The following is a 65,809-nucleotide window of genomic DNA, read 5'->3' as shown; positions in this document are numbered from 1 at the left end:
CAAACAGATCATTATAGAATCAAGATCAAAGGTCAAATTTAAAAAGAGTGGAGATAAGTGGATTAAACTTAAAAGAATAATGTTTAAGTTCATCTTAAGCTTTAGTTACTTTATATAGTCTATTTCTTCTCCTTTGTTAATATTTTTTTTAAAAAATATTTTTTTTTATTTTTACCTTGTGTTTTTGGAACAAATAGTTTAAAAAATTGTTTTCTAATATTTCTCTTTTTAGGATTGTATTGACAATTTTAGGGGAAGTGTAACCAATATTTAGAAAATGTGATTATTAGACTTATTTAAGTCAATAGAGTGTGGAGAGTATTTCTCTCTAAGGTGGGACGTCCACTTTCTGGTCCCCCACACTCTCTCACTAGTTCACACATATCACCACCAAGTCACATGTTTTACACACTAATCACATTTTTGCATGGTTGCTTTTACACCATTTTTTTGCTACTACACCCTTCATCACACCTTTTACACCATGTCATGTGACAAGTTCTCATTTGTTCTTCTATATCTAGGATTGGGAGATCTATTACAAAGGGAAAATCTAAATTTGAATTTCAAATTTGAATTAGAGCTAGTCGGTTTGAGTATAAGTTAAACTAACATTGGTTATTGTTAAGTCAAAAGACGATCCCCTAATCTTGAAGTTTTAATGCTAATCTTTGAAAAGTATTTTTGAAAGGTTTATAAGATGAAGTGTAAGACGTAAATTGTTTGTAAAATGATTATTGATCAGACAAAGTATACAGTCTGTCTCATATATATAAAATATTTATTATTTATTGAAATTAATGATAAAGTTTGCTTTGAATGTTTCATTCCTTAACATATCAAATCAAAAGATTGTCTCAAAACTCACAAATTTATTAAAGAGAAGAACCATGTTTTCTACCTTAACCAAATCCCAAAAATCACAAAGAAAAGCAAATAAAGTCATTATTATAGTTACTTTATGTTGACATTGCTTCTACAAGCTCTATTTGATATGAAAAGTTGATAAGTAACCTATTTGATCAAATAAGAGGTACTATTTGGTAAAATGCATTTAATGTTCGCATTAACTATGCTAAACGATTACCTACCAACACAACACAAAGATGATGACGACAAACGAAGCAAACTTGTGAACTAGACTCAAAGTATTGCAACAATCATCTTCTTCAAAGCTACTATATAAGAAGTTTTGAAGATCAAGACAACATAGAGCTTATCATTGAAATACAAGAACATTCACAAACACATTTTTTTGCGTAGCTTTTGTCTTGTGGAAAAATCTATGTACCAAAATGTTGTTGTATTCACGTCTTACAAAGACAATTGTAACAACCTTATAATACCTTGATAATAATTGTTATATGGCAGAGCTTGGAGAGACTTGATCGTAAAAGAATATTTAGGCAGTGGCTTGAAAAGGTCAGTCAAAAAACACTTGTTGTTGAGCCTAGAGAGACTTGTTATTAAAAGAATACTTGGGTAGTGGTTTGAAGAGGTCAATCAAAGAACATTTATTGTAGAGCTAGAAATGGTTTGTGAAAGAATACTTGTAATTTTGAGAAAGTTAGTGGAAATCAATTTAGTTAGATTGAGAATTGGATGTAGTTTTTACATTTGAGATGAACCAATATAAAAATACTCAGTGTTCCATTTGTTCTTTCGATTACTTTTCCAACACTTCATCTATTACGAATACTATTTCACTCATTTACAAAAGTGCAAGTTTTTGAAATTCACCATTTAAACCCCCCATTATAGTGACTATTTTTTCTCCACAATTGGTATTAGAGCTCAACCTTTGATAAGGTTTAGCATCTAACCATGCTAAAGGAAAAAAGATCTAGATGGAAAGCAGTGAAGGTCAGTATCTACTAGAAGGAGCTTCTCTTACAAGGCCTCTAACTTTTAATGGATAAGACTATCCATATTAAAAGGATTGAATGGAGTTGTTCATCAAATCCACCTAACGCCCCTATGGAAAGTAATAACACAAGGTGACGTTGTTGTTACAAAGCTTGAGACATAATATACTCAAGATGACTATTACATATTATAACTCAATACTAAAACAAGATACATTCTTGCTTGCTTTCTATTCAAAACAAGGTACAACAAGTTCTACAGCTGGTTAATGAATAAAGAAATGTGGAATGCCATTAGGGTAACTCATGAAAGCACTAAAGATGTGAGGCTCAATAGAGCAATTACTCTTTAGAGTCACTATGAGTTATTTTCCATGAAGGAGAAGGAGACCATTGACAAGATGTTTGAACGTTTCCAAACAATTATTAATGAGTTAAAATTCTTGAGAACTAACTTTTCAAAAGCTTAGAATAATCTAAAGATCTTGGACAACTTACCCAAGGTCTGAGAGCCTAAAGCAATAACTATCTCAAAAGTGCGTAATCTTAAAGTTCCTATTTTTGATGAACTTCTTGGAGCTCTACAAGTTCATGAGGTTCACCTAAACAATAGAGATCACTTTAAAGTAAATGACACTATTTCTTTAAAGAGTGGTGAGATCAACAAGAGAAAAGAAAAAGGAAAAGTTATGAAGGTAGAATTTAAGCCTAGTAGCTAAGATATAATTCTAGGACTCCATAGATTATGAGATATCTCTCATGTTTAAGAAGTTTAAGGACATGTTAAAGAAGAAAAGAAGATTGATAAATCTCCATAGAAAGAAAGAGATATTCAACAAGTTTGGATCTTCAAATAATAGAGACATCATCTTCTACCATCCATGGAAGCCATTGAAAAAGTTTGAAGGAGTCCAAGAAGTGAAGACATGTTCATAGAAGCTTGAAGGAGAAGCTACATCAATTTTGTTTCTCCTAGATTTTCCATCATTTGGTAAGGAGTTAATGGACAAGCTCCAAAGACTCCAACGGAAAAGCCTTAGTGTAGAAGAGTATAGATAAATCATGGAGCTCTATATGATGAAGGTAGGAATTAAAAAGGAAGAAAGAACCACTATTGTTAAGTTCCAAAGTGGACTTAATCTTGAGATCAAAGATAGGGTTAAACTTTTGCTTTATAGAGATTTAAATAAACTAGTCCAACTTTACATTAGGGTAGAACAACAAATTAATAGGAAAGCTTCTCATAAGAAGGAGATGATGGAAACTCTAGGAGAAACAAAATTGATGTAGCTTATCCTTCAAACTTCTATGAATAAATCTTCACTTCTTGGACTCCTTCAAGCTTCTTCAATGGCTTCCATAGATGCTAGAAGCCATTTTCACCACACAAGATGATGAAGAGAGTCTTCTTGATGATGCCACACTCATTGAATAATGATAGGCCTTTTCAATTTCTCATGATACTCGAGAGAGGATAAAAGAAAAAGAAAAATTTAAAAGAGAGAAACAAGTTTTGAGAGAGAAAAATTGGAGATAGATTTCATCTAATTCACTATATAATACCTAAAGTCGGTACAAATATGCAATATGTAGAGTTTAGTTGGCTTATAATGCAAGTTAGATTAACAATGGTTAATTATCTTGTACTTAAGTTAACTAACTCTAGCTAAATGTCTAGAAGTCTAGTTAATTATCTATAAGCTTATGGAGAAAGCTAAGCTAATCCTAGATTAAGAATAATTTAGGTTAACTTAAATTAACTCCAACTACCTAGCCTAGTCATTACAACTATTAAACTAATGATTACTTTTAACAAGTTATTGAGATGTCACTTTTAAAGTCATGTGACTTAATTTGTAACTTAGATGACAAGCTTGGCTTGGTTTGGATGTCCAAACCACTTGCATAAGCAAGTGGACGTTCAAACATATGGGTCATAAAAAGATTTGGGCATCCAAGCCCAATAAGTCTATCATGACTTTAGCTAGTTACACCTTCCGTAAACTACTAATTACACCCTTAAGTAAAAATAATACAAGGACAAAGTAACTCACATTACTTGACCCAAAATACAAGGTCAAATTATCCTAATACAATCACTATTAAAATAAATTACAAATAGGAAAAATGTATAACAATAAGAGTCCTTTAAGGTAGGTAAACCTTTAAAGGTAGGGTACCTTACATAATAAGAATAAAGTGCCCTACAATTCTTTAAACTAACTTTATCAACCCCCACTCTTCTTGGATGTATCACTTCCAAAGAGATTCTTGGTAAGTAAGTTTCTATCAATTTATGATTGCATGCCTTTGGCAGGGGCAATTGGCCTGTAAAAACTATCCCTAGTTATTTTTCCATGTGTTTAGCCTTTGTTTGCTTTTATTATTCATGCCACATGCACCAAATAATAATTATCTTTCACTAACCACTTTTCTTATACTTTTTTGGAAAGTGTTGAACTTTTTAAATTTTTTTAATAAAGTTCTTGAGAAAAAAAAACTTATAACTAGGTGTTTCATCCTTTTATATTTTTATAATTTAGTCTTAAGAGTTATAGATTCATTTACAATATGTGAAATTTAAGAGAATATTCTTTATATCCTCGTACACAAATAACCACATTACATTACTATTTTATATTTTCATTTATGTGTATCATGTTTTAATCCTCACTCATTAAAATTTTCTACCATTTCAAATTTCCTATGATTAGAAAGATTATGAGAATTTTTAAAAATAAGGATTAACGCCTATATGTACAAGGATGATGAGAAAAAATAATAATTTAATGTGACAATCAATGTGATGATATAAATAATATTATGTCAATTTCTACATATAGTAAACAAACCTTTAATTTCATGTAAATTACATAAATATAAAAAAGATAAAAAAAAATCAATTATAAATTTTTTAAGTTTAGAAACTAAATTAAAAATTCTAAAAAATTTCATGAATCAATTCATGTATTAAACCAAAATAAAATTATATAATTACAAATTCAAAGAAAAGTAAAGAAAAGTCAACAATTGTAGTCTCTCATTTATATTATTTTAAACTTTGTAAAGAAAAACATATAAAATGTTAAGAAAAATAAATTTATTATTTAAATATGTATAAAAATTATTTAAAATGTAAATATAAAATTATAAACTCTCAAAATCTTATTCATAATTATAATATTATATTAATTATTTTAATAAGATAAAAGTTACTTAATTATTTTGAATTATTTTTTTCGAAATAAACCGTACAATCATAAATTTCCAAACAAGATAAGCTCTGAACTGGCAGGACCTTACCGAGTGAGCACATCATTTCACAAGTCTCCCATTGACATTGTGCAACTAAAAATAAATTCTTTTATTTGTTGAGACAAATTTCTTGCAATAATATAAAAGATTAAATATATTTTTAGTTATTTAAATATAGACTAAATTTAGTTTTGATTTTTGAAATTTAAAATTGTTATTTTTAAAAATTTTATTTTAATTTTTCAGGTTATTAACAATACATTTAAAAATGATAGATTAAGACTGTTATATAATATTAACTAAATTTAATATTATATTTTTACTAATAAATTTACATGTAAATAAATATCATGTGATATTATTTAATGAATTTTCTAACAAATTTTGATTATAAAGACTATAATATTTATTTTTTGAAATTACAAAAATTAAAAAGATCAATTTTAAATTTAAAAAATTAAAAATAAATTTACTTTAATTTTGAGAAATTAAAAACATACTTAAACCTAATATTATTAAACAAATAATTTTAAATTTCCTCGATAATAAATATTCTCACATTAAATTTTAAAATTATGAAATATCATATAAATCCTTATAATATCAAATAACATTTTAAATTTATGTATTTATTATCATTTGGTAATATATATATATATATATATATATATATATTAATATTGCCATCTTAATTACACTTTTTTCTAATTTTAAATTAATATGATTGTTAATTGAATTTTACGTATAAAAAATATTGTTGAGAGGAAAAATCTTACCAAAGATAATAATTAGATTTTTTAACGATTAGTTACAAATAAAATTGATAAATACTTCATACCAATAATATAATTATTAAAAAAAACTAATATAATTATTAATTTGTCTTTTTAAAAACTTGTTTGAGATTTTGTTAGTCATAAAACTAATATAATTGTATCTTTTTAAATTTTTGATTATTTTTAGCTAAACAGTATCAATTACTTCCATTATTCTATAATATCTCAATTTAAGATTTTTATATATAAAATAAAAACAACAATAAATATATCATTTTTTTAATTAATTAAAGTAGTTCATCTTTTAATAAATATGTTATTTTCAATTGTCGAAGTTGAGTAATGTATTAAAGAGCAATTTTTTTTTAAAAAAATATAGTTAATATTATGTTACGGTAATATCATTTAATTTGAAATATGTTTTTAATATTGAAACTGTCGTGACTGTGGGTATAAAATTAAGTTGAAAATTTCTCATTTATACGTGATATTCTAAGATATCTCTAATAGCTATAAGATGAAGTAAAAAAAATTTATTGGAATACCCAACTGCATTTGGGGCACGTCACATGGAACATGATCAAAGTCATCCAATATTAATGAACCATCCAGGGAAGTTGGTAACAGCCACGAACCTTTAATGCCATGCCTGTAAGCTTCAACCATACAGCTTCATTACATTACACTTGCACCCTTTTCTCTCTCTTATTTATCTCTTTCTGTCTATGGCAAGACCAATGTGAACTAGCTTCTTCTAGTTTCAGTTCTATTTGCACTTTTTTACTTTGTATGTTCAACTTCAGTAGCATTTCAATGCAATATTTCTCACACAATTTTAATTTTTCTTTTTGTTTCTGGTGAGCCTTTTTCCCTTCAACAAGGTCGGCTCTTGCATTTAAAAACAAAATATTATGGTGACTAAGGAAATCAACCCTTTGGTTGAATAGACACAACTTCGGAGTTCCCACACAAAAAGTTAAGGGTGTGATGTATTTATTTTGTTTTTTTACTGGTTCTTGCTGGGTAGATGAGCAACCATAGACGGAGAAAACAAAGCTACATTTGTTTTTGAATTTTATATTTTGTTTCTTTACTTCTGGTCTTTAGGCATAGGCATGTGCACTGCTTAGAATGCCAAAAAAAGGACAATTATTGTTAGTAATGGTATGACATATTTCATGCATTCCTCTATTTCAACTAGAGTTTGGAGTTGGAGAAGCTTTAGGTCAGAAAATCTGGAAAGGAAACCCCAAATATTAGTTAGTTCAGTTTTTGGTCCAGCAAGATCCACCAAAAAGATTTGATTCTCCAGTTCATTTTACATCTTATTGGTAACACAAGCCTCTGATCAAAAGGGTCAAGTTCAGTAGTTGAGTTAGAGGAATGTGAAAGGCCTAAGATTTAGGGGGGGTCATATAGGAGTGTGTGTGATGTGTCATAAAAGAACTCACCCATTGAAAAGTTCATAGAACCAGAGAAGCCAATAAAGCATTGGAGATTTCATTTCAAGGCTTGTGTTTATGCATGGTGGGAAGCATCATGGGAGGGGTTAGTAATGAATACTCAAATGGATCTGTTCAGGGCTGCATTGGCTTAGAGGAGAAGCTTGATGATCTTCGTGGCCTTGTTGGAAAAGCTGATGGTGACCCTTTGAGAATTGTGAGTGTTGGAGCTGGTGCATGGGGCAGTGTTTTTGCTGCGTTGCTGCAAGATACTTATGGCCAATTTCGTGACAAGGTGCAGATCAGGATATGGAGGAGGCCAGGGAAGACAGTTGATAGAGCTACTGCAGAGCACCTCTTTGAAGTTATCAACTCAAGGGAGGATGTGTTGAGGAGACTGATAAGGCGTTGCGCTTATCTGAAATATGTTGAGGCTAGGCTTGGTGATAGGGCCCTTCTTGCTGATGAGATTCTGAAAGATGGATTTTGCTTGAACATGATTGATACACCACTTTGTCCTTTGAAGGTGGTCACAAACTTGCAGGAAGCTGTTTGGGATGCTGATATTGTGGTTAATGGTTTGCCTTCAACCGAAACAAGGGAGATTTTTGAAGAGATTAGTAAATATTGGAAGGAGAGGATCACTGTGCCTGTGATAATCTCTTTGGCAAAGGGTATAGAGGCTGCATTGGAGCCTGTTCCCCATATTATAACCCCTACAAAAATGATTAACCAAGCAAGTAAGATTTTTCTTCTTATTATTTTGTGAAAACTTTTGTCCATTCTTGTGGCTTCTCTCTTATACTTTAAAGGCAAGATTTTTCGCATACACTTGATGCAATAGAAGTAAAAGACCATCAAGGTTTTAAATTGGCATCTGATGCATTTGTTTGCAATTTTGTTAATCACAATAAAACGGCAATTGCTATTTAAAACTGTGACCCTTTAATTCATGTGGCAGAATTTTTGGAGTTAGTATGGTTGGGAGTGGTAGGAGGTGGAATTAGAAGACATATAGATGTAAACATGTTTAAGACTGTAAAGCATTGAGGACATTTTATGTGTCAAGGTTCGGGATTCATTGATATCTCACTTGTTAACATTTCTCATACAATCATACTTTTTGGTGTATGGCATACTTCATGAATAACTTTTCATCTTTTCACCAGTACAGCTAGAGACGAAGTGTAGCCAAAGAAACTTCCGCAGAGTTATTGTGAGTTTTGTTGGTGGAGATAATCTGCCTTGTTTACTTGAATGAATGTGAAACACAACCTTCCTATTCACTCCTAGCAAGTTCATTTCACTGAAATCTTTAGTTGTGATTTCATACTTAGGTATAATATAGATCAAGGATTTAGCTCCTCTTAAATCCATTCTACATACGGCTGAAAATATGATAAAATACATGTACCCACAAAATATATTATGAAGTTGTTTAAATTTCAATAGTTGATTACTCTGCACTTATTCTCTAAAGTTTATGTCACACTTTATAGGAGTGAACATCCAAATAAAATGTGATAATCCACAGGCTAGGTACTGCTGTTTGTTATCTAGAATTTATTTGACACCAAGTACTAATCAATTTAAGCTGGTAATTTAGTAGTATATCTATTTCATCTTTCCTCATTCTCAACTCATTTACAATGTATACTTTCACAGCTGGAGTGTGTATGGAGAACATACTTTATCTTGGTGGTCCAAATATTGCCTCGGAAATCTACAACAAGGAGTATGCCAATGCTCGAATTTGCGGAGCCGAGAAATGGAGGAAACCTCTGGCAAAGTTTCTACGGCAACCACATTTTATTGTCTGGGATAACAGTGACCTTGTCACCCATGAGGTCATGGGTGGCTTGAAAAATGTCTATGCAATTGGCGCAGGTATGGTTCAGATTAGTTGTTGTTATTATTAACTTTACAGCTATTGTAAGACTTGTAGTAATCTGATCTGTATTGCCATATCTTTTATGTGAGGAATGCTAGCAACAAGGGTCCATTAACTTTAATTTGACATTATTCTTTTCTTTCAAGATATTTTCCCCTTGCGTATGTTAGTTGGCTAGTTGGAAGTATACCAGTTGTCCCTTCTCCAGAAATTGTATCGAACTCTAATTTTTCATATTCAAAATATCTGAATCCATCTTTGCTATTGTTTGGTCCAATTTGCATTGAAGTGTGTTTTTCCTATGAGTACTGTACTGGCTCGGTCTCAATACTGACTACAAACAACTGTGCTAAGAATCTAAGAATGTTGTGATCTGCAAATCAAAGTTTAGCCTTATTAAAATTATAGTCTAGAGTTTATATTTATCTGGTCTAGGGTAGTGAATGAAGGTTATTCCACTACCTAACCATAAAAAATATTTATGAGTTGTGTATAAGTAAATTACTAACAATCAATCAAAGATTGGTTAAATGCAAGTTCACAGCTAGACATAGAAGAATACATGCAAGTTCAAATAAAACTCAATTAAGAACAACTGCATCAAATAATTATAATCATGTCTAGAGATCCAAAATCATATCTTACCACAAGGAAGGATTTATTCTCTCATCAATATAATCACATTAAACAATCAAGAAATAGAAAGATACTACAAAAGATGGAGAATCTTGAAACTCCTTTAATCTTTGTCTTTCTAAATCTTGCTTTGAAAAGTTTCCTCTCCTATGTGGAAGAGTTTATCTTCTATTATAGACTATCCTCCAAAAGATCTGTTTTTCTATGTAAGGGATATGAAATTTTCATTTTTCTGATTGAAAACATGGCCTAGCCGTGTTACATGGTTGAAACTACCCGGCCATGCACTTTTGGCCTCAACATTATTAGTGTCGGTGGTCTGCATAAAATCTGTAGGAATGGATTCATCTAATTTGCATATATTTCCGGTGAATATGTAACTAATTTGGTCCAAAAAATCTGGTTTCTTTTTTATTTGACAACAAAATACAAATCTTGTTTCTTCTTCCACCAAATCTCCAATCAATTGCTTCGAATATGTTAAGAAGACCTAAAATAGTATATGAAACCATTAATTCACTGTTTTTTCCTCTAATTATATAATAAGCATTTCTTATGTTTTCAAACTGTGATTCATTCTATCAGTGTCAAGAGGCTAGATCGGTTAATTCATCACTAGCATTTACTATGTTTGACAAATGACAATACACTTTTGTTTTTGTATACCCGGAAAACATAATCCCTCCTACTAGATCGACCCTTTTAGGCGTAAAGTGGTATTTCTAGTCGTAACTCTATGTTTAATTTGAAGATTGAATCCTAGTCCTTGATTTAGAAAAACAACAAGTGTCAAATCACTTGAACTAGCCTTTTGTTTACTATCGCAAGTGGCAAATTGGAAAGTTTGACTGTGATAGTAAGAGGCCCCCTTATTCATTTCCATATCTTACATTTACTTTCTGATTAACGATATCTATATACTGTCTTTCTTATTGTCAGGAATGGTAGCAGCCCTTACCAATGAGAGTGCAACCAGCAAATCTGTATACTTTGCACACTGCACATCAGAGATGATATTTATCACTCATTTGTTGGCTGAAGAACCCGAGAAACTTGCAGGGCCATTATTGGCTGACACTTATGTGACTTTATTAAAAGGTCGTAATGCATGGTATGGCCAGATGTTAGCTAAGGGTGAATTAAGCCCAGACATGGGTGACAGCATCAGTGGCAAAGGAATGATTCAGGTATGTTCTGTAACTTTCCAATCATTAGTTTCTAAATTTCTTAGGTGTGTAAGTCGCACTTCTGCAGGTACATATAGTATAAGCGCATCTCCAATAGAAGCAACTCAAATGAGTTGCTTCATGTATTGAAAAATGAAAAAAGTGATCTCGAGTGTGCCATGTCAGTATTAAGTAATTCAAACACAAATTTACTCCAATGATAAGAAACTTTAAGAAATTCAACTTTTAAAATTTTTTTTTAATCATTTATGAACTAATTTTAAATTTTTATTAAAAAGGGTAATTGTACTACAATGAAAGAAAATAAATTACGAGAAAAAATACACAATAAGTAGATATTAAAAATAAAATAAAATAATAATAAATACATAGACATTATACGAAATTAATTTTCATCATTATTATTTTCGAAACGTTCCCAAATATGTTCAATAGGATTTGCTTGAAATCTGGTAAGTAACGGTTGCTTGAGGAAGCAACTCTCTCTCTTCTTCAAGCAACTCATGTTACCACGTCAGAGTCCTCCAATGATAAGAAACCAGAACTTGAGTTACTTCATGGGACAAGCAACTCCCATTGGAGTTGCTCTAAAATGCATGAAAATGTGAATATTATGAGTTAGTGCCTCCTGGAGAAAGTGCCTTTTAGTAATTTTACTTGTAATTTAGTAGAATTTTAGTCTGTTATCAATTCCTACATATTAAATACAAATTGTAGAGTATTTTAGGGACTTTTCCTTCAACGAGAGAATTTGTAAAGATTTTTTTAACTTTTTATCTAATTCTATTTTCATTTATTATAAATATTTATGAATTAAATATTAATATTTTAAAATAATATATCAATACATAAAATAAATTTTTTGCTACAATATAAATTATTTATCATAAATTTAAAATATATTTTTTATATTTTTGTATAGAAATATAATTTATATGTTTAAAAATATATAAATATACAAAATTTAAAATATAATTTATATATTCAAACATAGTATTTATATATATAATTTATTATAAATTTTAATCAACCTTGATATATAAAACAGGAAGCACTAACTTGCACAAGAGTGTTTTAATTTTTTTTTTTTTTTTTTACGAATGTAAGGACCAGCCATAGTCCCTACACTTAATGACAAACAACTAACAATGGAAAAACTAATATCTAAGAGTTGTATGCCTACAATTATGAGAATATGTACTATATAGCTTGCATATAAAGATAAAAACAACTATTCAACAATATTTACAATATAGATATAGTAATGTAAATGCAAATTATACAATTTATGTTGTTGGTCAAGCAACTACTATTATATATACAAGAACCACCTAAAGGTAGTAATCAATAGGAACATCTAGCTTCAGCACCATTGAGTGGCATCCACTACACAACTTCATACCTATTCCTACCTTATTCTCATATTACGTATGATCATCGCAATCCAAACCACATGAAAACATGCAAGTGTAAGCTAAAGGTTTAAAAAAACAATATATATACAACATAAAACGTCAACAACATTAATACATCATCACATCCCCATCTCATCTCCAACATTATCAACATACAACATGACCCACCATACAACCAACATATATCAGCTTGAACAACATCATTCTACTACAGCACAGTGTCAACTTGAACATCATAACATTAACAATTCAAATTGTTTATGACAACAACACAACATTTACAACCCTACAACTACATGTCTCGTCACACATTTTAACTATGAGATTTTCTATAATACAGGGTGAACAATTTAAGTAGTTTGACCCTACCAAACCAACAACATAGGGTGATCTTTTTAGCTTGCTAGATCAACAATAAATTGAATATAAATCAACAATACAACAACTTGGTTTTTCGAATGTTGACACTTAAACAAGGAAATTTAGTACCATTGTCGGGGTAGAACAGTTGGGTATAGGCCTACCACAACATTAGCTAGCTTAATTAAGCCTCCTATGATATTAGTCTGTCGACTACCTTTCAAATACTACGCTCTTCTAATACTCGATTATTAGGAACTTAGTTCTCGACTTTATATTTTACTCACTTGGTCACTTGTAATTAGTATAATTCGACCTGACCCCTATACTATAGTCGCTTTATACACATATACCTTGACCTTACCCATACATGATACTAACTAAGTCCTAGAGGAGTTTTAACACAGTTATCCACTTCAAGTATCAACTTTTCAAAAAGGGTTTTAAACAAATTTGGGCTCTCGGAGCATCACAATACAATATCTACAGAATGAGATATGCAACTTTTAGAAACCTTTCCTCTAGTCCTGGTCATCACAGCTCAACCACACTATGTCTAAATGCCCAAAGCATTCCTAGCATTCATCATCTTAAATAATACAACAACTTCTTGCATATTCAATATAGCCACACAACCAATACACAACTCCACAACTCACAACACACATCTCGACTCACATTCAACTTCTCAATCATCATTCATCTCAGAACATCATTGTATATAGAATAAACAACACTAAACAACTCTAAAGTATGCAAATATACTTTTATTCATCTTATATCCAACAATTCATCAAATAATTTAACATGTTTTCCTTCAGCAACCAACACCTGACGTCAAACGTTTGACGGATGGCGCCATCCAGACAAGGAACTCTGTCTCACCTACACCTGATGCTACACAACCCACACTCGGTGTGGATAAGGCAGAGGCTTGTAAGACTTCGCGCCTAGCATGGCAAGGTACCATGTCTGACCCCATCTCAGGCAAGGAGTTTCTGCTTGGCTCACGCCTAACGTCACCATACAAGCGTCCAACGTCATTTAGACTGAGAGTCCTATCTTGGCCACACTAGGCACCACTCAACCTTGGGCCTAGCGTCACCAAGTTAGAGACCTTCCAAGGTTTTCATGCTTGATGCCATTCAAACCCCGCCTAGTGCCATCCCAACTTGAGATGAGTCTCTCTCTCCTCATGCTTGACACCATCGATCGTACGCACGATGTGATAGAGATAGAGAGCCTTATGTTGGAACGATGCCCAACGCCACAAAGGTGCACCCAGTGCGATATTAGAATTCAACATGTGCAAAATACGATTTCGACCCAAAATCTAAAATCTAGCATAGATCCCACACATGCAACACAAGAATATACACATATATGCTATCTACAACTCATACAACACCATTTTCAACATGCAACTCATAATTCACTACAAACCCTAACTCTCCTTTGCAACTCACTTTGATTGACCAACTCAGCCATGAATTTCAATGGAAGTCATACAACATACAACTCAAGTGCTATTACATAGTTGAACTACTCAATCAAAATCATTAAGTCCAACTTCCCTTCAAATCTAAGGAAAAAGAAGAGAACTCAAAACTTCGCACTACCACACCCCAAATGAATTGAGCGGATGGATTCAAGTCCCTAAGCACTTGAATTCATTAACAAGACAACACAAAGGACGAGAAGATTTAAAGAAAAGAGAAACTCACATACCAGAATCCTTCTCTCTAGATTCCTCTCTCTAAGCTTTTGAGGAATAAAGTTTATAAGATTATTCAAAACAGAAACATTGTATACTCTTTCTCTTGGGGTCAAATTGTCCCTTTGCCCAGAGAAACTCCCAACACTACTGAAACTCCTAAGAGATCCTTAAACTCTAGAGTCTCTTAACACTGAACAATAATCCAACTTAACAACATGAAAATGAACTAAATTAATTACAACACTATGACTTATATTGTTACAACGAGAGGGTATTTAGGAATTCTTTTAAACTTAATATCTAATTTGGTTTTATTTATAATTATTTATGAATTAAATTTTAATATTTTAAAATAAATTATCAATAAATAAAAATAATATTGTATTACAATGTAAATTATTTATCATAAATGTAAAATAAATTTCATATATTAAAAGATATCTACATATTCAAATTTTAAATATAATTTTTATATTTAAACATTGTATTTATTTATATACATAATTTATTTTAAATTTTAATTATATATAAATATTTAACATGTACATTGTTCATGCTATAATACTAGTTATATATAATAAACATACATGTGCATTACATAGGCTAAAATACTAGTTATTCTTGTAAAATGGAAATATGTTAAGGATGGTTTATAACATGGTATTTATTTAAAGGAAATTTTTTTCTTTAAAATTATGAAGTGTGGTTTTGGCAATTTTCAAATGTTGTTCAGAATGACAGGTGTGGTTTTGAGTTTCTTTTTATCAAAGTTTTCTACATTCGTTATAGATTTAGAATGGGACTTCCTTCTCTTGTCATTGGCATTTGACGCTTACCAAGGGAAATCTTGATCTGGTTGGACAAATATGGTTTTTCTATTTCATCATTTCATGCTTTTAATATGAGAACAATTTAAAAAACGCAAGTGATTCCTCAGAACTACAAGATTAACAGCATGCTGGATTCACGTGAAGTCGTTCAAGAAGCAACTTTAGGTAGCTTTTGTGTTGATCAACAATTTGGTATTAGTTTCACTATTAACTAGCTTTTAGAATAAAAACAAGAGAACGTAAATCACATTACATCATATCAAAATTAATTTTAACCAAAATTAACTTTTGCAAAATCAATTTCATTTGTAAATGTTCACTCAAACACACTAATACTTCATACAGCTAATGTGTCCTGCTAGATTTTTTTCTTGGAAAATCTGAAAGTGGGATACAAATAGGATGATATTGAACAAAACTTAAGTACAGTTTCTTATGTGCGATTATCCAATCATAGTTAAAGTTTTTTTTCAATAGTATGTATTTTTATTTAATGCAGGTCTCAAGTCTCGTTAACATACACTTATGCATGTTACCAAAGTAAATCTCCAATTTTAATTAGATAATAATACTAAAGGCACTTAAGTTTTGTCTTTTGATATTCTGCAAGCTGCAACAGCTACAGTGAATAGTTAGCCCTCTAAATGCCTTTGATGCATAAGTTGTGGAGTTAATATCCTTTACAAGAGAAAGGAGGGTTTTTCCTTAATTTGTGAATTTCTCCTCACATTTAACATTTTATCCTCATTCAAAATAATGACTGCTATATATATTTGCAGGGAGTCTCTGCAGTGGGGGCATTCTTTGAACTTTTGAGCCATTCAAGCTTGAATGTGTTGCACCCTGGAGAAAACAAGCCGGTTGCTCCTGTTGAACTCTGCCCCATTCTGAAGACACTGTATAAAATATTGATATCCAGGTTAATAATAATTTCTTGCAACCATTATATGCCTCATCTTTGACATCACCTCTCCAGTTTATAACTTTGAAAACCAATTTAAATTGGGCTTAATTACACTTTTTATGTCTATATTGTAGTAGTATGTGTGATTCTAATTGCTTGCATCTGATCCTTATAGTTTCTCGATTATTAACATTGAATTTCTCACCTAAAATTCCATTAAATAATTAATAGGAATTAGGAATGAAAAGGAGTTATGATGCAACATTTATTTTTATAAACTAATAAAGGAAAAATTAAAAAAAATTAATAAAATGTTTAAATAAAATTGGAAATAATAAAACAATGCCCAATATCAGTACATTGAAGTCAACTTTATTTTATTTTGATTTAAATGATTTATATATTTTTTTTTCTTTATGCATTTTTACAAATCAATGTTATGCATCAGTTTCATTTCATTTTCGATAGTTATTAAATGAAATTTGGGATGAGGAACAATATTTAATAATTAAAAAATTATTTGGACTAAATGTGAATAAACTAATGAAACTAAAATTGTAGATAGACTTAGGTTAAATTCATCTACTAGAATTGGCCTAATAGTTGAGAGGTTGAAATACATGAAGACTAAGGTTTGAAGACTAAGGTTTGATATTTGAGTTAATCATTCATATACGGTCAGTGTAAGTTTTTTACACTAACAACCAATCATCTTTTAAATTATTTTATTTTATTTTTATTTCATTAATAAGCAACTGACATGACACTATTAAAAGATATGATTGGTTGTCAGTGTAAAAATTTTTTACACTGACAGTATATAGGTGATTAACTCTTGATATTTATTGTTGTTTTGTATCTTGACTATGCTGTGAGTTTCTTTTTCTTGCTTCTTATGCATATTGCATTTCTCAGGGAACAGTCATCACAAGCTATTCTCCAAGCTCTTAGGGATGAAAATCTGAATGATCCACGTGAACGCATCGAGATTGCACAAAGCCATGCTTTCTACATGCCTTCACTTCTTGGACAACCGTGATTATTTTATCTTGGCAACATATATATGGACACCATTATATTTCATGAATTTTTTATGGCTTAGAACATATGATATTATGATGCATTTTGCAATTCAAACAGTGTTTAATCCAGGACCATTTCGAGGGTGGAAAAACACACACCCTCATTTTGGAAAAATCAAAAGCATAGTAAATTTTGATATTTTGCATCCCCTTATTTTTATTTTTAACTCACTAAATTCAAAGTCAACATTTAATCCACTAGCTCTAAGTACTGCAAGAGGCGATCTAATGATAAGAGTTAAGGTAATATGCACTAAGTTCTAAGTTGTCTCATTGTAAATGTTATAGATAAAAAAATAAAAATAAAAATAAAAACCACCAATAGTATTATAATTTTGAACTCAATAATAATAAATATTTTTTTTTATTATTTTAACATCCATATATTTATCTTAATACTAATAATAATTATTATAAGTTTTATTTTTGCTGAATTGACCCACCACGTAAGGTTTCTATCTCCCATTGGATATTTAAGCCACCAATCCATGGCCCAACAAAAAGGACTTATGACTGGCTGGAGCGAGCTAGTCCATTAGCCCAACAATTTTTTTTTTTGAAAAAAATTATATGAAAAATTAGTGTAAGATATCATATTTTTGTTTCATTTTGACGTAAAAGTAATTTATTGTGGATAATTTTTTTAAGTATTAGAGACAACAAATACAAAAGTTAGAGGGAAAGACGGTTAAAAATCATCAAGTGAAAATGTGAAAGAAATATTAAGTAATAGGAGTTTTAAATTGATTCTTTAATATTTTTGATTTTCATTTTTTATTTATCTTTTATACTTTTTTTAACAAACTAAAATAATATCTGTACCTGTCAAAAGGATACACCGGTAATCTTATAGTCTGAGGGTCGAACGAGTACTCCGATCGAATTTTTCGGTAAGCCGTGGGTGGAGATACCTGCAGAAGGCACTCCGACGCTCAAGTCAGAATAAGCACAAATATCGATGACAATTAACGAACAGTGACATTACCTTTTGACGTGAGCTATTTATACTGACATCCATGGGCCCTGGTGTCCTTGGGCCCCGTGACGACTATCGTATTAGGTAATACGTCCTTAATCAGCATATGGATATGATTATCTCTTAACTCTTGATTAGGGATAATCTTACACTCCTGATTGAGGATCTGGGTTATTATAGTGGTCGATGCTGATCGGCCACCTGGCTCGGCCATCTGGGTGCCGATTAGGTATCGGCAACCTGATTCGGCCATTCAAGTGCTGATTGGGTGTCGGCTAACTGGTGACCGAGTGGCCCTACTAGTACACTTGCCCCCTAGCCTTGGGGAAGGTATAGCTTCTTCAAGGGTAAAGAGATGGAGTTATGTCGAATGGGGAGTTGAAGGGTTAAGCAATCTCTACCGTTGAGTCTTGAAGATCAGACGGTTATACTTTTTCAAATATTTGAAGTTTCCCGCCTATTTCCCTTGCTATATATAGGGATGAGTGGTAGGGCCTCTCCTACACATTGCTCTCAGCCGAATCACATTCTCTGAACGAGTTCGAAGAGCTAACCGTGCGCTCCGAGTGACCGTTTCAAGCTTTGATTTTTGGTAAGTTTTGTTCTTATGGCTACTTCTTCTGAGAGCTCTTCGGCCGGTGAGACTCGGTCGTCATCATCCGAGGGGTCTTCGTCCAGGGGTTCGGGGCATGCATGCGTGGAGATACCACCGAATGAAGATAGGCGGTCCAGCGATAGTGGGAGTACATCCGAAGAGACTTCGACCAGTGGGAGCCAAGAGACGCCGATTAAAGCGAAACGTGTCTCGAATCGGCAAAGATACGGGCCATCCGAAGTGCTGGAGTACGAATTGGTGAATGGCGAGGTAACCTCATACTATTCTCGCTACCAAGAAACTTCAATGATTACAAATTTGTTGGAGTACACCAAGTGTTTGAACTTCGATGTTAAAGAAGAGCCATATCCGATTGGGATTCGGGCTTGTCAAAACAACGCCTTTCCCAATCCCGACATGGTATGCTTGGACAAACAGGCCGACAGGATGGCGTCCTTCTATATGTACGATTGCCTGTTACGAGATTTGAAGGTTAAGCTGCCATTCGACGAGTTTACGATGGGGGTACTTAGGGTTTTGAACGTAGCGCCGACCCAACTTCACCCGAATAGCTGGGCTCAACTTCAAGGCTTCAAACACTTGTGCCGATGTGTGAACATTAGGCCTTCACCATTACTTTTTCTCTATTTCTACTCTTCGCGGCCTTCGGATTTAGCCAAATGGGTATCTCTTAACCGAGTGGGGACTCGGCAGCTTCTGGATAGTTTTACCTCATCATATAAAAATTTTAAGGCTAGATTTTTTCGAGTAACCATTCGTCCGAATGGGCGTTGTTTCTTCTTCGGGAATGATGAGAGGAGTTTATTTCCTTTGTACTGGACGCGTGCCCCTCGGCCATATGATGAGGTGTCGGACGAGCTTCTCACCGCCGAAGAGCTACGAGATGTACAATTTTTGCTTCAATTGCCTCGGCGCTTGCCGACGAGGTCACTAATTAATGTAGTCGAATCACCCGGATGGGAGAACGACTTGATAGGTACGTGATTTGTCCCTTTTTTTGCCTTAAGCTAAATGCATATTGATGTTCACTTGAATGTTTTTTGTAGGAATCATGGTGGTGGCTGGCGCTGATCAATTCAACATTCGGAACTTACTAGCTGGCCGAATGCAGCAGGCCAAAACTTCGGGGGCTGTAGGTAGCTCGTCAATTACCCAAACTCCTCGGGCAGAGCAGGATAACCGAAGCCCTCCTTCTCTGACTGTAAGCAGAAGAAGGGGAAGAAAGGGAAGGGAGCTGCTCAAGAAGGTCACAAGAGGAAGAGTGCCGAAGAGAGGCCTGAGAAAAGTAAGAAATCAAAGCAGACCGTGGCTTCTCCGGGCAGAACTGTAATTTGTGTGCCTCCTGCTTTGATGTCAAGGAACTTCTGGGGCGAGGGTGCTTCGGCCGACTCTCTAATTCGGCCTAACAGTATTTCAGAGGAAACCCGAGAGTTTTTGGGGCAATTGGATGTGGCCTCAAAATGGAAATACTATTGTGAGGTACAGTCTCGGTCCTTGGTGCTTGCGCATCAACTTGCCATGGGTCCGGTCGGCGAGCTGATGCAACTGAGACAAAGGCTTGGGGATGCCGAAAAGACAACGGCCGAGGCCATGGCAACGACCGATGAAGCCCTTGCCAAGACTCGCCAACTTGCTGTCGAACTGGACGTGCAGAGGCGCAACAACGACACTCTTCGGCTGGACCTTTAAAAGGCAACCAACGAAGAGCAGCGCCGAGCAGAGGAGGCCAAGGCCGAGTTGGAACGATTAAAAGAGGAGGCGCAAGATCGCATCGTCGCCCAGCATGAAGCCGGCTTTCGGCATGCTCTTCGTTAGGCTAGGTACTTCGGTCGCTTTCGGGAAGGTTTTGAGTTTGACATGACTAAAGACTTTTACCAGGGGTCTTTCATGTCTTTCCAAGATATGCCCGAGGGAGCCATCCCCGATAGCGATGAGCCGACTGACTACCCCGAAGATGAAGACACCCACGATGTTTCAGGTGATGAGGTTGAGAATGAGCAAGAGGAGCCGAACCAAGACCAAGAGGACGAGCCTGAGACACAAGAGGATGCTCCGAGCCACCCCGACGAGTGACCATTGACTTTGTCTGTAAGGGTCGATAGAGCCCTCATTGTATCTCAGGTTGATAGAACCTGCCCTTTTTTGATCAATGAAAAAGACAATGTGTTTGCGTACCGGAAAAATGTTGTATGTCTTTAACTTAAAACAATTTAAGCAAAAACTTTAGCTGAATTGAATATTCCATACTGCGTGTTAAGCCAAAATCGAAGGAGGTCTTTTGAGATAGTTACCTTCATGGGGACAACATCGATTGGACTCACTTGGAAGCGCGTACTTTTGGCTCAATACCGAATGAGTGTATTCGGATTTGCTTCCTCGCTGAGCGAAGACCGAGTGGGGAAAGGTACTTTTTCCGAACCTATGCCAAATAGACTCATTCGGAAGAGCTGACTTGTGGCTCTAAGTCGAATGAGCTTATTCGGACTTGGTCTCTTTTGATCCAAAACCGAATTAGATTGCTCATGCTTGCTTCCTCGCTGAGCAAAGACCAAGTGGGGAAAGGTACTTTTTCCGCACCTATGCCGAATGGACTCATTCGGAAGAGCTGACTTGTGGCTCTAAGTTGAATGAGATTATTCGGACTTGGTCTCTTTTGATCAAAAACCGAATTAGATTGCTCGTACTTGCTTCCTTGTTGAGCCAAGACCGAGTGGGGCAAGGTACTTTTTCTGGACTTATGCCGAATGAACTCATTCGGAAGAGCTTACTTGTGGCTCTAAGCCGAATGAGCTTATTCGGACTTGACTGCTTTTGGAGCTTGTTTGCATGATTTTACAGGCACTTCCTTGGCCGAGGGGGGTTACTCGGGAAGGAAGCCTGTTTGTACAATTCCGAGGGCACGTCCTTGGCCGAGTGGGGTCACTCGGGAGGGAAGCCTGTTTGTACGATTCTGAAGGCACGTCCTTGGCCGAGTGGGGTCACTCGGGAGGGAAGCCTGTTTGTACGATTCCGAAGGCACATCCTTGGCCGAGTGGGGTCACTCGGGAGGGAAGCCTGTTTGTACGATTCCGAAGGCACGTCCTTGGCCGAGTGGAGTCACTCGGGAGGGAAGCCTGTTTGTACGATTCCAAAGGTACATCCTTGGCCGAGTGGGGTCACTCGGGAGGGAAGCCTGTTTGTACGATTCCGAAGGCACGTCCTTGGCCGAGTGGGGTCACTAGGAGGGAAGCCTGTTTGTACGATTCCGAAGGCACGTCCTTGGCTGAGTGGAGTCACTCGGGAGGGAAGCCTGTTTGTACGATTCCGAAGGCACGTCCTTGGCCGAGTGGGGTCACTCGGGAGGGAAGCCTGTTTGTACGATTCCGAAGGCACGTCCTTGGCCGAGTGGGGTCACTCGGGAGGGAAGCCTGTTTGTAACAACTTGAATGAAGATAATATACAGACTGAGTTGAAATGTGTTTCATTAATATGATGTGCCTCGTTAAAAACCTTGTCGGCCAAAACCCCTTTTCACTTTTTTATAAGGGGAGAAAAGACCGATCAAGGAAAAGAGTGCACTCTGCATACATTGATTGATAATCTTTACAAGAAATTTGGTTAACTGAAATAAGCTTTCAAGTGAGTTGAGTTCCACGTTCTTGGAATGACCTTTCCCGAAAGCTCTTCCAATTTGTATGCACCGTTGTCGAGAGAGTGGCGGATTCTGAATGGGCCGTCCCAGTTTGCTGCTAATTTACCTTCACGGGGGTTGCGCTTGGCCGATCCTTGAACGCGCCATACTAGGTCTCCTTCCTTAAAACATCGCTTTGAAAGCGTGGAATTGAATCGCCTGCTCATCCTCTGTTTGCATGCCTCGGCTACGATGCGTGCCTTATATCGGACTTCATCTACAACATCAACCTCTGGCCGAAGGGATAAGTTATTGCTTGCCTCGTCAAAATGTATCCGACGGAACGAAGGCTCGCCAACTTCTACGGGGATCATGGCATCCGTACCATATGTCAATCGGAACGGGGTTTCCTTTGTTGTGGACTGAGGTGTGCATCTATAAGCCCACAAGACTTCTATCAGCTCTTCGGCCCAGGCGCCTTTAGAATCTCCTAAGCGTTTCTTCAGTTCTGTTAGAATGACCTTGTTCGCAGCCTCGGCTTGTTCGTTTGACTGAGGATGTTCAACTGATGTGAATCGGTGTCGTATACCCAAGTCAGTGATAAATTTGTTTAATTTCTGATCTATGAACTGAAGATCGTTGTCCGTTATAATGGCATATGGTATGCCGAATCGTGTGACGATGTTCTTCCACATGAACTTTTGAACCATGTTGGCCGTGATCGTGGCTAGCGGTTCGGCCTCTATCCACTTTGTGAAGTAGTCGATAGCGACCAACAGAAATTTACATTGTCCTTTGGCGAGGGGGAATGGACCGAGGATGTCCATCCCCCACAGGGAGAACGGCCAAGGAGCACTAATACTATGTAGCTCTTCAGCCGAGGCGTGAATTATGTTTCCATGGCACTGACATTGCATACATCGCTTTACAAATTCGGCGCAATCGGTTTTAAGAGTTGGCCAGTAGTACCCCGCTCTCAATACCTTGGCTTCCAAAGTTCTTCCACCCGAGTGAGACCCACATATCCCTTCATGGACTTCTCTCAGGACATAATCTGCTTGTGCTGAATCAAGGCATTTCAGTAGTGGTGTGGAGAAGCCCCTTCGGTACAATTCTCCGCTAACAACCGAGTATCTGGCTGCCTGCGTTCGGAGTTTTTTGGCGGCTGACGGATCAGTTGGTTGCTTGCTCTTTTCAATATAATCCATTATCTCGGTTATCCAAGTTTGTTGGGTTCAGCAACCGACATACATTCAACCGGGTTGACACTAGGAGTTGCAAGGTCGAGATGAAGAGTAGTTCGAAGCTGCCCAGGTTTTCGACTACTACTAGCCAACCGAGCCAGCTGATCGGCACGCTCATTGTGTTCTCGAGGGGTATGTTTGACCTGGACTTCATCGAAAGTGTTGCGTGTGTTCTGAAACAAATGGTAATATTTCAACAAGTTAGAATCTTTCACCTGAAAGTGATCATTGACTTGCTCCGAAACAATCTTCGAATCTGTCCAACACAATACTCGCCGAGCCCCAACCTCTTGGGCGAGCCGTAGTCCTTCCAGTAATGCCTCGTACTCGGCTTGATTATTTGAGGCCTTGAACGCAAATTGTAGGGACTGTTCGAGAACCAACCCGATTGGTCCTTCAAGGATTTTTCCTGCTCCGCTACCGTGGATATTTGAAGATCCATCCACATGCATTGTCCACAAGTCACTCTCAAAGTGGCCTTTCGGCTATAATTCATTTACAAAATCGGCCAAGCACTGGGATTTAATCGGGCCTCGCGCCTCAAAAGTTATATCAAACTTCGAAAGCTCAATTGACCAGGCCATCATTCGCCCAGCCAACTCTGGTTTGCGCAAAACCTTGGCAATTGGGCAGTCAGTTCGGACGACCACATGATGACTTTGAAAGTATTGCCAGAGACGACGAGCCGTGTGAACTAGTCCGAGCGCCACTTTCTCCAGGAGTTGATATCTTGTTTCTGCTTCTTGTAGCATTCGGCTAATAAAATACACCGGCCGTTGCACGTCCTTTTCTTGCACTAAGACGGCACTTATGGCTTCATTCGACACGCACAAGTACACCACCATGTCTGCCCGTGGGTCGGGCTTAGAGAGAATGGGGGGGAGCCGAGACGTTGCTTCAAATCTTGGAAAGCCTTTTCACAACCGACAGACCATTCAAATTTCTTGACTTTCCTTAACAAACCTACAATAGGCTTTGCTAGCTCGGCGAGACATGGTAAAAATCTTGATAGGGATGTGAGCCGCCCGACCAACTTCTGAACTTCTTTGAGGTTTTGGGGACTTCTCATATCAATGACTGCCCGACATTTATCGGGGTTGGCTTCAATGCCTCTTGCCGACAGCATGAAGCCGAGAAATTTGCCCCCCGATACGCCGAACACACATTTTTCTGGATTGAGCCACATGTCATATTTGCGCAGTTGATGGAATATTTCAGAAAGGTCAGCTATGTGTTGGGCGACATCTGCCGATTTAACTACCATATCATCGACGTACACCTCGATATTCTTGCCGAGCTGGTGTCAAAAAATTTTGTTCATCAACCTTTGATAGGTTGCTCCTGCGTTTTTCAAGCCGAAAGGCATCACCCGATAACAATAGTTGGCGGTGTCGGTGATAAAAGCTGTATTCTCTTCATCGCGGGGATGCATTCGGATTTGGTTGTACCCCGAATAAGCGTCGAGAAAGGTGAGAATCCTATGTCTTGACGCACCGTCAACCAATCGATCAATGTTTGGGAGCAGGTAAGCGTCCTTCGGGCATGCCCTATTGAGATTAATGTAGTCGGTACACATTCTCCATTTGCCATTCGGCTTTTTCACCATTACTACGTTCGCCAACCACGTAGTATACTGAACCGAATAAACCTAGCATCAAGTAATTTTGCAACTTCTGCTTCTACTGCAAGTTTTCGCTCGGTTCCCATTTTCCTTTTACGCTGAGCAACCGGCCGAGCCTCAGCGCATATTGATAACTTGTGACACATAAAGTTTGGGTCAATCCCAGGCATGTCGAAAGGTGTCCAAGCAAAAAGGTCCTTATTCCGAGTGATCACATGACTTAGGGCGGAACGATCGTCCTCGGATATCTCGGCGCCTATATACGTAACCTGAGTGGAGAGTGAACCGAGCTGTAACTGAACTTTTTCTTCTACTGGTTGTACACGTTCTTCGTCATTCATTCTCGGATCGAGATCCCAAGTTACGGGCTCGTCTGATGCCGAAGGAGTGATAGCATGAACCCTCTTTGATTTTGATTGTCGTTCCTCCACCGGGGATATTCGCAAACTAGCGAAGTAACACTCTCGAGCAGCCTTTTGATCAGCATGGATAGTAATGATCTTTCCTTTGTCGGATGGGAATTTCATTGCTAGGTGTGGTGTTGAGACAATCGCTCCCAGCATGTTTTGTGAGGGGCGGCCGAGGAGGATGTTATATGACGTGCTGGCGTGTACCACGATGTACTTCACTTGAATTTCTCTGCTCTCCTGTTCGTCAAAACAAAAACGAGTAAAGAGATTAATATACCCCTTAGTACTTACCCTTTCACCTGAAAAATCGACAAGGGGGTCATCATATGGGATTAACTCCTTTTCCGAAATACCCAACTGTTTGAAGGTATTCTAGTATAGAATGTCCGCGAAACTGCCTTGATCGATTAACGTCTTCTTGACTATGCAGTTATGAATTTCTACGCTGATCACCATCGGATCGTCCTGCTTCGGGTCAATACCCTGAAAATCGGCATCTGTGAAAGTTATGGTTGGCAATCTTCGGGAAGGTTGCCTCTCCACGACATGTACCGATCGGATAGCCCGCAAGTGCCTCTTTTGGGCTGAAGAAGTAGAGCCCCCGCCCGCAAATCCTCCTGCGATTGTATTAATCACCCTTCTACGCGAATATGTCGGGTCGTCTTTCCTGTCCCGTGACCTGCTTCGTTCACGCCGAGGCCTCTCAGCTTGGTCCTGAGTTCGCCGATCTTGGTTTCGAGGCTGATATGAAGAACGACGCCGAGAAGAATCTGATCGATCGATGAAATTATGAAGCTGGCCTTGTTTGATCAAGTCTTCAATTTTATCCTTCAGGGCGGCACACTCCTTTGTGGAATGACCCCGATTGCGGTGATATCGACAAGATTTGCTGGTATCAGCGCGTGGTGGAGTGGATGCCCTTTTCGGCACTGCCAGAACTTCCGATGAGAGAGCTTGTTCCAGTACTGCTGCTCTACTAGCATTCAGGGGTGTATAATGAGAGTATTTTGGTCCACGAACGAGGCTATCTCTTAATGCTATCTCTTTACCTCGACCCCTGAAGGTTGTTCTACTTGTTTTTCAGCCTTACTCACTGGTTCGGCTCTGGATTGATTACGATATTCTGCCAACTCTTCCATTTGCATATACTTGTCAGCCCTCCTTCGCAGGTCATTCATGTCCGAAGGAGGCTTTTTACAAATGCTATTGACGAACGTTCCCGGCTTTAAAGCCGTTGTGAGGTGGTGGAGCGCTACGGCCGGATTGAGATCTCGGATTTCCAAGGCTGCCTTGTTGAACCAATCCATAAATGTCCTGAGCAATTCCTTCTTGTCCTACCGAAGGCTGACCAGCGATAAAGAAGTCAAGCTATGGGGACGACTCGTTGCGAATTGAATGGTGAACTGGGCGGATAACGTGTTGAACGAGTCGATTGAATTGGGGGGTAGCCGAGTGAACCAGCTCAAAGCCCTGCCTTTGAGAGACGTCGGGAAAATGCGACACAAGGCAGCGTCGTCCGTGGTGCTCAAGGTTACCTGCGTAAGAAAAACATCAAGGTGTTCATCAGGGTCGGTTGTACCGTCATATTTATCAATGGGTAATGCTTTCCAATTATCGAGCAGGGATAGTTGCATAATAGAAGGTGTGAAAGGGTGGCGATGCGATCCAATTGTTGCCACGTCAGTGGGACGGCCGACTGTGGGCAAAGCCGAAGGGAGTTTTTCTGGTGCGGCGGCCGAACCATGTGGAACCGATGTGTGGACTCCATGAGACTGGTAAGACCCCTGTGTCTGAGTATTGGTGGGCTGAGTAGGTTTCCATGAAGGGTCTGGATTTCTCAGTGCTTCATTTTTAGCCCTCAAGGCCGAAAGCTCTTTCGCGTCCTTTTCCCGCTGTTGTTTCATAGCCTCCATCTCTTGTTTCAGTAGACGAACGGTCTCAGACAGATCGGTTTCATCTACTACCTCCACATGTTCCTCTTCGGTCTGGTGGTCTTCTGTGTTTCTTCTTCTTGTTTTCGCCATTTCCTTGTCAAGTCTTCAAGTTGTCCTCAATTCGACCCCACGGTGGGCGCCAAAATGTACCTGTCAAAATGATACACCGGTAATCTTCTTGTAGTCTGAGGGCCGAACGAGTACTCCGATCGAATATTCTGGTAAGTCGTGGGTGGAGATACCTGCAGAAGGCACTCCGACGCTCAAGTCAGAATAAACACAAATATCGATGACAATTATTGAACAGTGACATTACCTTTTGACGTGAGCTATTTATACTGACATCCATGGGCCCTGGTGTCCTTGGGCCCCGTGACGACTATCGTATTAGGTAATACGTCCTTAATCAGCTTATGGATATGATTATCTCTTAACTCTTGATTAGGGATAATCTTACACTCATGATTGAGGATCTGGGTTATTATAGTGGCCGATGTCTGATCGGCCACCTGGCTCGGCCATCTGGGTGTCGATTAGGTATCGGCAACCTGATTCGGCCATTCAAGTGTCGATTGGGTGTCAGTTAACTGGTGACCAAGTGGCCCTACTAGTACAATATCCACCTATCATTTATAGGCATTTGTTTTCTACATCCATCACATTATTTAATACACCCGTCATTTTTTAAAAAGTTTCTAAATTACCCTTCAACTGTTTTCAATTTGGAACATCCAATTCACAAATTACAACGTTAAAAATATGTTCCGGAACATCGAATTTATAGTATTAATTGTGTTGTAAAATACTTATTCCAGAATGCTAAAAGTATACCCAGTCCAAAATATTAAATGTGTATTGAAACACCCCATTACAGATGATTACAAATATATTCTGGAACACAATATGAAATGTTAAAAATACACTCATTCTGAAGTTTTAAATGTGTTCTGGAACATCCATTTCAAAATTTGAAAAATGTGTTTAGAAACATTCGTTCCACAATGTTAAAATTTTATTCCGAAATGGGTTCCTAGAATTGTCACATAAATGTTCTTTACGATAATGTGTTATTCCGTTATCAAACTACATATATTCATTTGTGTTATCCACATGAACTAGAATGAAAGTATGAATTTAGGGTCATGTACATATATACTTTTACAAATTTTTTTAAAAATTAAAAATTATTTGATACTTTATTCATTAATTCAAATTGATATATATCATAAAAGTATTTTATACGTTGATTTGAATAAGTATTATATAATTTATAAATTTGATTTAAATATTAAAAAAATTAATTTAATTGTTAAATCGTTAAAATGAATAAAAAGTTTTATTTATTTTTGTAATGACACAGATCCGAGACGAGCCCAGTTTGGTACGGATCCAAGACGTGATGGAAATGAGCCAAATAAGAAGGGGTGAATTGGATTTTAAGAATTCTTCTTAATTTTCTTAGAGAAATTGAAAGACTTTCCCATTAAACCAATTAATAATGGAAGTAAGATTTTAACCTCCCTACATGCAATGTTCAAGATACAAGGAAACATATTAATGAGCATGTAATCAAATTAACAAGAAAGTAAATTCAAGTTAAAGGGTAGGAGAAACTTGCACAAAAATCTATATTAGTTCAACCACTTTGACTAGTGACCTACATCTAGTTTCCAATGAACCCAGTTGAGTTTTTCACTATTCTTTAATTTCATAAGTTTTACAATCATACAACCTCATGCAAAACACTTCAACAAATTAAAGAAACCCTTCTTGAACCCTAAGGAGCACCCTTGTAGCACCCCACTACAAGATACATATCTTTCTTGAGAAACCTACTCAAGAATCCTATCTACTTTGAAAAACTTACTCAAGTAATAAAAAAGATTAAGGAAAGATATCACTTGAAGCACATAAAAAAATGAACATGTGTATCAAGACTATATCACTTAGCTATAATCCTTCAAATAGATAAAGATGACAATTCATTCTCTTGATTTATGCTAGAGGTTTTCACAAAGCATTTCAAACCTCCCTTTAAGAAAACACTTTTCTCAGAGCTCACTCAATGATCGATTTTCATAAAAATCCAATTCTTCTTCAATTTTGAGAATGAAAAATGTTATATAATTTTTTTTTCTAAAATAATCGATTATTAGTTATGAATAACCAATTATTTAGTTTTCCACAAATCTAAAAATCTATCAAAAACAATTTAATCAATTGTTTCTTAAGATAATCAATTATTATCTGTTCACTTCTAAAACAATCAATTATTTGACTAGATAATTGATTATTACACCAAAGTTTTTCATGTTACTGAAAAACAAAACAAATTATTGATTATTACTAGAGATAATAAATTAATTTGAGTAAAAGTCAATACTTTAATTTTTCACACTAGATCCTCTTTAAACTAGTTTTAAACCTCACATATATCATCAATCACCACTCTAAATGAATAATTATCAACAAAGAATGATATAACACCTAACTATTGCGCAAAGCAAAACATGCACAAAGTAAAATATACAACAAATTACAACTTGCACTCTTATCTTTCAAGATGCTATATAATATAAAATACATTTGTAATCATAAAAAAAATTGCAATGTTCTTCTTTTTGAGCTTATCAAGATACAAATACTAAAAATTTTCGGTCTCTTAATGTATTTAGTATTGATGTTTATCTTATTATTTTAGTGAAAATATTTCTTTAATATAATTTGAGTTATTGTATTAAATATTTTTTTCATATATAGTTTGCCACTTAAAATAAAAATATTTTCAAATGTTCTAAATAATTTATAATTTTTTATTCTAAATTTCAGTTTAGTAGCTTATGATTTTATAAAATACCTTTGAAATCAAATATATTATATCATTTACTTGAGCAAAAATATCTTTTAATAGCTTGCGATTTAGAGGTTTACAATTTTATAAAAACATGTTTTATATTATGTTTTAATGTTGTATACATACAATAACTCAAATAAACAAGTAAATACTTGTTTATCAATGTGGATAAACAAGTGAAAGTCAAGTTCTCTATTGGTAACTATGAAGATCAAGTGGTGTGTGACATAGTTCCAATGGAAGCTTGCCATATTTTGTTGGGAAGGCCATGGCAATTTGACAAGAAAACCATGCATAATGGCCTTACCAATGAAATTACTTTCACTCATAAAGAAAAGAAATTTGTACTTCATCCTTTGTCTCCTTCACAAGTGATAGAGGATCAAGTACAAATGAAAAAGAAAAGAGAAGAAGAAAAAAAAACTTGATTAAAAAAAAAAAAAGAGAAAAAGCATAAAGCTTCAAAGAAGAAGGAAGAGAAATCTTTTTCAATAGAAGGAATTCAACAAGAAACTTTAAAACAAACCTTAATTGTTGAAAAGCCTTCTTACCTTCTTCTTTGTAGAGGTGTGCTTAAGTGTTATAATTTAAGTCTTGAACTTAGTGCTTTACCTCCTAAAATTTCTCAATTATTAAAAGAATTTGATGATATATTCCCTAGTGAAGGTCCAAAGGGCCTTCCTCCTTTTAGGGGTATAGAACATCAAATTGATTTTGTGCCTGGGGCTAGTCTACCCAATAGACCAGCCTATAGGACAAATCCTCAAGAAACTAAGGAGATAGAGAACCAAGTCCAAGAGCTTTTGGATAAGGGGTGGGTGCAAAAGAGTTTGAGTCCCTGTGTTGTGCCTGTATTGTTAGTGCCCAAAAAAGATGGAAAATGGAGAATGTGTAGTGATTGTAGGGCCATTAACAATATCACAATCAAGTACAGGCACCCAATCCCTAGACTTGATGATATGCTTGATGAATTACATGGTGCTTCTATATTTTCTAAAATTGATCTTAAGAGTGGTTATCACCAAATAAGAATCAAAAAGGGTGATGAGTGGAAAACTGCTTTTAAGACCAAATTTGGATTGTATGAGTGGCTAGTTATGCCTTTTGGTTTAACTAATGCACCAAGTACATTCATGAGGCTTATGAATCATGTCTTGAGAGAGTGTATAGGAAAATTTGTTGTTGTTTATTTTGATGACATCTTAATCTATAGTAGGTCTCAAGATGATCACGTAGGACATCTTAGAGAAGTTATGATGATCCTTAGGGAAAACCAATTATTTGCAAATCTTGAAAAATGTACTTTTTGTGTCGATCATGTGGTTTTCCTAGGGTTCATTGTAAGCAAAAATGGGGTTCATGTGGACCCCGAGAAAATCAAAGCCATTCAAGAGTGGCCCAAGCCTAAAAATGTTAGTGAAGTTAGGAGTTTTCATGGACTAGTAAGTTTTTATAGAAGATTTGTGCCTAACTTCTCTAGCATTGCTTCACCCTTGAATGAGCTTGTCAAAAAAGATATTTTATTTGAATGGACTTCAAAGCATGACCAAGCATTTCAAATTCTTAAAGATCAACTTACTAATGCACCCATACTAGCTCTACCAAATTTTGAACAGACTTTTGAGCTAGAATGTGATGCATCAGGAGTTGGCATAGGGGTTGTGTTATTGCAAGGAGGACACCCCATTGCATATTTTAGTGAAAAACTAAAAGGTGCCTCCCTCAATTACCCTACCTATGATAAGGAGTTGTATGCATTGGTTAGAGCCTTACAAACTTGGGAACACTACCTTGTGTCCAAAGAGTTTGTCATCCATAGTGACCATGAGTCACTTAAATATTTAAGAGGTCAAGGTAAGTTAAATAAGAGGCATGCCAAATGGTTAGAGTTCCTTGAACAATTTCCATATATTATTAAATTCAAGAAAGGAAAATCAAATGTTGTAGCTGATGCTTTATCTAGAAGACATACTTTGCTTGTGTCTCTAGGTACTCAAATTTTTGGATTTGATAATATTAGGGAGTTGTATGAGGAAGATCTTGAGTTTGGTGATAATTATAAAAAATTCCAACAAAAAGCTTTTGATGGTTTCTATATATGGTTGAGGGGTATTTGTACAAAGAAGGAAGGTTATGTATACCCCAAGGATCCATTAGGAAACTATTAATTAAAGAGAGTCATGAAGGTGGGCTTATGGGGCACTTTGGTGTTGATAAAACCCTTAGTTTGCTAAAAGAAAAATTTTATTGGCCCCATATGCGAAAGGATGTCCAAAGGCATTATTTTAGATGTTTGGCTTGTTTACAAGCTAAGTCTAAAGTAATGCATCATGGTACATATACACCTTTACCTGTTGCTTCTTCCCCTTGGGTAGATATTAGCATGGATTTTGTGCTAGGTTTACCTAGAACCCAAAGGGGAATGGATTCTATCTTTGTGGTAGTGGACCGTTTCAGTAAAATGGCTCATTTCATTCCATGCCACAAAGTAGATGATGCAAGCAACATTGCAAAACTCTTCTTTAGAGATGTGGTTAAACTCCATGGACTTCCTAGGACTATAGTTTCAGATAGACATACTAAGTTCCTCAGCCACTTTTGGCGTGTTTTATGGTCAAGACTAGGAACCAAACTCCTCTTTTCAACTACTTGTCATCCTCAAACAGATGGCCAAACTGAAGTAGTGAATAGATCTCTGTCTACTATGCTTAGGGCAGTCCTAAAGGGCAATCACAAATCTTGGGATGAGTTTTTGCCTCACATTGAATTTGCCTACAATAGGGTAGTCCACAAAACTACCAATATTTCTCCTTTTGAAGCTGTGTATGGGTTCAATCCTTTGACTCCTTTAGACTTGATACCTCTTCCTAATGTTGAACATTTCATTCATAAGGAAGGGGCTTCAAGAGCTGAGTTTGTTAAAAAACTTCATGAAAGGATTAAAACTCATATTAAAATTCAAAATGAGAAATATGCCAAACAAGGAAGTAAAGGCAAGAAACCTATGTGTTGAGCTTAGGAGAGCTTGAATCTTCAAGGAGTTTTGATGATCACAACGAGTATACAACAACAACTTGGAGCACAAAAACAAAGGCAAAGAAGAGTCAAGAAAATGCTATGAAATGGAGCTATGTAATAGAGCTTAGGAAATAAATTGTTTTGAATATGTTTGTATATTTTGTGTGCTTAGTATGCTTTGTGCATAATCAAATCTTATCTAAACCAAGTAGAGAGTATATGATGATGAGTTAAAAACATTGGAAAGTTATTTTGAGTCTTAAAATGAAGTTTTAAGAACTAACTCAAAATAATCGATTATTGTTAAATATAATCGATTATTTCAGCAAATAGGCTAAGTGGAATGCCTTGCTGTAATAATCGATTATTTGCCAAAATAATCGATTATCCCAGGAACAACTCTCTGGAATAATCGATTATCCAGCTAAATAATCGATTATATTGTTCTTGGTTGGTTTCCAGAAAACCTGAAGAACAAAATAATCGATTATTCTTTAAAATAATCGATTATCTGTGTCTGAAACTTTTATAAATAGTTTGAACTTTGAGAAACTTCAGACAAGAGTTAGAACTGATAATCAATTTGTGAAAAACGTTTTTGTGAGTCTTTGTGACATCTTGGAGAGTTTTCTTTGTGAAATCCAAGAGTGAAAACGTTTTGTGAAAAGCTTTGGTAGAAGATCATCATCATCATAATCTTGAAAGGGGAAGATAAAGATTTGTTCAAGAATTCCAGGTGAATTCGTTCCTTTTATTCTTTGTGAATCTGTGTGGAAAATCTTGAGAAGGGTTTCTCAAGTGGTAAGGTTTCTTGTAGTGGGTTCTACAAGGGGTGCTTTCTTGGGGTCAAGAAAGTGGTTATCTTTTAGTGTTGAAGTATATGCATGTGTGTGTGCTTGTAAACCTTCTTGCTTAAAGATAGTGGAACAAATCTTAATCAGGTGTTGATTAAGGACTGGATGTAGGTCACATGTGGAGTGGCTGAACCAGTATAAAAGACTTGTGCAATCTTCTTCTACCTTATCTTTTACATTGTGTAATTTCTTGGTTGAACTTTAAAGAAGATAAAACTTGATTAACAAGTGTATGTGAATCTTGATGGTTTAAATTTGTAATTGAACATTATTTTTGAACCTCATTATGTTGTAATCAAGTGAGCATATTGCATTCATATTTTTATAACAAGTCTTTAGAAGAGCTTCATTTGGAAATTCTGTCATAGAAAAGTTTTGATTGAAATTAAGATCCAAAAAATACTCTGATAAATTTTTAAAGGGTCGTTGAATCCAATTCACCCCCTCTCTTGGATTATGCCATTCTTTTCTAACACTATGATCTTCGAGGAAGGTGATTGGGTTTGGCTTCATTTAAGAAAAGAACGTTTTCCAAATCAAAGGAAGTCCAAACTCAGTCCTAGAGGAGATGGTCCCTTTCAGGTCTTACAGCGTATCAATGATAACGCTTATAGACTTGATTTACCCTCTGCTTATGGAGTCAACACTACTTTTAATGTTAGTGATCTCAAACCTTTTGTAGGTGCTAGTGATGATGAGGAAGAGTCTTCAAATTCGAGGACGAATCCTTCTCAAGAGGGAGGGAATGATGGAAGAGCATGGGCTAAAGGCCCAACCACTAGAGCTATGGCCAGGAGATTACTTGAAGACTTGTCTGCTTCAGAGTTTAGTGGGCCCAATGGGCTTGGTGGGCCTAGGGTGCTTCTCACATGGACTTTACTTGATTAAACACCATGCTTTATTGTATATTTCTTAGTATAGGAAATTGCTTTGATTTCGGTCTTGTATTTTGACCATAGTTTAGGGTTTAGGCTTTTGGGCTTATATTTGGGCTTCATGGGCTTTGGGCTTTTGATACCCAATATTAGGCTCATTCTTCTTGTTGTATTTTTTCCTATTCATTGTATTCATTAGACCAATGTATTTCGGTCAATAGATTAGGTTTATATGAAGTATACATTAATAGGAGAATTAGGTTTCATTCATGTGTCATTTAGAAGTAATTTGAATTGAATTTGAGTCACATGGATGGCATGGAGTGGTTCCGGTCATGTGAGCTCCAAATTCACTTCAAATAACTCCTAAATGACACCTAAATGATGGTAGCATCCGGATTAAGCATGTGAGTGGCCAAAGTTTGAATTTCAAATTCAAATTTGAAATTCAAACTTGGCGCCAACTAGGCTTATTTGAGTTGCCGCCAAGTTTAACCTAATTTCCCTCCTATAAATGTATCTTTTCCTACCATGTTAAGACACTTTTGAGTATATGAGATTTCTGAATTGAATTCAGCCATCTTCAAGAGTCACCGAAATTCCAAGAGAGAGTCATAGAGAGTGCCTTCAAATTTCCTTAGGAAAACCTAGTTTCCTTCTCTTTGAAGTGTGCAATCCCTTGAGTGCTTGAGCTTGGATACTTCCCTCTAAGGCTTTGGCCTTCAATCCGAAAGTTCTCCTTCTCCTAAAGTGTTGATACATTCGATGTTATCTCCATTGAAGTTGATCCGTGCCTAGAAGGAGCTTAGGAGGAGTTCAATTTCCACTTCTTCTACTTTCTTCTATCACTATGCATTTGAGAAAAAAAAATATTTACAAATAAGCATGGTTTGGTTTGATTTGGGTCAGCTTCATATTTCAATCCGAAAACTTAATCGAACCACATAATTTTAAAAAAAAACTGAATTGATAGTTTGCAATTTTTCATCAATTTTCAATTTGTTGGATTGGTTTGCAATTTTTCTTTTGGATTAATTTAGTTTTGAACACCCTTAGAACGTGTATCTAATGAGAGCATATCTTATTAGAGATATGAGAGAGCTAAATAATAGCCATTAGATTATAGATAAAAAAAATAATTATTAGCTGAGATTAAACCTTAACTATAAATACTCACTCATAAGGTTATTACTATTATTGCCTATATGACTAATGCTTTTATCAGAATTTGCAAGTATTCTGATGTGGAATTGATGTTCCTTATACTCCAATGGCCAATGGTTGGGTGGGGCACTTGTAAAAATACTCTGACACTCAAGTTAGAGGGGACTCCATCGGAAGTGTAGAATTAGGATTAAAATGATACTTGGTGCCCCTTGTATAGGTGATTAATCTTATCTCTAAGCTTAGAGATAATATTTCATGATTTTAGAAAATATTCGTATTGATAAGTAGAGATTTTATGCTTGATTCTTAATCTTTAGTGTATTTTAGGATTCTTGGAGATATAGTGTGGGAATTATCCCCTGACCATTGGAGATAAAATTGCTTAGGATTTTACCTTCTAGTTCTACTAAAGGCAAGTTGGTGATTTACTCAACCTTCTTGAGTTGAATATGAGCTCAATTCAAATTGTCTAAGTTGGGCAGTACACAAGCCCCCCAGTTTTGAGTTCTTTTAGAGTGAAGGTAGTAGTCAAATCATCTTGACTTCAATGGAGAAGGCAAGGTAGATGGTCGAGTGAGGGAACTGTTCGATCTTATTGCATACATTTTTATGGTTTCCTGTGTGAAGTAAATGTCAAACAACAAGAAGGGGGTTGAACCGCAGTTAACTTAAAATTTGAATTTCTCTTATCTAATGTTTAAAAGCTGATGCTTCTGAAGGTTTAAAAAATTAATTATACTTATGAGTAGTTTCTTTATAAAACAACTTCTTAAAAGTTTGATCTTCTAAGGTATTTGAAAATACTTTCTACTCATTTAAGAAATTAATATGATATGCCACAATCATGTACCAATAAATATGAGCAACTTAAAGTAATTTAAATAGATATGAGCGTAAGGGTAAGAGAGATTTCATAATGTAATTTATCCTGCTTGACCCAACCTTGGGTTACATCCAACCCTTACACACACTATGGGATTTATCTACTATAATCAAAAGCAACTACTTTGAGTCCAACCACCAACACATGTTGGAGTTCTCCTACACAAATCAATTTCTTGCTATTTGTGTAGTCACCCTTAGCCAACTACTAAGTAACCTTTAACACTTTTTGAGTAAACCATTCTCACAGCCCACAACTATGAGTTAAACCATAACCAATTGGTTGCAACTTTTCTACCCTTTCTTTCCCTCTACACACCAAATTTGGGAATGAGCAATCAAATGTGTTTATAGATTTGAGAAACCTTAAAAACTATTAAAGGTTTCTATGTAACTCTCATAGGATAGAAGTTTTCACTAAAAAATTATTCTCACTCTTTCTATTACTTATTAGATTACAAATGTGTATGGTGAGAGCTCTAAATCATAGAGTATGAAGCAAGTAATTACAACTTTATCTAGCTTGGATATTGATAACTTTCAATGTTCTTGCTTGCTTGATAATGACTACCTTGGTCTTGTTTTATATGTTTTTCATAATGTATTTGTTGAATCTTGCTTAAGGATGAAGTAGTGTTGACAAAGATGTGTACTTTTAAATATGTCAAGTCAACAAAACATTAGAGGATGTGAGTTTCTAATGTTGTCATCTAATGATGCTTTTGAGTAACCTTCAAAATAGGGTCATTAGTGCTAGTCTTCTAAGAAGCTAGGCTTGAATTGAGACTTGTTATTTTGGAGGCTCTACTAGATGGACTATGATTTAGGTTCCTCAAGGTATTTTTCCTTGGGAGAAGATGTTCATACTTGAAAATCCTTAATGTATAAATCTTAAGCACTTTTACCAAAGAACAAAAATAATTAATGATAGTTATTTGTTTTTCAGTGTCATTTTGAACAATATATCTTAAAAGATATAATACATTTAAACTAAAACATTTAAGCAAATATGTTAGAAATCATTGCTTACTCTTCCAACATTTGGAACTAAGAATTTGTCATCATTAAAACCATTTAAGATTCAACAATTTGTTCCTTTTTGATAATGAAAACACTTTAGTTTCGTGATTTTAGGAAGAGTTGTGTACCTTTCATTTTGATCATAAATTAGAGAATATTAATTCATTTTAGTTAAGGATTTCTACAAACATATAAAGTGTTGCATGCATTCTTCTTGCAAATTTTCTTTATACTACAAGGATGTTTATACATTCATGCTCTACTCTTTCATGTAATACACTTAGTCATAATGATATTTCATTTTTGTAGGCTCCCCCTTAACTCATGTTGTTCTTTAAGATTTACACAAATTCTCCCTGTTAATTTAATTCAATAGATTCAAAACATTTATTGGAACAACCACATTCAGAGGATAACATTCATCATATATATATATATTAAATAGAGATTCGTTTATTCTAGGAGTAAGTCTACCTAAACTTACTCCGTTCAATAACTCATGTTCTACATCAAATTTCAACAATCCAACCGTTGAATTTAAAGTTCTTCATGCATAGATCAAATTTGCAAATTTTTAAGAAATTTGAAAATCATTTGATACTTCATTTCATGAATTCAAATCAATGTATAAAATGATTTTATGATTATCCGTCAATTTAAATTAATGAAATGAAGTATCAAATGATTTTCAAATTTTTTAAAAATTTGCAAATTTGATCTATGCATTAAGAACTTTAAATTCAACGGTTGGATCGTTAAAATTTGATGTAGAACATAAGTTATTAAACAGAGTAAGTCTAAGTAAACTTACTCTTGGAGTAAACGAATCACTCCTCTATATATATATAAGCATGAAAACAAATATAATGGTCAAAAACTACACACATTGTGCAACTAAATATATGTTCACAATACAGTTATCCCATCAAGATGAAAATTCATCAAAGACATAAAAAAATAAACTCCTAAAATAAAGTTCCTAAAATCTTCCAACTTCTCCCCCATTTGTTTTTTCATAATCAAAGAGTCTCTACAAATAACACCAAAGACTTCAACCAGTCTTGGAGGGAGAGGAATTCTCTATTGATTCCTGGGATGGATAGCTAGATTCCTTAAAAGCTAGAGGAGGTGCATGTAAAGGAGGGGGCACATTATGAATTACCCTTGGAACAAGCTTGGTTTTTAGCCACTACTCAAACAATAGATACCCAAGAAAGTCATTAATGTTGTGTCGAATTTTGGCTTGATTGGACAGTATAGCCTTATGCTCCTTCCTTGAGAGATGTAGCTACACTATAAGAAAAATGTAAATTTATGACGAACATAATTCTTCGATAAAAAAGAATATCCGTCAGAAATTCTCTATTTTCGACAATAAAAATCTATCGAAAAAAAAGGGCGTCGGAAAAAAAATCCGTCGAAAACAATTTAATCCGTCAAAAATTTTCGACGGATATATTCGTCGAAAATTGTTTGAAAATATTTATATGATTTTGACAGATAAATCCGTCAGAACATTTTTGTTTAATTTTAATAAATTTATTAATGTAATAACCCTTATATTTGGTCTCTCAAGGATTCTATTTCACGATATTTCACTTTTTAACGTGTTTTGTCCTTACTTGCACAATTTCTAGGAAACTTCCCAAAAGATCACCCATCTCTATATTAATACAAATCAAGCACGCTTAACTATGAAATTTTGATGAAATAAGCTATCGAAAAGAAGATGCATGTTGTTAGTATAGGTAGTACAAATTAATTCATTTAAGTCATCCTCAACTATACAATCTCATACTTATACTATCTTTGGATCCCTCTCATTTCGGTGTATCCGGGCCTTATAAAAATATATTAATATATATAATAATTATATTGCCAATAATAATAATTATATTATATTTAATTAATCTTTATTTATGTATATACTTACTTTTATAAATAACAATCTACTTATTTCTATTTAAAATTAATATTATGATAAATTTAAATTATTTATTATAAATTTAAAATTTTAAATAATAATTTATATATTTTAAAGTGAGAAGGATTATAATAACACCGGTGTAACTTTTACTAAGTATTACACTGCTCAATAACTTTATATTAAATGTGAATTTTGTAAATCTAACCGTTAGATTGAAAGTTCATATCACTTTATATGTTTATATCAAATTTTGTTAAAATTGAACAATAACTTGAAGGTAATCAAAGTGTTCATATTTTAGTATATTTTGAAATGTATATATTATAGAGCTGTCAAAACGGGTAACCCGACCCGGCCCGGCCCGGCCCACCACGGGTTGGTGGGCTAAACGGGTTGGCTCACCTAATTTAAAAAAATGTAAATTGTGTAACTCACAGCCAGCCCAATAGTTCCAAGGCCAAAAACAGCAACAATTGACCCCGCTTCTACCTTTGCAGTGTTCCAGACAGCTCCAAGGCCTAAAAAGTTAATCAAAATAATAATTGAATTGGGCATAAAATATTTTAAAAAATAAATGCAATAAAAATCCACCAATCTTGTCCAGTAGAATGCTTAGATGGTGGCCCAATAGCATAAGTTTTTTTTTTTTTTACTTCATAGGCCTTTTCATCAGTTGCAAGGTTTGGTGGCCCAATAGCATAAGTTTTTTTTTTTTATGGGTTGGTGGGTCAGCCCGGCTCACCACGGGTTTAACGCGAATGAGCCGGGTTGTTAGTGAGCCGGGTTTAAAATTGGCCCACACTGAAATTTTTAAAAAAAATTTAGCCCAACCCGGCTCGAACCCGTGGTGGGCCGGGTTGGCTCATCGGGTTGAGCCCATTTTGACAGCTCTAATATATTACGTCAATTTTATTTTACAAGAATGAAGTATCAGATCATCTTGAATTAATATAAAATTTTGTATATATGATCTAAGAGTAAAAAACTTTCAATCTAACGGTTGAATTTACAAAATTTACATTTAATATAAAGTTATTGAGCAGTGTAATACTTAGTAAAAGTTACACTAATGTTATTATAACTCTTATATATATATATATATACTTATTGACCTATGACATATGATACACGTAACATTTTTCAATATGTTATTAGCACACTTTTTTTATATAATCAATAAAAAAATTAAAAAAATATATTTTCTAACTCACTTTTATTATTAATCGGGATAAATTAAAAAATATATATAATGAGGTAATGATCTATTTTCTGACTCACATTTATTTTATGAGCTAAGGATCTATTTTATAGAATTACAAAAACAAATTGTATTATATTCAATTGTTTATTTTTTTATGCTTGAATTTTTTTTATTTTCATATTCAATAGAAGACTTGAGTATGTCTAAGATAAAGTGCATTATTATTAAAGACTTAAGTTGATTGTTGATACCGTGTTCAACTATATAAATCTATATTTATATTTTTATATTATTACAGTTAGAATAGTCTCTTTAAAAATTTTGTATTTTAAACTTTACGATTTGAACTCATTTTTTTAAAACTTTTATGTCTTTAAGAATTTAAATATTTCTTATTAATTACCGAATTAAATAAGTCTTTAATAAATTTATTGATGCCAATTAAGGACACTAGAATTTTAATAGTTTTTAATAACAATTACATATTTTCAACGATTTTTATTTGACTTTTCTTTTGGATTTTATGAATTTTTTGTTAGGTCATAAGTAATGTATATTTCACTTTGTGTTCTCCTCCTTCACTTACTATGTGGTATGTATTTAGTTAATTTTTTATTTTATTTTTGTGTTTGTAGTACTTAATTATTTGTTCAATTTTGTGTTTTCTGTATATGGTGAATTGATGGTCATGAGACATAGCAATGACTTAAAAGGATGTGCATGGCTGGCATAAAATTTGAGGATTCCTCTCTTCTCATATTTCTCCTTTTCTAAAAAGTTTATCATAAATACAATTTTATTATTCTTATGATCCAATATATTCTCTATATTGACATTATGAGAATTGCATTATTAAAAGGAGTACAAATTCTCACCCCTTCTATTGTCTATTTCTCATTCTACATTATATTCATCATCTAGAAGATGGCAAGTGCATTTTCTCCTTTCATTTTTATTTTTCTCATTATTTTCTCACACATATTTTAAAATTTAATAACTCCTATTATTACATGAGAATGATAATTGAAAGATTGAGAAATATTGTACTTTTAATATAAAATTGAGTTTTAGGTATTTCATTTTAGTGTTGCACAAGATCTATCTATATCTTTATCGATATATTATTAAAGGTAGATATATTATTAAAGGTAGAATAGTCTCTTTCAAAATTTTCTTACACAAAACTGTATAGCCTGGGTCCACTTATTTTCTAAAACTTTTTTTTTTCAAACATTTCCTATTAATTATTAAACTAAATTAGCATTTAATAAATTTAATGATGCTAATTAAAGGCACCATGATGTTAATGATTTTTAATGTCAATGACGTATTTTTAATACTTTGTATTTCACTTTTTTTTTTTTGGATTTTTGAGTCTTTTGTTAATCAATAAATAATTTCTATTTCACTTTGTATTCTCCTTTTTAGCCTATTACTATAGTAAGTACTTTTTCTTTTTTTCCTTTTATTTTTGTATTTGTAGTATCAATTTTTTTGTTCAAATTTTTTATTATTGTTATTTGTAGATGGTGGATTGATAATGATGAAACTTAGCAGTGACTTAAAAGGACATGCATGGCTAGAACATGATTTGAGTACTCCTCTCTTCTTATATTTTCCCCTTCCCGAAAAGTTTACTATAAAGACTATTTTATTTTTCTCATGATTTAATATATTTTCCATATTGACTCTATGTTAATTACATTATTAATTGGTATTTAATTTTTCATCCCTCTATTGTCCAATTTTACTCACATATTTTCTAAAACTCTTGTGTGCCTTTAGAATTCAAACATTTCTCATTAATTATAAAATTAAATTAGCCTTTAATAAGTTCAATGACATTAATTAAGGACACCACATTGTTAATGATTTTTAATGTCAGTTATGTATTTTCAATAGTTTTTATTTGAGTTATTTTTTATTTTATGAGTTTTTTTGTTAGTACATAAGTAATATTTGTAATACTCCAAGTTTTATAAAATTATTAAAAAAAATATTTTGATTAATTAAAGAGTTTCGTAAAATATTTCAAAGATTTTTAATAATTATGAGTATATTAATTAAATAACAAATATTTGTGAAAATTGTTTTGTATAATAGAGAAATATGTATTTTTATGATATTTTGTTATAATAGGTATTTAGAGAAAATATGTATTTTTATCATGATTTTTTATTGTGTATATATTTTATTTTAATTAATTATAATAACGTTGGAGAAAATATATTTATTTTATATATTTGTTAATTATTAATTATTTTATTTTGTTATAATTATTTGGATTGGGAGAAATATATTTATTTGATATATTATTCATTTATAAGTTTTAACATTTGAGAAAAAAGAAAAGATAACTATGGTTAAAGTATTTTATTGAAGGGTAAATTTTTTAAAAAGGGGATTATGATAGTTCTTTAATTTTTATGTTTCTCATTTTCTATATTACACATACGTACACTTAATTTGAAGAATGAGAATGAGAATAAGAATTAAAACTCGTAGGAGAACACTCAGAGATCCACGTCCTTTATCAAGCATTTATCAAATTGAGGTAAAAGGGGAGTAAGTAGTCTTGCTCTAGGTGTGAGACATATGTTGGGTAGTGAGATTGACTCCTACTCCCTTCTCTATTGCTTGTATTATATGAAAGGAGTTTCCCAATTGATTGCATTATGTGTTTGTTTGTCTTCTATATGATTCTATATTATTCTATTTGATATTATTTAGTTGCATATGTCTCCAATTTTGTGATTGAATTTATAATTATGAAGTTTGGGTTGTTTGTGGGTTCAGTGGAAACTCTAAATCACTATAAGAACAACACAAATTTTTGACAGACATAATTCGTCGATAAAAAGGAATATTCGTCAGAAAAAGAGAATTTCTAATAGATGCAAATCTGTCGCAAAAATAATCATCAAAAATAATTTAATCCGTAAAAAATTTCTGACGGATATATTCGTCGATAATTATTCGTCGAAAATTACTGACGAATATATCTGTCAAAAATTATTTGAAAATCTTTATGTGATTCCAATGGATAAATTTGTCAGGAAATTTTTGTTTAATTTTAATAAATTTATTAATATAATACCCCTCATATTTGGCATCTCAAGGATTTTATTTTACGATATTTCACTTTTCAGTGTGCTGTCTTTACTCGAACAATTTCTGGGAAACTTCCCAGAAGGTCACTCATCCCTATATTACTCCAAGTCAATTATACTTAACTGTGGAGTTCTGATGAGATAAGCTACTAAAAAGTAGATGCATGTTGTTAATATAGGTAGTACAACTTAATTTATTTAAGTCATTCTCAACTATACAATCTCATACTTGTATTATCTCTGGGTGTGTCCGGACTTTTATAAAAATATAATAATAGATATAATAATTATATTATCAATAATAATTATATTATATTTAATTAAGCTTTATTTAAATGTATACTTACTTTTATAATTAACAATCTACTTATTTCTATTTAAAATTAATATTACGATACAATTTAAATTATTTATTATAAATTTAAAAGTTTAAATAATAATTTATATATTTTAAAATATTATTTTTATAATTTATAATGATAATATAATTTATAAAATTATAAATATTTATTTATTACATACTTATAAATTAAATTTTAACATTTTAAATAAATTATTAATTAACTTAATAAATTTATTTATCTTAAATCTAAGATATAAAATTCAAAAAATGTATTTATCCTTATTTTATTTTCTAATTATCAACTATTAATAAAATACTAATATAAAATCTTATTTAATTATATCATAATATTTTCATGTCAAATTTAAAACCAGATATTAGTTATACAAAAATATCAAGATCATATAGTAAATTATCAATAAGATTCTAGTTAAATAATGTAAAATAATTAATTTTTTTAACTATATTGTTAGTAAATAATTTATTCCAAAGTTAATCAATTTTTTTCTATATTAATTATTAGTAAAATTTAATAATTTTTAATTTAACAGTTGGATCGATGAAATTCAACATATACCATAAGTTATTAAGCGGAATAACTTTACCAATAGTTATTTTTCTATATCCATTAAAAATTATCCGTCAGTAATATAACTTTTCCTACAAATTTTTATTTCTGTCGGAAATATAAGTTTTTTGACAGATTTGTATCCGTCGAAAATTACCCGTTGGTAATTTGCATTTTTCTTGTAGTGAATGATTATTGTGTGAGTAGTTAATTAATAGAAGTATGTGATTAGAATGTGAAATTGATATTAGATTTGAGTAATTGATGATATAATGGAATAATATTAAGCTTTAATCATGACTTTTATCGATTGGGTTGGAGTTTTGGGATTTTAGGTTCACATTATGCAACTTTCGCACAGTTCATAAGTCTCCTATGAATTGATATCATGTTGGGTATCAAATGGGCCACGTCGAGCGCCATTTGATACTGCCCTTGTGAGTTTTGGTGTCAAGTGTGACCTCAATCATGTTAGGTGTAGTATGATAGAAAAGTTGTAGTCCTCTTCGCGCTAGGCACAATAATCATTGTGCCAGGCACTATAATGTTAGAATAAGGTTTTGTGATCTTCATAAGTATTATAGCCTTGAATGTTAGCTTTCAAATGTCATTGGAATTGCCTAAAAAAGGTCTAAAACTCAAGTTATTATCAAATTAATGAGTTAAGGTTAGATAGTCAAATTTAAGTTGAAATGTTGCACTTTTGCATTTTTTTAAAACTAATAGATGACATAATTAACTCTTGATATCAATATAGAAGTTGAGGATAATTATCTTAAATTTATAATAAAATTGAGATCAACTTGATAATTGATATATAAACCATCCCTTCATAAGGAATTTTACTCTGATGTTTGGACAACTCAGAGGAAGTGGTTCCTTAGTAATTTTAAGGGTGACCGTAGGTCAGATATCATAGATTTATTCTATACCTTCCTCAATAATGTCCAAACCCATGTTTGTTTCTTCGATTGGTTAAATGTTTACCTTCGAAGGAATAATATCCATCCACCTTGGGTTATTACCATCACAGAAGACCATTCTGTCAATACACTTACTGTTTGGCACCGTAAGGACGGTAAATTGGTCATATATATATATATATATATATATATATATATATACACACATATATATAGGGTGTTTGGATCACATGATGGCTTAGAAGATTAAGTTGTGGAAATGTAGTTTGTAAATGAGGATGATGAATATTTTTACCCTTTAAGTGTTTGCTATTATGAATAGTTTGACACACTTATATTAACGTTTAGGAAGGATGAATTATTACAAAAAATTGTTAATAAATTATGATGTAATTTGATTATTAATGACTTGAGGTGTTTTGATGATAGTGATGTTTAAGGACTTAATGTGAGATGTTGATAAAATTGTTAAACTAGTTAAGCTATTAATTTGCATACCCTGTGCCATCCCTATACTCGTATCCTTCTATATCCATACTTTAAGTTTCTAAAAACTTAATTTTTTTATAATATACTTGAGATTTATCTAATTCTTACTTTTTTTTAAAATTTATGTTAGATGAAACTTGATTAATGTAATTTTATAATTGTTACTTTACGTTGAAATTCTTATTTATTATATTTTTTTTTTATAAAAAAATATATATTGAATTAATTTTTGGATGAATACGAATATACTAGATATCCGATAAAGAGAAAAAAAGGAAACAAATTTTATACTCATCGGATATCAGGACAGGAATGGGTATAAGGTACAAACTTAGCGACAAGATTAGGATATTGAAACCCGCTCCTGCCTCACCTTGTTGTGATCCCTAATTAACATCAAATCAGTTTATGTTTGAATTTATATCTTTTTATTAAAAGTATGCAAATTAATTTTCACACACAATTAATTTATATTTAAATTAACTTTTTTCTCCAATACTAATGTTATCTTTTGTTATTTCTTCAACTCCTACATACAAAATATATATATATATATATATATATATATATATATATATATATAATATTATTATGATAGTTCTAATTTGATTTAAATACATTAAATGATATATTACTATTAATTCTTTAAAAAAAATTGAAATGTAAATTATAATAAATAGACGTTTCTATTATAATTCAAAGAGCCGATAAGACAAATTAAAAAGAAAAATATTGTAATTACAAAATATGGAAATGAACAAATTATTTATAATGATTCTATATTATGGAGTTTGAATTTATTAAATAAAAAAAATATTTGTAATTTTTAATACCAAAATTAATCTTATTAATAAAAAAATAATATATTAAATAATATTTATTTATGTAAGATATTTTTATAATTTAATATTTTTTTAATCAATTATATTTATGTTTTATATTTGGATTGTAATTAGTAATTAACGTAATAATTTAATTTATATTATTATTTTAAAATATAATAATTATGCTAAATATTTATAAAATTTTGTTTTTAAGAATGTATGCATCATTGATTCTATATGTATATATTAAATAATATAAATAAAATAATAATAATTATTTTTAAAATTTAAAAATACTTTTTTATGTTGCTTTGACCATTACATTAATAAATTTATAATTTAATTTTTGCATTAATATGCTTATAATAAATAGATACTCCTATTATAAGTTTGCTTATGGGTGTAAGAGAATTAGATTGAGTCTGGTTTGGTTGAATCTATTACTCGATTTTATCAAAATTTAACGAATTAGATTGGGTTGGATTGAATTTTGTGTTTGTTTTTTAAAATTCAACCCAACCCAATTATGAACCGGTTAGATTAGTTTGGGTCAATAGGGTAAATATAATTAAATTTATTTATTTATTATAAAAATTTAAATATTTTATAATAGATGCAAATCATTTGACAGCTTGTTACAAATGCAATGTTATCAACAACAACAAAAAAGTAAAAAATGATACAAACTAAATTTGAAAATAAATTTATTGATTTGTTGCATTATTATCGACTAAATTTTAAAATAAATATAGTGTATTGTCATAATGTTATCAATCCAAAAACACAATATTTATACAGTACCAAGTTTTTTATCGTGTTGGATTGGGTCTAATCCAAACTCTAAAAAAATTCAATCTGAACTCATTTGTTGGTTTATGTCAATTCTTGTCCATGGGTTATTCATATCTATTTATACCCCTAAGATTGTTAGACTCGTCAGGTCACCATGTCTGAGATACTGTCTGTTTTAACACTCATTGAACCATTATAATTTTTTTTCTTCTAAAAAAGGTGCCTTAGTTGATTAAGGAATGAGGTGTTTATAAATTACTCTTAACCCTAATTTTTAATGTGAGACTTTTAGTCATATCAAAACAAACCAACAATCAAGGCTAAGGGACAAGAATCACCTACGTCTTCCTTCTAGTGTCAATGTTCCAATAGTAACCTTGCTGATATTGTTAAGATCAACACATCCGAAGTATTGTACATTTTGATACTTGTTAGCCCATCATGATTTTGTCCTTTAAAAAACATCTCAAGAGTTAAAGAGTTATATATATACATATATATATATATATATATATATATATATATATATATATATATAAGGCTTGAATATATTCTTAGTCTCTTAAATTTGACGTAAATTTATTTTTAGTTTCTCAAATTTAAAATTAATCATTTTAGTCTTTATAATTTAAAAAAATCTTATTTTAGTTCTTATACTCAAATTTTGTTAAAAAAAAAAAAACAAATAGGATCATATAAAATCTATTTACCAGTATCTCTGTCAATGAAATCACATTGAACCTAAATGATAGATAATGAATAATTGTCTCAATCTATCACTCTATCATATATTAATGATGTAAGGGAAAGTAATATTAAAATAATTTTAAATTTAAAAGAGAAAAAAATAAATTTATTCTAAATTTAAGAAATTAAAAATATATTTAAAAAATTGCATTAAAATTGGAGAAATTGTAGGTCATGTTAGAATGTCAACTGTGTAGTTAGTTCTTGTGTCACATGCAAAACGGCAGTTTCTTAGAAGAGGCTATAAAGTATAAACCGACGCGTCTCCATTCAACAGTCTCTCTCTTCTTTGTGCTCAATAAACACTAACTTTCTCTCATCAATTTTCGTGATCGCCCGAAAGCATTTCATAACAGATCTTTTGGAGGTACGTTTAGGGTTTGTAAAAATCAGATTCTAACTTGAATTAGGATTGCATTTTCCGGGATTTCATCTTTCAGCTGCAGATTCAATTTGCTGTGGATGCATGCGACCAACACCCACCCAGGATAACCTCAATTCTCAGGTATTTCAATTTTCGTCTTATATGGAATCATAATATCCAAAATTGTTTGAAGGTTTTTTTTTTAATTTTTTTTTATATACATGAATTAAAAATACTGGCCCAAACCAGTTTACGTTCTTCTGCCTACCAAAAAACTAAATATATATGACCTTTTGGAATTGTTAGAAAATATCAATATAAGATAAAGAACCTGTTTTTATTTATTTTTTAATTACAAATTGTTACCTTATTTCAATATGTTTCTTGTTTTCAAACCACTTTTATTTTCTTTTCCCATACAAATCTTTGGAAACAAGAACCGACAGAAAACAGGAAATAAAAACAACAGTAAACGGAGATTATAAACTGTTGCACTTTTGATCTGATATTGTAATTGGCAAATGAGAATATAACTGGAGAGGACAGCCCTGTAAATGTTATGTTTTCATCGAAACACCCATTACATGCATATAAGAAACAAAATTAAAAATTCGATGCCCCAAAGATATTTGGTACTTGGTGGTTGGTATGATATGAATGGTAGGTATGTCATTAATCACTGTATATGTTTTTAACTAAAACTATTCATTTGCTTGACAATATAGGTTGATAAGAAGGACAAAACAGAATGAAAGTAGGATCTGGTAAAGGGAGAAAAGTGTGTCTGATAGTCACAGGTGTTGTGATTGCAATTGTCTTGCTAATTGTGATACTGGCATTAACTGTGTTCAAAGCCAAGCATCCTGTTACCACCGTGAACTCGGTGAAGCTAGAGGATTTTCATTTGGGCTTGGATATAGCAAAACTAAAGGTAGATTTGAATGTGACCCTGGGTGTGGATATCTCAGTGAAGAACCCGAATAAGGTAGGATTCAAGTTCTCAGACAGCGTGGCTAACCTCAATTACCGAGGGCAGCAGATTGGTGAAGTCCCTGTTCCTGCTGGAGAGATTTCATCCGATGCAACCAAAGAATTTAACCTTAGCCTCACCATTATGGCCGACCGTTTGCTCTCTGATTCCCAGCTTTACTCTGATGTCACATCTGGTACATTGCCCCTAAACACTTTTGTGAAGATTTCTGGCAAAGTCCGCATCTTAGGCTTTATCAAAGTCCATGTGGTTTCCTCCACATCTTGTGATTTTGCAGTTGATATTTCTACTAGAGCAGTTGAGAACCAAGAGTGCAAATACAAGACAAAACTTTGATTAGTTGATTTTAGTTTAGGAGTGAAACTAGACTCTTGATTAGTAGACTATATATACAAGTATTCTTTATGTTCAATTAATTTGTTCATATTCTACTTTGTTTCATTCGTAATTGTGATTTGCATCCTACTGGATCTACTCTCTCCTTTCCCTCTTGGGCTGCTTCTGGGAATTTATTTGATATCAAGGTTCCCATTTTCGTTACTTTACCAGAATGTTACCTTGAAGTTAAGCTCCATATCTATGTGCCACTGTAATTTTAATTATTATGTAATTAAATGTTATTAAGGTATTGGTAACATGTTTGAATTAGTTCATATAATGTGTTTTAAGAATTCAATGCATCATACATCTCTGTTGATACTTATTATTACACTAGCAAGGCAATTTGAGAGTCCGGTGCGGGAAAAGTTTTTCAGTTCTCTTATTATATGTACTCCTACCCCCAAGTTATAATATCTGACATGTGCAATAGTTGAGAGTACGACCTCAACTATGAACCACAAGGGCCCATGAAGTCTTTGAGAGTAAATGGCTCCTTTAATGAAAAAGGCAGTAAGGCAGGCATAATTCTGGAAAACAATGAGGAAACCATGCTCGAACAATCCTTGAAGCTTGAATTTAGGGACTCCAACAATCATGCCGAGTACGAGGTATTACTAGTCAGTCACCACCTCACCCATGAAGTCGGTGTCAAAAGGTTAAAGTGTTATAGTGACTTCCTACTAGTCACTAGACAAATACTCAGAATATATTAAACCAAAGAATTGCAAATATAGAGATATTATTTACTCACTAAAGGACTCAGTCAATTTTGAAAATCTTAAAATCACGCACAAACATGCTAAAGCAGCCAATAAAGTCATTTTAAATGAACTAAGGAAACGTCCCGAACCCTCAAAGGGAGCATGGATGAATGAGTTTCCTAGCATCCTCTAGGCATATCACTACATCACTCAATCCACTACTATAGAGACTCATTTCTGCCTAACATTCGGTGCATACGCCATGATATAGTTGAGCTCGATGAACCAACCTACAAACACTCTCATTTCCAACCTGCAACAAACACTAAGAACATGAGCATAAAGTTGGACCTAATTAAAAAACAAGAGAAGAAACAAAGACTAATGAAGCAATATGCAAACAATGGGTTGCTCACCGCTACAACTCCAAACTAAAGCCCAGATCAATCCACCTAAGTGACCTCGTTTGGCGGGCTACATTATAAGCACAACAAGACAAACAAGTAGGCAAACTTTCCCCAAGTTGGGACAACCCCCTTTTGTGTCATTGAAAACTTAAGCAATGGTGCACATCAACTTGAAGAACTAGGGGACAAACCAATCCCCAAGACATGGAACACCACCTACCTAAAGCACCACTTTAGCTAGCCTCATATAGCTAGGTTATGTACTTTTTCTCTTATGTTAATTAGTTTTTTTTCCATAAAAAAGAAAGTGTTTTGGCTAAGAAGGTTTTAACAAGGCACCCCAATAACATGTAAAGAATTTCAACTGACTCATAAATAAAATTATTCCTTTCTTATCTCAAACTACAACAACTACTATATGGCAATCCCCACATCACTTATAAACAAACTTTCAAGTTTGTTTGTGATTCTAAGCTTCCAAGCTCATGCCTTGACATTCACAAACTTTCAAGTTTATGTGCAATTTCGAGCTTTTGAACTCTTGCATCGTAACATTCACAAAATTTTGAGTTCATGAGTGATTATAAGCTTTTGAGCTATTTCTCATTAACATTCTCAAACTTTCAAGTTCGTGTGTGATTCTAAGCTTTTGAGCTCTTGCACCTTAACATTCATAAACCTCCAAACTCACATGCAACCTTGAGCTTCCAAGTTCTCAAACCCTAACGAAGAACTTCCAAGCTCACATGCTTTGAACAAACACAAATGCTCGCACACTCATAGCTACAAGTCCTTTAACTCATATGCACACAACATAAACAAGCACACAAACTATGTGACATTGATTACACTGAAACTTTGTGCAAAAAATGATATCAAGTAAACAAGCCTCATCAATACATTCAAATATAAAATCTTTTATTCAAACACAAAACGACAAAAGCAAGAAAATATGGAACAACATCAGTAAACAAACACCTTGCCATCTAAAATTCCTAGCTTCCCTTGGCAACAACATCACCATAACCCTTGACCCCTTTGGAAGCCTCATCGATGATAGTAACATCTCCCTCAACAATAGCTAAAACAACAAAAGCCTTTCCAGTTGTCCCCTCACCAACCTCAACATCCTCATAAGCCCCAAACATGTCCTCCACGCATTGATTGAATCCTTCGTCTCATCCTCATCAGGGAGGTCAACTACATTCACAAGTTCCCTATCAATAACATCAAAATCAACATTTAGCTAGCTACAAGGAAAATTCGAAGCGAAAAAGGCCGCTTGACGAATAGCCTTCTAAAAACTATGTGCATTCTCATCAAACAAATGCATTTCACCAAATTGTCACTTCTTATCTAATCGATGAAGCTACTTATCATCTTTTAGGTACAAAAAGAGAGGAAGCATGCGCGTGTTAGTCTGAAGCAACTTTTTTCCATTCAATCTGTTAAGGAACCATGTAGACAAAGATGATTTTGTTATTAGACATCATAAATGATATTCATGCAAAACATTTATCTTATAAATGAAGTGTTTCATTTGTGAAACTCAATATCCTAATAACTGATTGTCTTAACTCTATTCATCTTAAAGCTTAATTTGAAAAAAATTTCTCTTAGAAAAGTGTCTATGTTTATTATCAGTAAAACTTAAAACCTAAAGGGTCTAAGATTATTTTTTGACCTAATAGTAAATTAAAATAATAATAGTATGAATTTTCAAGGGAATGTGATTATGATTCAAGTTATAAGTTTTTATCTCTTTCTTGGTCCTAAGTAAAATTTTGAATTTAAAAAACTTGCATGGAGCACCACTTATGAAATTTTTCCTTAATTTGCTATCTTTATTTCTATTAGGCAAGGGCCCCCTCTATAACCCAAAATGTAAAAAGGAAAAGTGTTTAGAACCCTATATTGTTGATGGCTTGGGAGCATAACAATCTTCTTCTTCTCCTTATTTTATCATGTTTGAATGTTATTTTCTTTTCCTTAATTTGTTTGATGGCTATGATTGAACAATCATCTCTTTTCTAAGATTGGACATATCCCTTAATGCTTTAATGAGAATTGATTGTGTTTTCATGATTAGTTTCTTCTCTCAATTCTTTTCTTATTGTAATTTATTATGCAAATAACTTGATCACTTCTTTGCATAACCATAAACGTTTTAGGGAGGTATTGAAAGATGAACCTAAATGTTGGGACCATAGAAAAAAAATAGAATTTAAATCACGAAGGTAGGTTTAATACTTCAAAAATCAATTAAATTATCAACAAAGATAATGAATTTAATTAAAGATAGTCATCGAGATAATATGACCAATTCAATTAAGTATACGTCCATGTCTTGAAAGAGAACAAATGTTACATTAGGCTAATTCACATTTAATGGATAATCACTCAAAGTGTGATTGTTGTATGAACCCTAATCCTAGAAGTTTCTCTCAAATTCAATATACTTTTTTTATTGCAAAAATTCAATGTACTTATTTTTATTTATTCGTAATCTTTATTTATTTTTATCAATCAAATAATTCTCTCTCTCTCTCTATCTATCTATCTAATTGAATCACAATAATTTAGTAAGCATAAATCAAATCCCCGTGAAAGAATGTTAAATTTTTTTACTTGACAATAAACCCATGTTTTTTCCTTCAGTTGGTCAATCAATAAAAAAAATTTAGTATTAAAAAATTTATTATTAATGTCAATAAATTTACTATGCATATTAATTTATAATTACATGAAAATTTGAAATACCTATACATAATTAATACATATATTCTATATTTTAAATTTTAAGTTAACAAATTAAATTAATTTAATTAATTCAATTTATGATGGCTTAAATATAAATAAATAAAATAAATAATGCAAATTGACCATAAAAATAAACATGCTTAATTTTAAAAATATAAAAAAAAAATTGTTTAACATAAAAATTTAAGAACACAAAAGTATGAATTGTAATTCATCCTTAACTTTTTATTTATAAGGAAGAATATTGAGAATAATGATTTAGCTAAACCCATTTGATATGTGTGGAAGTGAATGAAATAGACACATTCTTTGGAACACTCTAATTACTTTCTTTCAAACACTCTAATTATTATTGGTTGAAATTTATCAAAAATTATAAATATTTTAAAGATTCTAGATCTCATTTAATGAGTCAATAGTTTGTTAATGTATTTTACATGTTAAATATTTATTATATAAATATAAATTATTATAAATTATAAGTTAAATTGTAATTTTGGTCCCTTTATTTTTGTCAATCCACAATTTTAGTCCTCTTATTTTAAAAATAAAGATATTTAGTCTTTCTATTTTTAAAAATACAAAACTTTGGTTTAGTCAATTTGATATTTGTTAATTGTTAAATTTTGACATTGTCTAGTAACCTGTTATCACTCAAGTAATGTGATATTTATTGATATGATATTTAACGATAAAAATTAAAAAAAAATGACATATAAAATATCTTTATTTCAACAAGTGACTAATATTTATTTTATTAATAAATCTTATTTGAATATTTTTTTTTCAAATGTCATGTTATTAATTGTTACATTACTTAAGTATGAGTAAATATTAAAATTTAATAATTAATAGATGTCAATTTGAAAGAATGGCCAAAATTTCATATTTTTAAAATTGAAGGGACAAAATATCTCTATTTTAAGATAAAGAGACTAAAATTGTAGACTGACAAAAATAGAGTGATCGAAAGTATAATTTAGCTAAATTATATATGTTTGTATGTATATAACATATATTAGCTTAAAATTTATAATTTTATATAAATAAATATTTTTAAATATATAAATTATATTTAATTTATGAAAAATAATTTATGCTGTTACATAAGATTATTTTTTATTATTTATAATTTTTTAAAATTATTAAATTTAATTTAAAAAAATATGATACATACAAATTAAAATAAATATGAAGTTATCTTTTTTTATAATAGAAAAACTCTGGTCGAAACAAGTATTTAAGAAAGTTATTTCGTTAAGAAAAGTTTATGTAAATAAGTATGAGTAAGTAAATTTCGCTATAGAACCCACCATGTGGATATTTTTGCTGAATAATAAAGAAAAGCTTATGTAAATAAGTATTAATAGGTAGATTTTGATGTAAAACTCAGCATTTGGATATTTTCATTAAACAATAGAAAGTATTACCATTAGAGAAAGAGTATAAGTTAAGAAACATTTGTTTTAAATCGAATTATAAGTATATTATAAAAATGTAAGTATAAAAATATAATATTTTTTTATGTTTGTTATAAGTTTTGAAAAATTATTTTCGAATGGTAAATGATCTTAACTCATTCTTAACTCTTTTAGGGTAGATTAAAGGAAAAAGTATATGAGACTTGATTCTGTGAAAGGAAACGTTCAAGGCAAGAAAATAGATTGTTAAGATGACGTTCAATTATGACAGCTTCATTCTTATGTAGTCATTTTCATATGTATCTTGTGAATCTAATTATGTTATTAGAGATGAACATTCTCTTTATCATCCAAATGAGTTTTGTAGGATTTATTTATTTATTTATTTTTCTTCATCTTGAAAATCATTCTGAATTATATTCTAATATGTTTATTATGAGTTTATTTTGAAACACTCGGCGGAGAAATTAGTCCATACATTATTTTACCATTATTATAAGTTGTATATTTAAATACTTGTCATTATTAAACAGGTAGATTGTTCATAAATTGTCGAGTAAAGTAAGTTTATAAAATACTTATTCTTGGAGTAAGTGAATTTCTCTAGAGAGAGAGGAGGGTTCATTTACTCTAATAATAAGTTTATTTAAACTTACTTTACTCAATAACTCATATTTTATATTAAATTTTAACTATTTAATTGTTAAATTCATTTTTTAATCCATTAGATATTTTCAGTGAATAATAAAGAAAAACTTATGTAAATAAGTATTAGTAGGTAGATTTTGATGTAGAACCCACCACTTGAATATTTACATTAAACAATAGAAAGTATTACCATTAGAGAAAGAGTATAAGTTAGGAAACATTTGTGTTTAAAACAAATTATAAGTATATTATAAAAATGTATAAGTATAAAAATATAATATTTTTATGTTTGTTATAAGTTTTGAAAAATTATTTTTGAATATTATCTATTTTTGTGAAAGTTTATCTATCATATTTTCTATATTTTTATCCTCATGAACAAATAATAATCCCATAAAATGTGAAATGTTATGTTTTAATACCTTTGTAATATATATTTTTAATTTAAATTATTTTTAGTTTTAAAAATATTTTAAAAAAATGAGTATGCAATTAAATATATTTATTAAATATGTAAAATAATATTCTAATTAAAACAAACGACTTTTTACTATTTAATTTAAAGGAAAAGAAAAGAGAAAAAAAGTTAAATTTTATTTGATTAAACAGATGTATTTTTTATTTTGACATTATATTAAAAATATTTTAAAAAAATTTATTTATTTTTTTAAAATTTTACAATATTAGACTGTAGCGAAAATTATATATATATATATATATATATATATTTTTTTTTTTTTTTTTTTTTTCACTTTCCTCTGTTAAAAATTTAATCCTAATAACAAAAGTTTTAAATCCTTTCCATTTCCATGCATCCAAACAGTGTCTTATAGAGGAAGAAAGGGTTTAAATAGAAGCGCGTGGTTGCGTGTTGGCGGAGACAACAAAGAAAAGAACGGCGGAGAGCGTGAAAATGACGGACCTCGAACCAACCTTAAGGCCTTTCCATCAGAGAGCCACAGAAGCAGAGGTCACTCACTATTCATTTTTTTCCTTTCAAAATCTATCACATTGCTCCTTCGTTTTTCGGCTAAATTCAAGGCTTTAGTAGAGTATCAAGTGTCCAATTATCTAATAAAATTTGGAAAACAAGATGTTAATTGCAAATACTGTAGCAGAGTGTAGGTGGATTATATAGAGTAAAACTCCGTTTTGTTTTTTTGGTTAATTCAGTTAGTTTAGTTGAATGCACTTGATGCTGGAAGGGAAGGTAGGAACAATAGCTTGAAACAGAATTAGGTTGAAGGATAGGGGGTAGCAAAATTATGGGTTTTAGGGATAGAAACCTCATATCAAAGGTTCACTAGGTTACAAGGAAAATCCTTGGAATGATATACATGAGTGAAAAATATAAGTTTATCTATATTACACTTAGATAGCTCCTTAGTAGCTACTAGGACAAGTGGTTTGGCACTTGCATGCTCATTAACCGAGGATGGGGGTTTGATTTCCATATTGGGCATAGAATCATAGCTGGAGGTACTATTTTACTCTTGTAAGTAAGTACCGATTTGGTGGAAAAGAGTTATATCTCCTTGTTATACAAAAATAAAATTTTACAACTAAGTAATCAAAATATTATTATTGTTGACCCCCTCACCTGAGTGTTCTCTCCATCAACATTTCTTCTATTTTGAATAGAAATAGGATCGTACTAGCATGAAGTTTCAAGTATTAGGTAGAATTTTTAGTTAGTAATTCTATTGCTAAATCAATCAACCTAGAATATGTGAAACTTAAATGTGCATGGCTTGACATTAGAGTGGTTTTGACTCTGAAAAGATGTAAAATTATGGAAAGGACTGCCCCAGACATTCTTTTTCCTCGGGTTTCCATACATTTGCTTGTATCTTGTGCGTCTATGGAATTGAGCTCTTCTGCTATATTCACTGATCATGGAATTGTTGCAACCAACTGCATGAAATTTTGGCACTGTTATGAGACATGTCTCCTTTGTAATGAAAAGAAAAGGATTTTGAAATGAAATTTCCTTGTTGGAATTGGAAGAACATTACTCTCTCTGGCACTAGAGAGCGACACTAATTTATTATGTTTTAAATTCAAAATGGCTCATGGCTTATGTCCATGTGATCTTGTTTCCTGTGTGTCCCAAACACTGAGACTAGTTCATAGAGTTTAGCTAAAGCTCTCACTCTCTCTCACTATTGTTTTCTGTTTTTCTTTTTGAAGGGGGGGGGGGGGTGTGGGGGGGGCCTTAAGTTTTGTTAAAGCTCTTTGTATGAGGGATTTACTGAAGGATTTCTTAACGTTACAACTCTCTTACCAGCATATCTTTATTGTAGGAGCGCTTATCAAGACTAGAAGCTGCAATTAATAGTAAACAAGGTAGGTACTCAGCACTACCATTAGTGTTTTCAGATTGATGTCCATCCGAGATTGTGGGCCTAAATGACATTTATATGAAACTTGCTCAGATGCTGGAGATGAGAAAAGCTTGAAAGTTATTGATGATCTTCAGTCAAAGCTAAAAGTTGCAAATGCAGAGTTAATTTCAGAAAAAGAGAAGGTTGTACACATTTATGACTTATTAACATTACTTAATGGATTGAATATCATGCATCCTTTACTAATAATTTTTTTATTTGCAGGCTCAGATACTTGCTGTAGAGAATGAGAAACATAAATATCGAATAATTCATCTTTTGAGAACCATCAAGGATCTCAGATCAAAGTTAGAGCAAGTGAGTATAGCTGATTTGTTTTTCAATTTTTATTGAAATAAATGTTGCTTAATCAATAAAAGCTTGTACAGCAAGTGTGCATTATTTGAGTCAATATGAGTTTAGAAGTTTTTGGTCAGAGACTCATAGTGTCATACAATAATTTGGATTTTCAGATAGAAATGTGAAAACCGAAAACAAAATTATATTTCTTGGTTCAAAATATATTGCCCCTTTTAATGTGTTGCTTCAAGTCAAAATTAGGCATTATATCTGTTTATAAAAGAAAGATAAAATTAATATCACTTGAAAATTTAAGACAGGAACCATATTAAAAAAAATAGCGTGGTAAAATTAGCCTGCAACTAAAGTTGGTTTTATGTATTACTGTATTTTTTTTTTGCGTCTAAAGTGAGAAAAAGAAGTAGTTAAACAATGGATATTTTTTATATGCAACTAGTATGGTCGAAAGGTACTACGGTGGACCACCTTTTTATGTGGTCTTCCGTACACCATTATTTTAAAGTGTTAGATCTATCTCATACACACAACAATACCCTGTACCCTTTTCGTTACATTTGATTTCTCTGATTCTCCTCTGCTATCCTTCTTTAGTGAGCTCTATTTTCAACGACCATTCACCACAAACTCAGCAATGGCAATAACTTCTACACTCAAAACAAACCCCTTAAATTGGTAGCATTCCATCATTTGCATTACTCAACAAATATGAGAGTAGAATTGAAGAGGATGTTGGAATAATGCTACTAATTACTGTAACGAAAATGCAAATGGTGGAATGAGAGGACCAAAAATGACAGGATCAAGAGGGATCAAAGAGGATGATGGAATGAATTTGATTGTCATGAAATGGGTTTGCGTTGTTATAGGATCTCTGAAAGTGAAAATGTTGGAAGAGGAATGGTGTGATATTGCTAGGCATGAGAATGTAATTCCCAAACAGGCCTTACGGGTCTATTATAGGAGAAAAAATAAAAGGGCAGATTAGTTGTAAAAATACAAGTTTTTAGTTTTGGCTATAAATTCCCCTCTGGATATACAGGTGGGGGGTAATTTTTTCTAATTGGAAGTTTCAACTGGATTTTTACCAGTATGAAAGGAGAGTGCTACTTTGGGGCTTTAGACGAGTGTCTGCTTGCAACTTCTCTGGGACACATCCTTGCACTGGTCGAGATTTGATGCAATATTCACGGGGGTATACCCATTTTCTTTGAGAACCTTTCAGCAAAGTCTCATTTCGGGTGGCATTTGTGGATTTGCCTGGGGAAGAGTTTGGGGATTGTTCTGTGTTTATTAGTTATTACCAAGGAGGAGAAGAGAGAAAGGAACGGAAATGGGTAACAGAAGAGAGCGAGGAAAAACAAATCTGGTATAGGGGTATATGATCTTATTGTATATAAGAGATAAATCTAACGGTTATAAACAATGGTGCACGGTAAACTACCTAAAAAGGTAATTTGTAAGTTCTAAATTTCAGCAAAAAGAGTTTTAAATTATCTTGAATTTGTACGTTCTAAATTTCAGCAAAAAGAGTGTTAAATTATTTTGAATTTTCGAAGTCAATCTAGATGGTGAGAATTTGCATCAAAATTTGTTTATCTTGATTGCTCTTTCAATGGTTATCGAGAATGATATTATGAAGTTGATTCAACTTATTATGTGTCTCTTTACGTGGAATGAAATTTAATTAATGCTGTTGTATGGAATGTGGCTCACGGCCATGTTCATACTCTTTACATGGCTCATGACCCATGTCTTGGTGTTTCTTTTCCTGACTTCAGGATACAGCGCAGGAGCAGCTACAAGGCTTGAAATTGCAGGGTCCTTGAATCTGGAGTTTATGAGCTTAGATTGATAGTTGCTTTATCTTATCTATTTTGTTTTATGGTTGATATTTAATCATATAGTATGGCGTTGGTGATGCTAAATATGTTTGTCTTTACTGGTTTTACAACTTTAGAACTGATCTTTGTTTTGCTCATACATTATCATACACACTTGAATTTCTTCCACTTTAACTCATGCATTATCATATATTAGGTGTAATGCTACACAGCCACAGAAAATGTGTCAGGATTAAACAGTGTAAGAGATGATAAAGTGAGGATGACTTGTGCATCCAATAGTCCGACTCATTTTGGCTTCCCATGTTGGCAAACTAATTCTGTTAATTAGCATTATCCTACATGTTAATTTACTTGTCTTTGGATGGTAAATTTTTTCATGTTATTCTTAAGTTGTGTGTTCAACTGTATTGAATGGTATGGGGATGAGAAGATCGTTTGATTTCTTTTATTTATTTTTTCATTAACTAATAAAAGTGGTTCAAGCTTCAATAACAATCTAAATTTGAATTTGTTTGTCATGTATGATATATTGATATCTTGAAGTGTTGAACTCAAGACTTTTTTTTTTTTTTTTAAATAAAAAAAAAATCAAGTTTGAAACTCGTCTCGTAGTTAACATTGAATGGCTTACACAGTTTATTCTTCTGGGCTAATGTAACATTTTTTTGTGATTTTTTATTTTTATTTTTTATCGCCCTGTGTATTCTCTTAGCTTTGATTTACAAATTTGAATAGTGTTTTAATGGGTTCATTAACTTTTTAATTTTGTTACCTATGTTGGTCCGTTTCTAAATTTTTCATTTTAGATTCTCAATTTACCAATTATATTTGGTGTCGTGATTGTGATAAATTTTCACTCAACTATAATTTTGTATTTTTGCACGAACAGCGTTAGATGATAACTTAGGGATCAACATGTGTTTCCCAAGCTCTCGAGTAATTTGTATGGAGTGAAATGATGAGTCTATGCTCTTATATATTTATTGACAGACATCTTTAGACAGTACTAAAGTATGCGCATGGCACCAATGGGGTTAGATCTAGCGGAAGGTTTAATTCTTTAGCACACAATCAAGGTTCAAATTTTTATTAGGTGAGGTATTCACGTTGTTCTCCAATTTTTCAACTAGTTTATCTCAAAAAGGTATCTATTAGAATCTAAAAAATAATGCATGTAGAAAATTAAAAATAAATATGTGGTGTATTAATGAGTTATACTGTTTGATAGCGCTGAAATAAATGTGAGAAATAGACTGAAGTGTTTTTTTTAGGAAAAATAAGAAGAAAAAAAATAAGAAAGAAATATTCTAAAGTTGTTTGGTTTAAATGAAAAAAATATATTATAATGAAACTTAAATTACAAATTTACCCATTGTGATTGTGATCAATTCATCTTAAACAATTTGCATACAAACGTTTTAACTGACTGCGTAGCTGTTTAATTAATTATACCATTTCTAGGGTCTTAAAAAAATATTTTAATTGATTAATATACTATATAACAGATTACATAAGTCTTTCGTGGCGCATTTTGAACGAAGTGTCTAGCATTGCACGACACCAAAACCCGTTTCCATTTCAATCTAATGAAACAACCTTCATAAGTAATTGTCCAGGGAGAGAATAGTTTTGAAACAACATTGCTAGAGACGATTCACAGAGGCAAGTATCTTTGCTTCAAGTTGATCAAAGTTCACGCAAGAGAACATTGAACCAAACAGGGTACAAGTATTTGTCTTGAGACTCTGAAAAGGTTGTTAGCCAATGAGTACATGTAAAAGTCATTTTAATTCCCAATTAAGAATGAATGTATTAATGAATGAAGGCATGTTTTTGATGGTTAGGCAAGTGCTAACTATAATTTAAGTAGTCACTTGTGGAGAGTTAACTCTAATTTAAGTAGTCACTTGTGGAGAGCTAACTTTAATTTAAGTAGTCATTGATTTTTAAATTTTTAAAAAATTTGCAGACTTTATCTATGTATTAAAAACTTTAAATTAAATGATTGTATTATTAAAATTTGATGTAGAACATTGCATTGTTGAAATTTAATGTAGAATATAAATTATTGAACGAAATAAGTCTAACTAAACTTATTCTCGATCCTTATCATTTTGGTTGTCGAGGATGTTACACTATGTATTTCAGTTGAGTAATAGTAAGGTAAGTAGAGAGACAAAAATATTTGAAAATGATAACGTTAATATAGGGACTAGTGAGTGATGTAAAACGTGAAAAGTTAATTAAGTTTCATTGGAGTTCATTAAGATATTTCTTACGTAAAGTGTGACAAAATCAGTTAAGGTGTTAAAAATACAGATCGGTTGATTTAGTGGTGATCTTTGATGACCTCTTAGACAAACCTATAATTTATATGTTGATTAATTTGTTAACCAATTATATACGAATATAATAGGCAAATAATGAAAAATGATATTTTGTCCATGGTTAGGCCAATTTAGCCTTATATTCATAACAAGAACCAATTGGATAATGAAATGAATAGTTCACGAGACTCAATTGAATAATTTTTATTCTCAAATTTGATTCATCCAATTAGAGAATATTCATAAATGGATCTAAGTTTTGTTATTGGGTATTGTAGAAGAGCCATTAATATAAACTTACATACTTTGACATTTACAAACTTCAATTTTTTTGGTTGAATAGTTCTTTCTATTAAAATAAATGACAGAAACTTTCAATTGAATGCAATAAAAAAAAATAAAAACCATTTACAAGGAAGAATACATGATTTGGAGACAAATTTCATATTCAAGTTAAATTGCAATCATCATTTGAAGAGCATAATATGATTGGTTACCACAACCAAAATTTGAAAACTATAATTTGTTTGGTTTGAAGAAAGTGGATGATAAGAAAAAAAGAGTAATTTTTAAAGGAAAAAAAAATAGTTCATATGGTTCAAAAGTTCATAGGACTAAACTCCTTTATTACTTGATTTTCTTTTCCTTTTCAATATTGGAAGATATGAAAAGAAAGAAAAGTGATTTTATATTTTTTTTTTTGAATTGTATAAACTAAATTATTTAAAAATGTTTTATGTATGTTCTTCTTCATTATTATTAAAAAGATATAAGGATATATCATCCTTAAGAACTCATTCACCAAAAAATATTAATTCACTAAAATAAAACATTATATCATCCTTATTCTCTCTTCTCACTCTTCACAAAGCAAATAAGTTGACTTTTCTTCTCCTTAGGGGTGTATGTGAGTCAAGCCAAGCCAAACACTTAGGCTTGACTTGTGAGAAATTTTTTTTACTAAAACTTGACTCATTTTTTAATCAAGCCTAATTGAAAGCTTGAACTTAGCTTGTATTAAAAAAAAATCGAACTTGACTTATTTAACTCATTTTAACTTAATTATTTCGCTTTTATGAATTTTTTCTTAAAGTATTGTTTAACTTTATCAATTAACATTTAATAATTATCTCAATACTAAATAATTATCTAATAATAAAAATTGTGTTTAACATGTGATAGGTGAAATTATATTATTTTAGACCAATACATTTTCATAATTTAGTAAATAAAAAATTCATAACTTATTGTCTATTTCAATAAATAAAAAACTTCAAAATTAATTTAAGATTTTTTTAAGAGACAGCGACCTTTTTTATTTTGGAAAGAAAAAATTAAATTTACTAAAATATCAAACTTACACAAGATTTGTAAAATTTTAGTACAAATATACATGAGATGAATATAACTAAATCTATACATAACAAATCGACAATGTTACCAAAAAGAAAATAAATGTTTTCATAAAAGACACACACAGTGGATGTTTTGATAAGAAACTTTTAAATATAATAAATGAAAATTATTGATAATAATTATTAGATTAAAATAGATAATTTAATATAAAAATTTATATACAAAATTACACACAGGCACATATATGACATTTGCTAATAACTTGCTAATATACTCCTTCCAAAAAGAAGTGAATGTATGTTAGCAAATCTCACAAGCATTTGCTAATTTACACTACCTTATTTTTTAAGAATAAGTTAGCAAATCTCTTTGTATTTTTTTAATTATTTTGTTTTGTTGGTGGGTTTTAGTTTAGTCTTTCCACTTTGTAATTTTACTTTTCTTTTAATATTAGTATTCTTGATATGAAACATATGATTGATATAGAAAGAATTGTTAACTTAGTTATGATCGATCTCCCTTTACATAATAATACTATA

At 32.4% G+C, this 65,809-nt stretch overlaps 4 protein-coding genes across 5 annotated transcripts; 3 read left to right on the top strand and 1 right to left on the bottom strand.

The window, feature by feature from the left end:
* Positions 1–6,551: 6,551 nt before the first annotated feature.
* LOC109792252 (glycerol-3-phosphate dehydrogenase [NAD(+)] GPDHC1, cytosolic) lies at positions 6,552–17,499 on the top strand. Its single transcript, XM_020351650.3, has 5 exons — positions 6,552–8,078; positions 9,004–9,225; positions 10,805–11,052; positions 16,154–16,293; positions 17,194–17,499. The coding sequence occupies exons 1-5, from the start codon at positions 7,421–7,423 to the stop codon at positions 17,315–17,317; spliced, it is 1,392 nt and encodes a 463-aa protein (XP_020207239.1). The 5' UTR covers positions 6,552–7,420; the 3' UTR covers positions 17,318–17,499.
* Positions 17,500–23,778: 6,279 nt separating this feature from the next.
* Positions 23,779–24,258, bottom strand: LOC145949793 (uncharacterized). The gene has a single exon (XM_083060677.1). It carries the CDS (start codon positions 24,256–24,258, stop codon positions 23,779–23,781), a length of 480 nt encoding a protein of 159 aa, XP_082916803.1.
* Positions 24,259–49,565: 25,307 nt separating this feature from the next.
* Positions 49,566–51,161, top strand: LOC109805971 (Late embryogenesis abundant (LEA) hydroxyproline-rich glycoprotein family). 2 transcript variants are annotated; one of them, XM_020368283.3, is made up of 3 exons: positions 49,566–49,732; positions 49,812–49,870; positions 50,455–51,161. In XM_020368283.3, the coding sequence occupies exon 3, from the start codon at positions 50,478–50,480 to the stop codon at positions 51,054–51,056; it is 579 nt and encodes a 192-aa protein (XP_020223872.2). In that variant the 5' UTR covers positions 49,566–49,732; positions 49,812–49,870; positions 50,455–50,477; the 3' UTR covers positions 51,057–51,161. The 2 variants fall into 2 exon arrangements, with proteins under 2 accessions (XP_020223872.2, XP_082916685.1); XM_083060559.1 differs by having other exon boundaries at positions 49,567–49,870.
* Positions 51,162–57,851: 6,690 nt separating this feature from the next.
* Positions 57,852–61,937, top strand: LOC109806390 (threonine-tRNA ligase 2). Its single transcript, XM_020368779.3, has 5 exons — positions 57,852–58,008; positions 59,342–59,384; positions 59,474–59,565; positions 59,648–59,740; positions 61,522–61,937. Exons 1-5 carry the CDS (start codon positions 57,952–57,954, stop codon positions 61,567–61,569), a joined length of 333 nt encoding a protein of 110 aa, XP_020224368.1. The 5' UTR covers positions 57,852–57,951; the 3' UTR covers positions 61,570–61,937.
* Positions 61,938–65,809: the final 3,872 nt, after the last annotated feature.

Source organism: Cajanus cajan, chromosome 7 (assembly GCF_000230855.2).
Source record: "Cajanus cajan strain Asha chromosome 7, NIPB_CcT2T_4, whole genome shotgun sequence".
Lineage (NCBI taxonomy): Eukaryota > Viridiplantae > Streptophyta > Magnoliopsida > Fabales > Fabaceae > Cajanus > Cajanus cajan.
The sequence above is the reverse complement of the archived record's forward strand: the minus strand, read 5'-3'. Positions and strand labels throughout refer to the sequence as shown.

Bases quoted from the DNA above. Each gene is read 5' to 3' on its own strand.
- LOC109792252 (XM_020351650.3), top strand. From the start codon at position 7,421: ATGGTGGGAAGCATCATGGGAGGGGTTAGTAATGAATACTCAAATGGA. The intron at 8,079-9,003 runs GTAAGATTTTTC...ATACTTTCACAG, and splicing joins AAAAATGATTAACCAAGCAA to CTGGAGTGTGTATGGAGAAC. The intron at 11,053-16,153 runs GTATGTTCTGTA...ATATATTTGCAG, and splicing joins GTGGCAAAGGAATGATTCAG to GGAGTCTCTGCAGTGGGGGC.
- LOC145949793 (XM_083060677.1), bottom strand. From the start codon at position 24,258: ATGCATGTGGATGGATCTTCAAATATCCACGGTAGCGGAGCAGGAAAA.
- LOC109805971 (XM_020368283.3), top strand. From the start codon at position 50,478: ATGAAAGTAGGATCTGGTAAAGGGAGAAAAGTGTGTCTGATAGTCACA.
- LOC109806390 (XM_020368779.3), top strand. From the start codon at position 57,952: ATGACGGACCTCGAACCAACCTTAAGGCCTTTCCATCAGAGAGCCACA. The intron at 58,009-59,341 runs GTCACTCACTAT...TCTTTATTGTAG, and splicing joins AGAGAGCCACAGAAGCAGAG to GAGCGCTTATCAAGACTAGA. The intron at 59,741-61,521 runs GTGAGTATAGCT...TCCTGACTTCAG, and splicing joins TCAGATCAAAGTTAGAGCAA to GATACAGCGCAGGAGCAGCT.